Here is a 72,089-nt window from a genome sequence, read left to right on the forward strand (position 1 = left end):
AACGTGAAGCCACTGTTTAAGAAAGGTGGTAAGGACAAGCCAGAGAACTATAGACTGGTGAGCCTGACCATGGTGGTGAGCAAGTTGTTGGAAGGAATCCTGAGGGACAGGATGTACATGTATTTGGAAAGGCAAGGACTGATTAGGAACAGTCAACATGGCTTTGTGCATGGGAAATCATATCTCACAAACTTGATTGAGGTTTTTGAAGAAGAAACAAAGAGGATTGATGAGGGCAGAGCAATAGATGTGATCTATATGGACTTCAGTAAGGCGTTTGACAAGGTTCCCCATGGGAGACTGATTAGCAAGGTTAGATCTAATAGAATACAGGGAGAACTAGCCATTTGGATACAGAACTGGCTCAAAGGTAGAAAACAGAGGGTGGTGGTGGAGTGTTGTTTTTCAGACTGGAGGCCTGTGACCAGTGGTGTGCCACAAGGATAGGTGCTGGGTCCTCTACTTTTTGTTATTTACATAAATGATTTGGATGTGAGCATAAGAGATACTGTTAGTGAGTTTGTAGATGACACCAAAATTGGAGGGGAGTGGACAGCGAGGAGGGTTACCTCAGATTACAACAGGATCTGGACCAGATGGGCTAATGGGCTGAGACGTGGTAGATGGAGTTTAATTCAGATAAATACGAGGTGCTGCGTTTTGGGAAAGCAAATCTTAGCAGGACTTATACACTTAATGGTAAGATTCTAGGGAGTGTTGCTGAACAAAGAGACCTTGGAGTGCAGTTTCATAGCTCCTTGAAAGTGGAGTCGCAGGTAGATAGGATAGTGAAGAAGGCTTTTGGTATGCTTTCCTTTATTGGTCAGAGTATTGAGTACAGGAGTTGGGAGGTCATGTTGCGTCTGTGTGGGACATTGGTTAGGCCACTGTTGGAAAATTGCATGCAATTCTGGTCTCCTTCCTATCGGAAAGATGTTGTGAAACTTGAATGGGTTCAGAAAAGATTTACAAGGATGTTGCCAGGGTTGGAGGATTTGATCTATAGGGAGACGCTGAACAGGCTGGGGCTGTTTTCCCTGGAACGTTGGAGGCTGAGGGGTGACCTTATAGAGGTTTACAAAATTATGGGGGTATGGATAGGGTAAATAGGCAAAATCTTTCCCCTGGGGTGGGGAGTCCAGAACCAGAGGGCATAGGTTTAGGGTGAGAGTGGAAAGGTATAAAAGAGACAGAAAGGGCAGCTTTTTCATGCAGAGGGTGGTACGTGTATGGAATGAGCTGCCAGAGGAAGTGGTGGAGGCTGGTACAATTGCAACATTGAAGAGGCATTTGGATGTGTATATGAATAGGACGGGTTTGGAGAGATATGGGCCGGGTGCTGGCAGGTGGGACTAGATTGGGTTGGGATATCTGGTCAGCATGGACAGGTTGGACCAAAGGGTCTGTTTCCATGCTGTACATCTCTATGACTCTGACTCTATAAGTTATTGCTGCTAATGCCCGAAACACTGAGATGATCATGTCAATTTAAATAACACCAATTGCAGGATGTAATCTATCTTGATCAATATTTGACACATTCACTCTGTAGCCATTGGATATGCAGAAGGAAATGGAGTCAGAGTCTGAGTCTGAGTCTGAGTCTGGAGCTGGAGTCTGCAAATGTATGTTTTATGTATTTGCCTCTTCAATGTCACAGACTGGATCCCACACATCTGGCAACCAAAGTGGCACTGGCTCCACCCACCCATGGGGGAGTCTAAGTCATTTTCCAGGTGATACTATAGAATCCCTACAATGTAGAAACAGGCCATTTGGTCCAACAAGTCCATACTAACCCTCCATAGCGTATTCCAGCCAGATCCATCCCCTTAAATTATAACCCTACATTTCCCATGAAACTAATGTACCTACCTACACATCCCTAAGCACTATGGGCAATTCACCTAACCTGCATATCTTTGGATTATGGGAGGAAACTGGAGCACCCGGCGGAAACCCACGCCGACACAGGGAGAATGTGCAATGTCCATATAGACAGTTGCCCGAGGCTGGAATTGAACCTGGGTTGTGGCGCTATGAGGCAGTAGTACTAATAACTGCGCCACTGTACAGTTGCTTTGTGCATCTCGAGAACAGTAAGTGATGACAAGCCTGGTCTCCGGGTAAACATCACCCCCAAAGCCTCCATGCCTTCTTTTACCTCACATTACTCAGCAGCCTATCTCTCTCCATCCCCTTCCACCCCTCCCCCATTCTGGAGACCAACACGTGGAACTTTGACCCCACTACTCTCCCTGCCTCTGGACCCAGACATTACCCAATGATGCTGACCCTGCTCCTCTATGCTCCTCTTGTGAAGGCTGTGGTGGTGGTCACTTCCAATAATGCCCCCTTCCCCGTAGCATATCATGTTCTCTGAAGCCTTTCCACAAACCCCTTCACCTCATAAACTTTGAGATTCCTCCCACCCACCATTAACACCCTTGCTCTCACCTTGAAAAATGTCTTTGCTTTCTCCATTCCCCAACCTTGATTTCCCCACCCTTTTGGGCAAATGTGAGGACTGTAGATGCTGGAAACCAGAGTCTAGATTAGAGTGGTGCTGGAAAAGCACAGCAGGTCAGGCAGCATCCGAGGGGCAGGAGAAGCTATGTTTCGGGCAAAAGGCCTTCATCAGGATTCCTGATGAAGGGCTTTTGCCCGAAATGTTGATTCCCTTCCCCACCTTTTTGGGCAATGCCACTGCTACAGCCCCCACTTCCCCCAACCCTCTTTTAGCCCCAATCCCCCCCAACTCCCACATTGATTCTAACGACCCAGCCAAATTCAAATCAGTTAAAAGTGAAAAAGAGTCCGAAATGGGCCCGAACTGATTAAAAGGATAAAAGAATCCTTGAAAATAGTGTTGGCACAAGCCACAAATCCCCATTCGTTTTACTGGTCTCTCTATAATTAAGTAGCAAATAAGCCTAATTCAAGCAACAAGATGGTTGATTTATTGCCAAACGTACAAATTGGGAATTGATTAATAGCAGATTATAGCAGATTTGAGCAAATTTTTTTCTCTCTCTTCTAAATTTACTAGCTATATTGCCTCGAGTACCTTGGGTAACATTGGCCTAGATTGTCTCTGAATACTACACTTCCTTTTTCTTTTAATAAGACTAAATTACGAGACTCTAATTAGGTATAGCTGTATGAGTCATCACTGGAGACTCTTCACAATATTTAAAATACCTCTGTTTGCTAATTCCTCTTCATGTTGGCTTGTCTGACCTTATTTCCATGATTTTCTCTTCTGTATATAAAATCCAAATCAATTGTGAATTGTCTCTAACAAAAAAAAACCTCTCAGTCAGTGCCAAAGATTAACTGTGTACCGTTACTTCAAAATTGCAGCATAGACACAGGTCATTTGGCCCAGTCAAGCCATGCTGGCATTTATCCTTCATGAGCAAAAGCTCTATAATCACATGTAGTCACCCTATTCCCATATCCCATTAATCTGGTTTCCTTCAATCAACCGCATCAGCTTACCTAGAGACTTCTAGTTTCTAGTGACATATGAGGCAGGCAGAGCATATGCTTGTATCTATTTTCCTGGAACAGCCAGTGGCCAGAAGCTATGGGAACAGAAGGAGACCATTCAGTCTGTTCAGCCAGTTCCATCATTTATTACGATGATGGGCAATTGAACAATTAACCTTTTAACCACATTATCCTCTTTACTCCATTGGGAATTAGAAATCTATCAATCTCTATAACTTGAGGGACTAACTATAAGACTTTCTGCCATAACATATTGGAAGGAAATGCAGATTGCCCATCTATTTGTGCCTCTATCTCAATCCTTCATCATTTTAATCACATTTGTTATAGAGTCATAGAAATGTACAGCACAGAAACATATTCTTCAATCCAACCTGTCCACGTCGACCAGATATCCCAACCCAATCTAGCCTCACCTGCCAGCACCCGGCCCATATCCCTCCAAACCCTTCATATTCATATAACCATCCAAATGCCCCTTCAATATTGCAATTGTACCAGCCTCCACCACTTCCTCTGGCAGCTCATTCCATACACGCAACACCTTCTATGTGAAAAAGTTGCCCCTCATGTCTCTTTTATATCTTTCCCCTCTCACCCTAAACCTATGCCCTCTAGTTCTGGACTCCCCCACCCCAGGGAAAAGACTTTGTCTATTTACCCAATCCATGCCCCTTATGATTTTATAAACTTCTATAAGGTCACCCCTCAGCCTCTGTCGCTCCAGGGAAAACAGCCCCAGTCTATTCAGCCTCTCCCTATAGCTCAAATCAAAACATCCCATAATTTTGAGCAACAAAGATAGACTTTTCCAAATCTTTCCTTACAACAGGTAGTGTATACGGCCTAGTGGGTTGTGAAGATACTGTGTTTTTAAGAGAGATGTTCTGTCCTGGTTCTCTTGCAGAGGGGTATTGTTACAATGGTTCTGAACTGTCTCCTTTCGACAGGCTATTGGTAAACAGCTTTGAATTCTGCCAGTAAAAAATGAGGTCTGCAGATGCTGGAGATCACAGCTGCAAATGTGTTGCTGGTCAAAGCACAGCAGGTTAGGCAGCATCTCAGGAATAGAGAATTCGACGTTTCGAGCATAAGCCCTTCATACATTTCTTTTTGAAGGAAGACGAAAGAACCATGAGTGACTGGAGTCAGACCCAAAAATACTTTAGTTTTGCTTTCAGTGAGTTGGGGGGTTTTGCTGGCTGCTGGAAGCTTGTATTCTCTGCTGCTAGAGTGAAGAGACAGCACATGAGAACCAGGACTGTTTTTCTGAATGACATTTTTGCCAAAGGGAGTGTTTATGGGATGCTGCCTATATTGGAACATGTTGATGATTAGTGGCTAAGTCATATATTATCTTGTTAAGTATTTCAAAAAAGTAAACGTATGCCAATTCTTCTTTTTATTGTATTTTAACTGTGTTGGAAGAATAAAGTGTGTTCTGATTAAAGCTTAGTGGTGAACCACTCGAATCACATTTGGAATGCAGTGCCTTTTGTAAAATACTAAAGTTAGGATCAAGGACATCTTCATAATATGCTTTTGGGGAGGTCTACTCTGGTCCATAACAGGGTCAATTAGCTTAGTCAGCTGGATTGCTGGTTGTAATGCCAAAAGTATGGGTTCAATTCCTACATTGGCTGAAGTCATTATGAAGGGCACTCCTTCTTAACCTCTACCCTCGCCTGAAGTGTGGTGGCTTCCAGGTTCAATCACCATCATTAATCTCTCCCTCTAATGACAGAGCAGCCCCATGGTTCAGTAGGACTATGGCAATTTATTTTATCTTTGAGCAGAATGTTATAATAAGTCGGCTGCATGTGGTCTTCAGCAACTTTGGTGTAGGGTATCTCTCCACAAAGCTGCTCACGTTTTCTCACACGATCGATGTAAGCTTGCCACATTAACTGCACAAAGTCTCCTTGCAGCAGCTTTCCAATATTAGCTTTTTTATTGATTCATGGAATGAGGGCATTGCTGGCTGTGCCATCTTTAGTTGCCCAATTGGCAGTTAAGTGTCAATCACATTGCTATGGGATTGGAGTCACATGCAAGCCAGACCAGGTAAGGATGACAGTTTCCTTCCCTAAAGGACATTAATGAACCAGGGCTGTATTTCCCCATCAATGACTAAACTCTTAATCCAAGATTTTTTTATTTGAATTCAAATTCCACTATCTGCTGTGTCGGGATTCAAACCTGGGTACCCAGAACATTAGCTGACATTCTGGGTTAACAGCCCAATGATAATACCACTAGGCCATCGCCTCCCCATAGCTAGCTGCTGCTTCAAAGTGCAGAAATAGATTATAAGAGGATCAGCAATATGTAATGATGGCGTGGAGAGGTTGGCAAATGTCAGGTGAATGTTCATGGACGTGGGTGCATGCAACCAGTTCCCTGCCTTGAAATATTTGATGCCCAGTGTCCAGGATGGTAGTCTGGAAGAGCAAGTCGCAAGCTGGAGGCACCCAGTAACCACTCTGATTTTCCGATTGGGAATCCTGGGTCTTGCACTGCTCCCTGGTCTCAACATCTGACATCCAGATTCCTGTTGCAAAATACAAATAGATACACCCAATCTCAGTAGAGACCTCACTCAACTTCTCATGCAACTCCCTCAGATCTCTCACCAAAGCCTACATCATCAGGATTCTAAGATTCTGTCCTGTGTGAATTATCTCAATATTGTTCTAACAGTGCTGTAAGGTTTTAGTCTTGCTTTCAGTAGGAAATCATTGAGAATGCCAATTCAAGAGGAAAAATATGCACAGATTCATAAGGGTTCCTAAGGTGGTCAGTCTCAGTCCTGAAAGATGCCTGATCTGCCTCAGATTACCTCTGAAGTGTAAGCTATCTCAGAGATTTGAGTGACAGACTAGGTTTGCACAGCAACTTTGCAGTAGCAACAAGAGTGATGTTCACCATTAACAAGATTGGGCTATCAAGTCAAAAAGACGTTCTGCCTATCACACAAATGAGTCATGTGGGATATGAATTTCAGTGTCAGTGTGACAGTATATATGTAGGCTATAAGCCCCAAAGATGGAGGGATCATACCAAAGTTACTCCTTCGCCTGTTCACAGTAAACAGGATACTTACGGTAATTCAAACAGCCCGTACTTGCAGGGTCTAATGTTGGGTGTGATTCAGCAATTGGACAACACTTGTTGGATAAGCCAAAGTGTGAAATGAATTACGCTGAAAAGCAATTTGGGATTGTCAGTCGGATGTCGTGTGTGTGTACTGGAAGTGGTACATATGAATACACAGAGCCCTCTTCTATGCTGGCAAAAAGTACATGATCATGCTCTGTGCTTGTTTCAACATTGTAAAAAAGGTGAATGCCATCGATTGGTTCATTTCTCAGAGAAATGTCCTGACCAATCAGAGTCAACTCACCTGGATTAAAATTTAAACAAATTCTGGCAGTTAAAGACTGTTTATTCTCTATTCTTGCTCGAAAGGACCTATCTGATGAACTCCATCAAACCCAGCCTCACTTCCCTCAGTTCCAAGGTCGCCTTGACATTCTTGGTCCTGACTTGTTGAAGTCCCAGCAGTGGATGTCACTCCCAGTGCCCGTAACATCTTCACAGGTGGTTTCCTTGTTCAGATATAAAACCCTGGTATCAGAATGAACAATGCCACATTGAAACTTCAAATGAAATTCTATTGTGTTACTGTCATAATTTTCCAAAAGGTCCTTTATAGCAAGGCTGCTAATTAGCCCCTTCCATTACAAAGTGTACAGTCTAAAATAGCTTGATTCTGAGTTTGATCTTCAATGTACTGCTTCTGAAACCCACCTCACAAAACACTGCAGGAATCCATCCTCCACAGCATTAGCACTGATCAGGATAACCCAATCTATATGTAAGCTGCCGAAATGTATGGCACTGGAAAAGCACAGCAGGTAAGACAGCATCAGAGGAGCAGGAGAGTCAACATTTTGGGTATAAGCCATTCATCAGGAATGTGGGGGTTGGGGAGCACAGCAGGGTGCTAAGAGATAAATAGGAATGTGGGGGTGGGAGTGAGGGGAAGGTAGTGGGGAATGTGGCAGGGATATGCAGGTGGGGGGTGTGATATTGATGGGTTGGTGAGGAAGGTGGAGCAGATAGGTGGAACAGGTAGAATGTTACTCATTATATCTGGAGTGCTCATGTTAGTACTCTTCTAATTTCCTGACTTACACCCAGCCCAACATCACTATTAATGTTTGTTGACCTATAACCAATTCCCACCAATGTCTGCTGCCCTTTGCTGTTCCTTAGTTCCATCCAAACTGATTGTACATCTTGATCTTTCAATCTAAGATCCTCTCACTAATGTTCTGGACTAATCCCTTAATAAGGCTGCTGCCCCAATTCCCTGTCTTTTTACCCATCCTTCCGAAATACTAAAATGCCTTGCATATTCAGTTCTGAATTCATGTCTCTATGACAGCAATTCAGTTTTGCCCAGTTACCTCAATTTGGGCGCTTTCTGACCACCAAATGCTGCAAATGTGATGTGCATTCAAATAGAATGCCTTCAACTCTGCCTTTGTTTATCTGTCTTCTAACTTCTGTTTACCTAGTTTTACTCCTTTCCTCTCTGTGTCAGCGTGTTAGTCCCAATCTGGCAAAGGTGCACTCCATCCATATTGTACAGGCCCCACCTGCCCCAGAACTGCTCACAATGCCTCAGAAACAGATGCACCCTCTCCAAGATGAGTTCTCCAGCCGCAATTCTCAATTCTCCTATTTCCAAGCTCCTATGTACACGGGAGCAATCCTGAGAGAAACATGTTTGAAGTCCTACTTTTTAATCTACTTAGCTCCCTAAAATCTGTTTTCAGAACCTTATCCCTCCTTTCTCACCTACATTGTTGGTACCAAGGAATGTTCTGTGTTTGTGCAGTCACACCCTTGACCCTGGCACCAGGGAGGGAACATCTCATCCTGGAGTCAGATCTAGTCCATAAGATCATACTGCCACAAAAATGCCTGTCTGTCTCTGAGCTATGTCCTTTATCTCTACTGAGTTTCTATTCTTCTTCCTCATCAACATCGAGGCTGAGCTGCCAGTGGCATTGACTTGGCTCTGACTGCATTCCTCTGAGGAACCATCAGCTTCATCAATATCCAAATGAAAAAATGATTAGCAAGTGAGATTGTCTCAGGAGATGATCTTCTCAGGGGAATGTAATCTTAGTGGAAACGCATGGTGTGAGGAATGAAGCCACATTCTGGCTATGGACACGCACTTACCAAAGTGTAATTGAGCAAGCCTTGGTTGTAGATGGATGCCAATACTGATTTTATTCCCCTTCCTTTTCTTAAAGGGTATTCACTTACCCTTGGGAGTGAAGGGCCGATAATTATCAAATGGGTAAGCACAGGCCAGTTTGTGACTGCTGAGTGACTGATCTGGAATGACTTGGGTTAGCATGCTCATTGAGTCAAGTTACAGCCAAGCATCACTGAGGGCTGTAATGAGGGAAACGGCAATTACCAGTTGGTTGGAATTTGGGGGAGGGGGCTGTCAGGCGGTAGAGAAATGAAAGAAAAGGTCTGTGTTTCTGGCCTGTGGAGTTGCTGGCTACAATTTTCGCTAAGATGATTTCTCAATGATGTTGGCACAGACTCTAATTGCTTTTGCACTGCTTCAGAGATCGGAAAGTAACATTAACCTCTCATATATTCCCCCACCTCATCTTATTGCGCTTCTTAGCAACCATACTTCCTAGACACACAAAGCAGAGAAGCTCTTCTTTAGCAAATGAGACCAAATGTAAAAAGTTCATAATGCTAAAACAAATTAACAAGCACATTCAAATTAATAGTCCATCTGCTCAAACTCTACTCAAACATGTCACCTAATTGCTTCTCTTTTTTTTTATAGCATAGAATCATTGGAGCACCCAATATCCTATCCAAGATCAATATTTTTGATTCATTCGTAGGAGATGAGCATCACTGGTTGCTCATCCTGAATTGCCCATAAGGGAAGTTAAGAGTCAGTCACATTGCTGTGCGTCGAGAGCCACATGTTGGCCAGACGAGATAAGGATGGCAGTTTCCTTCCCAAAAGGGCATGAACTTTTCCTGACAATCAACACCAGTGTTTTGGTCATTGTTGGACTCTTAATTCCAGATGTTTTAAATTGAATTCAAATTCCACTATCTATCATGGTGGGATTTGAACCCAGGTCCCAAGATCATTACTGGGGACTCTGAATAAATAGTCAAGTACTTATACTATGAGGCCACTTCCTCCCCAGGCATAATGCAGTCATAGGCCATAATCAACATCTTTGCATTGACTGTTGTAAATCAATCAGGGCCTGAATGCAAATTGATTCATGTTGCATGGGATTCCGAGTGTCCTGGCAATTTGCCCTGAAGGTGAAGCTGCTCCATAAACTCAATCCTCTTTTAGCACACATTAAAGGCCAGGAAAAGGAGTGCTCCCTCCAGACTCATCAAGAAAACTTTGGCTTCTCCATTATTGTTCTTACCCATTCTTCCTCTGCACAGATCGCATTTAGTCCAGGGTGATGAGAGAATGTAAATTTGGTGTTCCATAGGATGACCATTGCTAAAGGCCTAACCATCAACATCCTGGAGTTTACCATGTACCAGACACTCAATCTAATGAGCCCAATGAATTATATGGGTACAAGAGTTGTTCTAGCGAGTAATTCAGCTACTAACACCCAATGCCTGTCTACCATTGATAAGGCACACATGAGGAATGTCATGGAATACTTAGGGGATCCGTGCTGGGACCATTGTTATTTGTAATATACATAAATGATCTTAAGGAAAGCATAGGTGGTCTGATTTGCAAGTTTGCAGATGACACTAAGATTGGTGGAGTAGCAGATAGTGAAGGGAATATCAGAGAATGCAGCAGAACACAGATAGTTTGGAGAGTTGGGCGGAGAAATGGCAGATGGGGTTCAATCTCGGCAAATGCGAGGTGATGTATTGTGGAAGATCCAATTCAAGAGCGAACTATACGAATGGAAAAACCATGGGGAAAAATGATGCACAGAAAGATTTGGATATTCAGGTCAATAGTACCCTATAAAGTGGTCAAGAAGGCATATTGCATGCTTTCCTTCATCGGACAGTTGTTTAGGACTTTGATTTGAAGAATGTGGGTGCTTTGGAGAGGGTGCAGAGGAGGTTCACCAGGATGGAGGGCGCTAGCTATGAGGCAAGATTGAGTAAATTAGGACTATTTTCATTAGAAAGATGGAGGTTGAGGGGGGACTTGACTGAAGTCTACAAAATCATGAGAGGTATGGACAGGTTGGATAGCAAGAAGCTCATTTCCTAAGTGGACTCTTGAAAATGTAATGTTCATAGGATGTGAACAGAATTAGCTAGCTACGTCAACAATGAGGAGAAAGTGAGGACTGCAGATACTGCAAAGTCAGAGTCACACCTTTTCGAAGCCAACAATGAGGACACAGAGGTTGCAAAGAGATATAAACAGGTTAACTTAATGATGGGGAAAAATGGCAAATGGAACATAGTATGGTGAAATGTGAAATTATCCACTTTGACAGAAAAAAACCAGGAAAGACAAATAAATGTAAACAACGAGGTACTGGGAAATGTTGGTATTCAAAATGACATCTAGATTCCACATTTGTGCCAGGTGGGACTCAGTTTGTAGTATTCTTGCCTCTCATTCTGGAGGTCATGAGTTGACTGAGTTCACTGAGCAAGTGCTACACTGGTGTGTTGAATGCGATATTTAAATTGAATCCCTGAATGCCCTCTCATGTGGATGTCAACGTTCCCATCTCACTGGCTTGAGTTCTCCTTTGTGAACCGGGAAGCAATTATCATTCATGTGCTATCAGGTTATCTACTCAATAACACCGTTCTGATTTTTAGAGCATGCTGCAAACAAATTGGCCACAATACTTCCCCAATGGTAATGACATTTCAAAAGTTTTGTCTTTCCTGCAAAGTGTTTTGGGGTGTATTGGGTGTGAAAGATACTGTATGAATATCTGTTCACTTGGAGACTGAGATCCAAGTTGACTTCCCAAAGCAAAGGAGAGATTGAGCTATACTTTAAACAACAAGAAGACGACGGTCCTCTGCCAACTGACTCCTGCAGTTCAATGTCACACAACTCTCGAGCGCCCTCTACTCCCACTCTGTCCCCACATCCGTCTCTGACTATTCACAGCTAGCCCCTGACCTCACGGACTGCTTCCACAAGTATTAAAAAACTGAAAATCACAGAATTATTACAGCGTGGAGGGGTATCATTTGGTCTACTGTATCTGCATCATTTCATTGAAGGAGCATTTCACTTCATGTTATTCTTCTGTTGACTGTCTGTAATCCTGCACACTGTTCCTTGCCAAAATACACTTCAATCCTATTGAATGTATCGATTGGCATTGAGGACAAAAACCAGAACCATCCCTGATGCTCCAGCTCAGGCTTCATTCGCCTGAAGAGATGAATATTTGAGAAGCATGACCTCACTCATACCAAGGTCAAGAGTCATCATTTATCAGCAGTAGTGATCCACCCCCTTCTATTCGCTGCATAGACTTGGATCATAGAAGTGATTGCTGGGCCTCTTGCTGAGATATTTGTATCAGCGATGGTCACAGGTGAGGTGCCAGAAGACTGGAGGTTGGCAAACATGGTGCCACTGTTTAAGAAGGGCGGTAAAGACAAGACAGAGAACTATAGACCGGTGAGCCTGACCTCAATGGTGGGCAAGTTGTTGGAGGGAATCCTGAGGGATAGGATGTACATGTATTTGGAAAGGCAAGGACTGATTAGGGATAGTCAACATGGCTTTGTGCGTGGGAAATCATGTCTCACAAACTTGATTGAGTTTTTGAAGAAGTAACAAAGAAGATTAATGAGGGCAGAGCAGTAGGTGTGATCTATATGTACTTCAGTAAGGTGTTCAACAAGGTTCCCCATGGGAGACTGATTAGCAAGATTAGATCTCATGGAATACATGAACTAGCCATTTGGATACAGAACTGACTCAAAGGTAGAAGACAGAGGGTAGTGGTGGAGGGTTGTTTTTCAGACTAGAAGCCTGTGACCAGTGGTGTGCCACAGGATTGGTGCTGGGTCCTCTACTTTTTGTCATTTACATAAATGATTTGGATGTGAGCATAAGAGGTACAGTTTGTAAGTTTGCAGATGACACCAAAATTAGAGGTGTAGTGGACAGCGAGGAGGGTTACCTCAGATTAGAACAGGATCTGGACCAGATGGGCCAATGGGCTGAGAAGTGGCAGAAGGAATTTAATTCAGATAAATGTGAGGTGTTGCATTTTGGGAAAGCAAATCTTAGCAGGACTTATACAAGGACTTTAATGGTAAGGTTCTAGGGAGTGTTGCTGAACAAAAAGACCTTGGAGTGCAGTTTCATAGCTCCTTGAAAGTGGAGTCGCAGGTAGGTAGGATAGTGAAGAATGCATTTGGTATGCTTTCCTTTATTGGTCAGAGTATTGAGTACAGGAGTTGGGAGGTCATGTTGCGGCTGTACAGGTCATTGGTTGGGCCACTGTTGGAATATTGGTCTCCTTCCTATCGGAAAGATGTTGTGAAACTTGAAAGGGTTCAGAAAAGATTTACAAGGATGTTGCCAGGGTTGGAGGATTTGAGCTATGGGGAGAAGCTGAACAGGCTGGAGCTGTTTTCCCTGGAGCGTCGGAGGCTAAGGGGTGACCTTATAGAGATTTGCAAAATTATGGGGATATGGATAGGATAAATAAACAAAGTATTTTCCCTGGGGTCAGGGAGTCCAGAACTAGAGGATATACATTTGGGTTGAGAGGGGAGGGATATAAAAGAGATCTAGGGGGCAAAGTTTTCACGCAGAGGGTGGTACGTGTATGGAATGAGCTGCCAGAGGATGTGGTGGAGGCTGGTACAATTGCAACATTTAAGAAGCATTTGGATGGGTATATGAATAGGAGAGGCTTGGAGGGATATGGGCTGGATACTGGCAGGTGGGGCTAGATTGGGTTGGGATATCTGGTCGGCGTGGACAGGTTTGACTGAAGGGTCTGTTTCCATGCTGTACATCTCTATGACTCTATGACTCTATCTATGACAAGTGGCTGTGTCATTGGAGAAACACCAGAAATACTGTTCCTGCAAAATCCTTCAGAGTCCCTGACAGGATTGGGTCAGCATCATCTCCAAAGACAACATTCCCAGCATTCAAGAGTTAATCCACCAAAACGTGCTTCATGGGACAGCTCAATGTCCGTTACACATCTGAATTGGGCTCCCAACAATCACTGCACTCTGAACTTCATCTTGGCGACTGACTCCCAGGAGAACGTGGCGAGGCATGCTCAAAGAATCCCTGAATAGCTCCGACTCCCTGAATCTCAACCACCCAAAATTAGAAATGGACACTCACAAAGGCACTGGGCACCTCAATAGTCATTGGCAGGTTAAATCCAAACTCAGAAAAGAGCACACCGCACTCCAGACAACGCCAAACACCCAGATGTGGTAGACTTTGCAGATCATTCACTGAACTGTTGAGCCATCATAGGATGTGCAATGTGAATAAAAACCATCTTCCGAACTCAAAGGACTGCACAAGGAGAAGATTTGTGCTTGATAATTGTCTCATTACACCCCTCCCTCACCCACCCATTCACTTCCATTGAAACTACCTGCCTGAGTGAGAAAGATGTATTGGATGCAGAAGTTAGGAGTGGGGTCAGCTTAACCAACCACCTCTTTTCTCTTGTGCTAAATGACTGGGAGATTGACATTCAGCAATGCAACGTACAGATGTATTCTATGATTGGGCAATGACAGCATTAAGGCAAGAATTTGGTGCTTGTATTTTTTTTAAAAATGGCATTCTGGAACTTTCCATTAGGCAGCCACAAGCTGCTGACGCAGTGCAGTGAAGAGAGATGTAAAAGCAACAAGCTGTATAAAAGGAAAAAAAATCTTAAAACAGAAAATATTCCCCTGACCCAATGATTAATTGTTTGAATAGAGAAGTTAGTGGAGAAGAGAGGGATATGTGATTTTCCTGTGAGTAATAATGATTATAAAAGCCTCATTCATGGAGGTAATAAACCTACGTGTCTCAGATTCGAACACAATGTACCCTATGTACCCCACCTTTTACTCAGTGTGGATTGAATTCATTGTGAATCAGACAGACTTCTCACGGTGTTATATGCAAAGTGGTGTGATATCAAAGCAAGTCTTATGCAACCACTCATAAAAAATCAGGATTATTAAACAACAAAAGACAGAGAAGATGTCATTCGATGGTTAATAATCCCAGGCCTGTTTTGTAAATTTGGGATATTCCCACACGGACCTATTCAATGCCAATAATATTCTGATCTCATGGGAATATGTTTTCCGATTGGTGAAGTTCATGTATGAATGCTTCACACAGTCACATTACATTCCTCTGCCTGCTATTTACAGAAGGCGTTAGCCCATTTAAAATAAATAGGTTACCAGTTGCCTAAAAATAACGCGCAGAGGAATGTAGTGCCAGCATGTGGAAGGCTCAGACAAGAACTTTGCTGGTGAGGCATTAATGGGTTTATAAAGGGCAAAGTGCCACCATTGGGCATACGCCTGACTGACTTTGCTTTCAAATTTCTGTCTTACAGTACTCACTCTGAACCTCACTGAACCTCTCGCATCTTGCCAATGTGTCTCCCTTTTGTCATGGCTGGCTCTAGTTAGTGAATGCAGTTAGGGGTCACTTTACTGAGGAGTGGATCACATCCACCCACACCAGCACACTTCCCAGCAGAAGTCATTAAACAATGACCAGGGTTGGGAACCCTGGCTAATTATATCCCCTTTCCTTGAGTCTTGACACTGGAGTCATTGACAGTGACCCAACCGCTGGTGGACGTCAGTGATGATTTCTTCCCCTGATGCACCCCAGGCTAACTCTCAGGAAGTGAGTGGTACATACACATACAAACCACACACTCACCGCACTATCATTTGCACTGTTTTTGTTGCTTCTATTACAAAATTTCCAGGATTTGGCTCTTTTCATCTGACTGGAGGCCATGTTTTATTTGTGAGGGTTTGGTTTAGTCACCAAAGATTGAGGGGGTTTGAGGGGGCCTGATATTTATGGGGAGATGGTGTCAGTGCAAGGAAGTCTGTAGTCAGATGAAGAGTCCCCTAAGGCTGTCAGGGAGAGGAGAGAGGAGGTGATTGACAGCAAGTCCATTTCATTTTTCCATTCAGTTTCCCAGGTGGAACCTGATCAAACGGACAAATAGTTTGGAGGCTTCAAGAAACACTGGTAGCAGGAAGCAGAGTTAGGGACCCTCAGGGAACTGCAAGGTCAGGTCTTTGGTAATCAGGAGAGATAAGATCAATAACTGAATCAGGGAGATAAGAAGGGAGAGGAGGGCTGTGATTAGTCTGGAGGAGGGAACCGGGAGAGAGGCTGTGATTGATAAAGAGCGAGAAAAGCCATGGCCAGTAGGGGAGAGAGAGAGAGAGAGAGAGAGAGGGAGAGAGGGAAAAAAAAGAAAATCATTGATCGTGGGGAAGGGAGAGATTGGGATGGGTCATCACAATTGGCAATTCAATTTCCAGAATAGTTTCACCATCAAATCTGCATAGTTGATTGCTTTCCTAATAACACAAGTTTTAGGCCATAGGGAAACATAAATGTATTTCTTGCTGACTATATATTTCATCTTCAACGATGAAGTACGGTAACCTTTATGAATGAGTCAACAGCTGAATGGTAAAGCATGTTCTGTTACTGGATAGCCTGCAAAAGAAAGGTGAAAATTAGCCTTTCCATTTTTGCAAATGGGTTGGGAAAGAGCCATCCACAAAATTGGGCCATTAGGAATAAGGTTCCATGCGGGACCGCTGGGATCAGATTTCCCATCGGAGAAGAACAAGAAAAAGAGGCATTGTATTATTGTGTTTCTGTGCTCACTCAAAAATGCACTCAACAAGCACAACACACACACACACACTAACACACACACACTCTGAGCACACCAACTTACCAACACACACACTAACTTATCCATTCACACACACACTGGTAGACGAACACAGCAACACACACTAACATACCAACACCACAAAAACACTCCAACATACACGCACACTAGTAAAACACGCACTAATGCAGCAATATGCACACTAGCAGAGCACACAATGCATAACACACACACACACATCAAAATATCATGACTTGGTGGTGCCGGCGTTGGAATGGGTGGACACAGTTAAAAATCACACAACACCAGGTTATAGTCCAACAGGTTTATTTGGAAGCACACTAGCTTTTGGAGCACAAGTTCTTCATCAGGTGGTTGCGGAGGTTCACAGATTAAAGCACATTAACATGTGCACCAACGCAACATATACAACATACAAACCGACACACATCCACAATGAATCGCGAAATGAAAATGGAGGCAAGTTTGATAAAAGAAGTGTTCACTCCTAAAAAAAACAAGAAGCACCTCTGGATGTGTAAACTGCACCAAAACTAACCCTGAAGCAACCTCTAATTGAACAAACTGTAATTTCATCTGAAATTGCTCAATTTTGTCCATGATGGATTGTTACTGGGATTTGAATCTCATGCTTATACCTGTAGCGCTATTGATAAAAAAACTTTTGCTTCATTTGCCAACTGACAGTAAGCTTAGGTTGAAACAAAGGAAAAAAAAAGCATTAAGTCACATTGTCCAAGGACTGAAAGTAACAAACAGGTTACTTTGGGAAGGTGAGTATGATGAGAGGTCACAGAGATAACATTTTACCTCTCTTCTACGGCCTCAGTTGCAGCCCTCGGAAACAGAAATGACACTGAGCACTTGGCTGTTGAGCTCCTGTAAAATATTGCACCATTAAATTATGATTCATTCCAACTGTTGATGCTGACAGACCAAACATTCAGTCGCAATGTTTGCCCAGGTGTCGACTGCACAGAGCGAATGAAAGCATGGGTGTGTCCACAAGTCCCAGTCTTTCACCTATTTTTCTGCACGTATTTCCAAGAGTATTTCAGTGCTTCAGTGAAGGACAGCTTCCCTCTCCATGATGATGCCAACAGACATAAAATGTGGAAATAATTCAGGAGAAAGTGTTAATTATTTGTCCATGTTTAGTGCTACCCTAAGAATTCATACTTATTGAAAATTGGATTCACAAAAGGACTGGAAATCAAAGCCTTTATTGTTGATAAGACCATCAATGAAGAATATATGTAAACATAAGTTGGAATACTCCAGGTCAGACCCAAACTTAGTGACAATAATGATTGCAAAGTGTCACCATGGTGACAACATATAAACACAGCTGTAAGATTTGGGATCTTCAAATAAATCTTCAAATAAGTAAACTGATAATGGTTTGAGTCTCAAAAATGCATTTACTGTGCAGTTTTCATACCTTTGATTGAAGTTGGGCTTCTCATATTGCAACGTTGTAACAGGGGGCGATAATGTCCATGGCTATTCTGAATTGGTCCGACTTTAACTTCACCGCCAATCCATGGCCTTGCAAAGGGAAAAAGTTCTATCCATTCCAAACAAGACTTCTGAAGGTGGTGATCGAGGTGGTTTGTTGCAGTACTCAAGATCAAGAGCTCCCATCCTCTGAAGCCTCAGAATCACTGAAAATATGAGAACAAGCATCTTTCCCCAATCAGTGGAGCAGATCAACTAACCCATGATTAATAATGTGGTGACAATTCTTTGTCAATTCATGCAGTGGCTTTTTTTTAAAAGGACCTCTCACCTTTTTTTAAAGGACATATCATGTAAAGAAATGAAATAAATAACTTGTTTTTAGGGAGAACTTTTTATAACCACACACTTCCTAAAGTGCTTTATAGCCAATGATGAATCTTTTAACTTCAGTGACTGCTGTAATTTAGGAAAGATGGCAGGCATGCATTCTCAAACACTAATATAACAATTAGGAGGCACAGGTGTTAACATCAAGATATAGTTTACTGCATGATAGCATTAGGAAGGTCACGTCAGTGGGACACAGTTGCTATCTGAGGAAAGTGATAGCCCCCTTAGGATATCAAGTTGGACTTCTAGTTCTCTATTCAAGACTGTGTGACATTATCAGATAGGATATAGCTCAATATACCCTACAACGGCAATCCTTTCTGAACCATGACTTGAGACAACACTGTATAGAACTTTTTCCCTTTGCTGCTCTTTTAACAAAGTTACATTCTCCTTGGCTTTTTTTCAGAGAGGTCGTAAAAGCAACAATTCCAAGAAATTTAGATTTGAAGGGTTTTAGGACCAATTTGATTATACATAACAGATATGGCTTTCGAGTTTTAAAACACTTGTACATTGAAAGGGGAGTGGCCATTTTTCCCAGCTCAGCTTTTCTCTGGCTTGGTTTGGTTTGGTTTTTCACAGTCTGGCTGTGAAAGCCATCAGTCATTTTGGAAGCTGTTAGTCCAAGAAACAGCTATATGGAAGAAGGTGTTCCATGTTGAACCTCCCCTGCCAGCTCTCTCCAATGTAAAGCCGTGTTTGATTTTTCCTTTTTTGCCATGAAGTGTTTATGGGGATTGTTGCAAGTGCTTGGAACAGCATCCTTAAGTTGGGGTAATCTGTTACGTATTCAAATAGGTTAAATTATTCCATATTCTGTTCTCTTTTGTTTCTGTTTCATTCCATAATTTGCAAATAAATTCTGTTTTATTTAAAACTGAGTGGTTGGGTATCTCTCCTGGAATATCCACGCTACATCTGCTTAAAACAACTAGTAAAGTTAGGGTCCAGGCTACTGTCTTGAAATGATTTGAGGGGTCTGGCTTTGTCCACAACAAATAGCATTGGGTCACTTTCTGTTCAATTTTCATTAAACAAGACTTATTTTGATCCCAAACATTCTGTTTGATAGCCCGTTGGGTTAGAATATGTTTTTAAAAAGAGAAAAGAATGGCTTGCAGTTATATAGCTCCTTTCATGACCACAGGATGTCCTAACGTATTATACAACCCTCGAAGTACTTCTGAAATGTTAGTGTTATAATGTAAGAAGCGTGGCAGTCAATGTGAGAATGGCAATTCCACCAAATGGCAATGCATTGAATATCAAATAAAACTGATTGAAGCTAGCACATCAGAAGTGATGCCCCTAAGCTCTCTACAGCTAAAGGACTGCAGCTGTTTAAGAAGGTAGCTCAGCGCTACCTTCTCAAGAGGCAACAAGGGACGGACAGTAAATGCTGGCCCAGCCAGCGATGCCCATCTCCCACGAGAAGATAGAGAAAAAAATACATTTTCTTCAAAATTATGACTTGGTACCTTCCACTTCTACCCATGTGGCCTTTACTTAACATCTGATCTAAAAGACAGATCCTATCATGGAACCATATTCTTCAGTAATGCGCTGGAGTGCTAACGTTTTGATTTTTGGTCTCAAAAGTGTGATAATCTTCTGTGACTATAGGTGTGTGATTCATGCAACTAACCTTTTTAGAGGCTGGATTTCAAAATAGTGGAAAATGACTGTTGGCTACTTTTATGAAATGTTTCTTTGAAGAAAATCCTTCTGAACCGGTGACATAAACCGTAATGCAGCAGAGGGCAGGTGGCCATAAAATCATAAGACCACAAGACATAGGAGTGGAAGTAAGGCCATTCGGCCCATCGAGTCTACCCTGCCATTCAATCATGGCTGATGGCCATTTCAACTCCACTTACCCGCACTCTCCCCATAGCCCTTAACTCCTTGCAAGATCAAGAATTTATCAATCTCTGCCTTAAAAACATTGAACAGCCCTGCCTCCGCTGCACTCCGTGGCAATGAATTCCACAGGCCCACCACTCTCTGGCTGAAAAAAATGTCTCCTCATTTCCATTCTAAAAGGTGAACCACTGGCATGTTAAAGGAATAGCATACTTATAATGTGGGGTTTATAGTAATTATAGTAAGCATAGTAATTATAGAATGCCATTATTTTGTTTTCAGTTCAGAATAATTAAGGATTGATTTTCTTTTTGAAAACTAAGGAATTGAAATTTTTCAGGACAGTTCAGAAGAGACCCAGCTGGGGTCAGTTTATTTTTTTTTCCTCACAGGAATATAAGACAAAGCACAGTCATCTCAACAGGAAAGTTTAGTTTGTGTCATTTCTAAACCAGAAGAGTTTGGTTAGAAATCTGAGGTAATTAAAACTGAGGAAGTTTAGGCTCCATAGTTGTGGAAAAGTTAATGTTGGCAGATTCAGGAAAGGCTTATCAAAATAATTCCTGATCCACAGCAAAGGAACTTTCAGGAGTCCGTTACAGGAATTGGGAGATATGGTGAACTTTCACTGGATATGAATCGCTTTAAACTGATGATGTTGGGAAACAGGCTGAAGCTTTGTTTTGCTGTGTGTTAGAAGATCCAACTATGTTAAGTATTTAGAAAGCATGATTTCTATTACTTTCTTCTTTTGTATAATTAATTTCTGTTGTTTGAAGGATTCTGACAATGTTTCAGTGACTGACCACTATGTTAACTAAAATTTTTACAAAATGTTTTGTCGTCATATTTAAATCTGTGATCCGACCTATCCATAGGGTAAATAGACAACGTATTTTCCGTGAGTTGGGGTGAGTCTAGAACATGACAGCATAGGTTTAAGGTGAGAGAGAAAGGTCCCTTTTTTATGCAGTGGGTGGTGCATGTATGGAAAGAGCTGCCAGTGGAAGGGGTGAAAGCTGGTACAATTACAACATTTAAAAGACATCTGGATAGGTACATGAATAGGAAGGATTTAGAGGGATATAAGTCAAATGCTGGCAAACAGGACTAGATTAATTTAGGATAACTGGTCAGCAAGGATGAGTTAGACCAAAAGGTCTGTTTCCATGCTATACATCTCTATGACTCTATGACTCTATCCAATAGTGCCATGAGCTAAGATTGTAACACTTCAGGTTCAATGGTGAGACTGCGAGCAACTGAGGTACAGCTGATTCGATTAATACTAAACTAAAATAACAATAATACATTAAAGTTACTTCATCAACAGTGGAATATCTTTGGGATGTCTGTGATAAATGCAAGTCATTTATTTTTCTTTAGAGAAAGGGAGATGATGGCACAGAAGTATTACCACTGGACTGGAGACCCAGGCTAATGCTTTAGAGAGCTGAATGTAAGTCAGATCAAGACATGGTGAAAGGTAAACAAAAAAATTTAAAAATCAGAATATTTAAATGATCTCAGCGATGGTGACCATAAAACCATCATTGATCACTTCAAAAAGGCCATCAGAGAAAGAAATTTACCATCCTTACCCAGTCTGGCTGACATATGACTCCAGATCCATAGCAATGTGTTTGATTCTGAAATGAATTAAGCAATCCACTCAGTTCAAGAGCAGTTTGAATGGGTAACAAAGCTCAGTGATGCACACATCCCATGAATAAAATAAAAAAAACTCAGGAAGACTTACTTTCAGAGGCAAAAATTATGCAATATTGTTATAGATAGAGACAAAAGGCAATTGAAGTTTAAACTGATTAGTAAAGATAGATCACGTGGGATTCAGGGTGAGCTTGCCAATGATGGATGACATCAAAATTGGCGGTTTAGTGGACAATGGAGAGGGTTAGCTCAGACTACAAAGAGATTTTGATGAACTGGGTCAAAGTGAGGAATGGAAGGACAAGTTCAGTTTGGATAAATACAAGGCATTGCATTTGGTAAAACAAATAAGGGCAGGGCTTATGCAATCGATGGTAGGGCCCTGGGTAGTTTTGTAGAACAGAGAGACTTAGGGGTTCAGCGGCATAATTATTTAAAATTTGCATCGCAGGTGGACGGGGTGGTTAAGAAGGTGGTTTGGCATGCTTGTCTTCATTGCTCAGATCTTTGAGTGGAGGAGTTGGGAAATCATGTTGAGGTTTTACAGGATGCTGGTGAAGCCTCTTCTAGAGTACTTTGTATAGTTCTGGTTGCTCTGTTATAGGAACAATATTATTAAATGGGAGAGGGTCCAGAAAAGGATGTTGCTGGGAATGGAAGTTTGAGGTATAAAGCGGGTCTGGATAGGCTGACATTTTTTTGACTGGAAGTTGAGAATGGCATTGCAGAGGTTTATAAAGATGTATGAGGGATATAGATAGGGTAAATAGCAAAGATGAGGGAGTCCAAAACAAAGGGGGCATATTTGTAAGGTGAAAGGAGAAAGATTGCAAAAGGAAGTTGGGGCAATTTTGTTACATAGAGAGCATTTAGTGTGTGGGATGAACTGCCAGAGGAAGTGGTGGATGTAGTTACAGTTACAACATTTAAAAGACATTTGGATAAGTACATGAATAGGAAAGATTTGGAGGGATGTGGGCCAAACACAGGTAGGTGGGACTAGTTTAGTTTGGGAACATGGTCAGCGTGGACTGGTTGGACCGAAGGGTCAGTTTCCATACCATATGACTCTGTGAATCTATGAAACTTCTGTTCCCTTACTGTCTGGAATTAGTTTGTTTTTGAAAGGGAAGAGAGGTCCGTTTCTTAACCCCTAAGTGTTTGGTCAATTTGAATAAGCAGCAGTCTGATTTTCATGTGTTTAAATATATTCACTCTGAAAATCTAATGCTATATCACTCACTCACCACACATACTGACACTCAGACTTAAACATTCGAGAAAAATAGTTGATTAAAAACTTGTACAATCTGCAAAAGAGAGGAATATTTTGTAAGTCCCATAGTTGGCTGGACATAATGAAGAAAATGCCTGGCAGATGTGGTGAAGGGAATGGGTTTTTCCAGTCATAAAGAGTAGCCAGTTGAATTCATTAAAAGTCTTATTTCAAAGTTGTCACATAATTCCCTCAAAGGTGTGGATTTTCATGAGAAGTGAAGAGTTTGCAGCCTTATTACCAGGATGTGGGCTTTATGTACTGTTGGAATCATAGGGTCATAGAATCATACAGTACGGTCCAATCAGTCCATGCCGAATATAATCCCAAACTAAACCCATCCTACCTGCTTGCTCCTGGCCCAAGGAAAAGCTCAGAGATCTTACAAGCTCCAGTTGTAAGCCACAATGCTGCTGCATTGTTCACTGACTGACTGTTTTTTCCTTGCTTCTTGAGGTATTAGTATTCATTATCAGTCATCAAGTTCAGTCATATTACCACATTATCAATATACTTATAATGCCCATCCAGATTTGAAGTTGAAAGGCTTCGCTCTGCACTAGAAAATGAATTGCAACCATTCACATTTACCCTCTGATAAATTTGTGTCTTTGCAGCTCACTCGGTTAAAGCTTAAGCGAGACAACATGAAGTCTGGACTTTTCAGTTTCAGGTAAAACTGCTGGTAATAAGAGGCAGGAATTCTCCAAATAGCCTTATCTTGGTATCACCATTCAACGGGTACACCCTACCCAGGATAAACCTATTAGAAATGTTCCAGATAATTGAGGTATCTGGGTTTTATGTAGAATTGGATAAATCGCCTGAACCTTAGCAACAATCTTAACATCCCTTTAATATGCTTTTTTCAAAGAAAAAGCAGTTCCTGAAATTCCTATACTGAATACAATCCATGTTTTAAAGTTAAAACTATAATGTCCTTAGACATGCAAATTACAAACTGCATATAAGAATGTTTCAATGTTATTACAATTTTTTTTTGAAATAATAATAGTGTCCGAGCAATGCTTGTGTTTGTTATTAATGTGAAAATTGACCAGCAACGTCTGGTAGGAAGGGGAATCCCAATGAACCAAAACTCAGATGTTTCCAGATGATTTACATCTTTTCACATTTTAGCTCCTGAAAGCAGCAATTCACATTCAACACCTCCATGGGTTTCATGAATTTATTATACTCACTCATTAATTACCTCTTCAACCCATCACCGGCAATTAAATCCAGTAATTAACAGTGCAAGTTGCCTTTTAACAAGGTAATCGTGTTAATGTTGCCATTTAACCTCTCTAGCTTAACAAATCAACATCAACTCTCATTCTTTCAGGTAGTGGGAGATTTTAGAAGTGTGCCATTTTCTTATGTATTTTTCCTTTCTCTTGCTTAGTTCAAATCTTATTCACACTTTTTACTTTTTCTTTCCACACATGACTCAACATTGAAATCATCCAAACTAAATGATTCACCTTGCACTGTCCTCCATCTGTTTATCTCTCAATCCTGAAACCACATTGGCTAAATGATATACATCGTTAATCCCATCCTTCTTCTCTTTCAGTTCAACATTTATTAGAAGCAATTAAATCATGAATCAATCAGTTATTATTTTATGTGACTCAGAGTTTCTTTCTTAATACCCACCAAAATAGTTTATTGGGTGATGTGAGTCTATGAATACTTCCACACTAGTCAGTGCCTGTTTAGAGGGGATAATTAATATGATTGTAGCCAACACTGACAATTTGCATTTATACAGTACCTTTAGTTTGATAAAATATTCCAAGGCATTTTACAGGAATGTTATTCACTCTGCTCAGCACAAGAACTATCTATGAGCAGAAAATACTGAACTGCTTCCAAGTTTTTCTTCCAACCATGACACCCATATTTTTAGTCCTGCTTCTGTACATGACCATGGAAGGAATAGAAACATAGAAAGAACATAGAAAATAATTCAGCGCAGTACAGGCCCTTCAGCCCTCGATGTTGCGCCGATCCAAGCCCACCTAACCTACACTGGCCCACTTTCCTCCATATGCCTATCCAATGCCCGTTTAAATGCCCATAAAGAGGGAGAGTCCACCACTGTTACTGGCAGGGCATTCCATGAACTCACGACTCGCTGAGTAAAGAATCTACCCCTAACATCAGTCCTATACCTACCACCCCTTAATTTAAAGCTATGCCCCCTCATAATAGCTGACTCCAGCTATTAAGGGAATTCAAGCTTTTACTGATTAAGTTATATGCTAGCAATTTATAATTGTTTATCTGTACCTATAGTCTACTTATTTTGTAATAAATAGTTATTCTTGTTAAGAGCAGTATCCTGGTCAATTCTTTTTGTCAACCTTGGTATGCAGTTCAGGTAAGTTGGGGAATTTTGTGTGCTACCATGAAGTCTTCAACTCTGTGATAACTCCAGCAATAGTGGGATTTCAATTGCAGTACTCTACCCCAGTGAAACACGATAATGTCTGTCAGTGACAGAGAAATATTATTGGGGATGTATGAGAGATCAAAATTGAACAAATGTAGACATCTCACAGATTTTTAGGAGTTTGAAAACGTTGTAGAATTAAGAAGGGAGTGATTCATGAAGGGATTTGAAAATAAGGGTGCCATTTTAACTGTGATTACTGCAAAACTCCATACTGAGATGAATCTGCCCTCCGTGATCTCTCTGAGAATGAAATTCATCATCAAACAGGGTCAAAATCAAATTGCAAAAGCAACACACTTTCTGGTATCTTGACTGTCAGGAACAGTGTAGTCCTGTATAACTTGGTGCCAAGAACCAATTAAGAGCAAAATATAAAAAAGGATCATTGTCTGAGCATTGTCCAATGCATATCAACAAAATATCTTGCACCACTTACTTGCTTTACAATAAAATCCATCAATTAACAGCTATCAAAGTGGGAAGCAATGGGGCCTCTGAGCATGCACAAGCATGTCGGTAAATTGGGACTTTGCACTTACTGGCAATCTCATATCAAGGTGCCAAAATATTGCAGTGGCAGGAACTGGAAATATCATTTTTGTGTTTAACAAGAGCAGCTTTTCTGATGTTGGAATTTGGCAGTCTCAAGCAGATGGGCATTTGCCCAAGATTGAAGCTGTGCTAAATGTGGCTTGGATGTTCCTGGTGTTTCAAGTTGAGCTTTGTAGGTGCAAAATGTGAAGGATTGAATAGTTCTCTTACACTGGCTTTTGGCCCAAGAGGCACTCTGTGTAACAAAGTCTCCAAACCGCGCACCAGGAATTAGTCTCTAATTTTGCCAGGCATTTTTAGAAGGCGACAAAGAAATAGTCGGAGAGGATTAACTAACTGGATAATTGGCATCAGCACAGCACAGTGAATGGCCTCCTGTTGTACTGAAATATTAAAAGAAAAATGGAAAAAAATCATTACTTCACCTCTGAAATTTGATTAGTGCTTTAAGGCATGTGTCTGTGCAGAAACCAGATGTTAAGTTTAACTTGGATGATGGGAATGGTCTATTAAAACAAAAAAGCTTCATACTGATGCTTCCTAGGGTTTGATTATAAAATAAAAACAAGTCATAGAGATGTGCAACACAGAAACAGACCCTTCAGTTCAACCTGTCCATGCTGACCAGATATCCCAACCCAATCTAGTCCCACCTGCCAGCACCTGGCCCATATCCCTTCCAATTTACAAACCCATCCAGATGTCTTTTAAATGTTGCAATTGCACCAACCTCCACCACTTCCTCTGGCAGCTCATTCCATACGCGTACCACCCTCTGCGTGAAAGACTTGCCCCTTAGGTCTCTTTTATATCTTGCCCCTCTCACCCTAATCCTATGCCCTCTAGTTCTGGACTCCCCCACACCAGGGAAAATACTTTGTCTCTTTATCCTATCCATGCCCCTCATAATTTTGTAAACTTCTATATGGTCACCCCTCAGCCTCTGATACTCCAGGAAAAACAGCCCCAGCCTGTTCAACGTCTCCCTGTAGCTCAAATCCTCCAACCCTGGCAGCATCTTTTGTAAATCTTTTCTGAACCTTTTCAAGTTTCACAACATCTTTCCGATAGAAAGGAGACTAGAATTGCACGCAGTATTCCAACAGTGTCCTGTACAGCCACAACATGACCTCCCAACTCCTGTACTCAATACTCTGACCAATAAGGGAAAGCATGCCAAATAAAAGAGACCTCAGGGGCAACTTTTTCTCGCAGAGGATGGTGCGTGTATGGAATGAGTTGCCAGAGGAAATGGTGGAGGCTGGTAAAATTGCAGCATTTAAAAGGCATCTGGATGGGTATATGAATAGGAAGGATTTGGAGGGATTTGGACCGGGTGCTGGCAGGTAGGACAAGATTGGGTTGGGATATCTGGTCGGCATGGACAAATTGGACCGAACACTTGTTTCCATCCTGTACTTCTCTATGACTCTATACAGTGACAATTTTCAGGACGATGCTCAAAACTTTCTCCTTCCAAATATCTACATTAAAAATAAAGTTAACATTTTTTATTCAGGCATAATAGATCCACATGTACCTTTATTACCACTTGTAGGAAAACATGAATTGCTACATAAAAGAGATTATGTTGATTGGAATCACTCATTGCTTTATTGGAGATATGATTTGGAGATATTTCATTTGCTATCCATCATGCGGTGATGTGCTTTTTGCATTGGGTTTTGCAGTTAGTTTTTGAAATAGATTATCACAATCCTTATTGTGCATGTGAGACTACACATTCAATGTCTTTGCCTAAATATCACAAATATTTAGCTGTCCATAGATTAGAATCGTGCGAGAAATAAAGTTTCTTTTTTGTTGTAGTCAGAACAGCACTGTAAGTCTAACAGGTAAATAAATACTGTTAGAATGTAAAGTTATATTGAGTAAGGAATTATAATAAGACTCTATTGCAAGGCGCAAATAAAAAAAGTGCAAGCAATAAATCAAAGCTAAATTACACTTAATTGATAAATGCTCAACTTTTTAAAAATAAAAGCTTGACAAATTGTGAGTGTTTGAGCAAATTTCAACAGCTTCTGGATTTCAAAGAGAGTCCCTTCCGGATACTCCGAAAATATGTTCTCTTCACAGTTCTCTGTTATGAATTTGGACTGGTTATGATGGTGGGAATACCGCCAAAGGCAAGATCTGTTGAAATGTTATAACTTTAAAGGCGAACTGCAGCGTCAAAAGTTAGGCTGCTCACAAAAGGAGGAAGCCAGCTATTTGGAAAGTAGGTTTTAATTCTTTATGATTAATCGACTTTTGGTAATATGTTTCACTCAGTTTCTCATTAAGAAAATAAACCACAATGGTTATCAGTGTGCTTCATATGAATCACTTTTGCGTGTTGGTGTACAAACCAGCCAACAAATTTGAAACAACCATTGATGAGCAATAAAAGAGTGAGATTCATTGATGAGCATTTGAGTGCCATCATCTATACTTTCTATACATCATCTATACATCATCTATACATGGGGTAGAGTCCATGAATCAGTCAACCTCACTGGCATGAGCCCACCTCAATGCCAATTGACATTGAACACCATTTACTTCAGGTTCAGTTTGTGGGCAACCTTCAAACCCAATAGCATTGGAAGAGTGTGCGAATGAAATATCTGGAATGTTTGGATTAAGGGTACCAGAAGCCAAGACCTATTGGAAGAATGTTGTGAAACTTGAAAGGGTTCAGAAAAGATTGACTAGGATTTTGCCAGGATTGGAGGATTTGAACTGTAGGGAGAGGTTGACTAGGCTGGGGCTGTTTTCCTTGGAGCTTCAGAGGCTGAGGAGTGGCCTTATAGAAGTTTATAAAATCATGAGGAGCATGGATATGATAAATAGACAAGGTATTTTCTCTGGGGTGGGGGAGTCCAGATTGTGTAGTCAGTAAAAAATGTGAAATTTCTCATAAGCATGTAAGGGTTCAGGTTGTTGTTATTTTTAACATTCAGCCATCAGCAAAGAGCTTAGGAAACCGTGGATGGAAGCAGACCGAGGTCCAGCTAGTTCGTGTGCTAATCATGTGATAATGGAGTTGATGTCTGTGATGGTCAATCGATATCAATCAGTCAACAGCTCACTGGAAACAAAACAAGAAACATTAAAGGGTGGAAAGCTTTACAAGCCATGGGGTGGCTCAGTCATTAGCACTGCTCTCTCACAGCACCAGGGACCTTGGTTCAGTTCCTGCTCTGGGGGGCATGTCTGTGTAGACTTTGCACATTCTCCCCGTGTCTGTGTATGTTCCCTCTGGTAGTTTTGGTTTCCTCCCACAGTCTAAAGATGCACGGATTCTTTGAATTGGCTCTGGGAAATGCAGCATTTCAGGGATGAGGTAGGAGGTGGGTCTGGGTGTGATGCTGTTCAGAGGGTTGGTGTGGATTTGATGGCCTGACTGGCCTGTTTCCACATTGTAGGGATTCTATGATCATTCTATAAGCCACAGTCCCAAAGTTATCTTCTTGTTTTATCAAATTGAAGTTAACACGACAAATCGGCCATGGTCATATTGACTAACAGAGAAGTTCAAAACACTGCAAGGTCCACTCGTTTCTGATTTCTTAGATTCTTATGATCCTATGTACAATATTGAGTATCTTTTAAACTGCATAGTTGTAAAGTTGCCAGCAACAATAATGCAAGAAAAATAATCAGTATCCCTCTAGATTTATCAAATCTTGCCTGATGAATCTCTACAGTCGTCCCTATGACATCTGTGGGAAACATGTGGTTGTCATTGAAGCAAATGTTTTTTCGTTATTCACTCATGGGATCTGGCTGGGTCAGTATTTATTGCATGTGTGAAGGTAGTGGTGAGCTGTCTTCTTGAGCCTCTGCACTCCATTTGCTGCAGGTAAACTCACAATGACAAGAGCTTCGGGATTTTGACCCAGTAACACTGAAGGAACTGCGATAGATTTTCAAGTCAGGATGGTGAGTGACTTGGAGGGGAGTTTGCAGGTAATGGTAATCCCATGTGTCTAAAGCCCTTGTCCTTCCAGGGGGAAGTGGTTATGGATTTGTCAGGTAAATAGGAGCCTTGGTGAATTTCTGCATCTTGAAAATGGTCCATACCGCATTTACTGAGTGTTCGTGTTGGAAGGACTGAAAGTTTGATGATGTGACACCAATAAAACAGGTTGCTTTGTCCTGGCTGGTGTCAAGCTTCTTGAGTGCTCTTGGAACTGCATCCAACCGAGAAAGCGGAGAGCATTCCATCACCCTCCTGACCTGTGTTTTTAAGACGGTGGTCAGGCTTTGGGGAGTCAGAAGATGAGTTACTCATTGCAGGATTCACTTCCATGTTCTGCTATTGAGCTTGCTGGCTAATGTCAGGTCATTAATATATGAAAGTAATAAATATGCTTTGTCTGTCAGATACCATCCAGATGTTTCACCATCTTCTCTGAATGGATCAATCTGGAATATTTAACTTCCTAAATGCCTCATGAGCCTGCTGCCACCACATTTTTAGGCAGTGCATTCCAGGCACAACCAAGACATTTCTTCACCCAAAGAGTGGGGGGCCTGTGGATTTCATTAGTATAGGAAGTATTTGATGCCAAACATTGAATGTATTCAAGAGGTGGCTAGGTATAGCATAGAGTCACAGAGTCATAGAGATGTACAGCACAGAAACAGACCATTCAGTCCAACTCGTCCATGCCAACCAGATATCCTAAATTAATCTAGTCCAATTTGTCAGCACTTGGCCCATATCCCTCTAAACCTTTGCTGTGCATATACTCATCCAGATGTCTTTAAAATGTTGTAGCTGTACCAGCCTCCACCACTTCCTCTGGCAGCTCGTTCTATACACGCACCACCCTTTGCATAAAAAAGTTGCTCTTTAGGTCCCATTTAAATCGTTCACCTCTCACCTTAATTTTATGTCCTCTAGCTCTGGACTCCTCCAACCCAGGGAAAAGACCTTGTCTATTTACTCTATCCATGCCCCTCATGATTTTATAGACCTCTATAAAGACACCCCTCAGCCTCTGATGCTCGAGGGAAAACAGCCCCAGCTTATTCTACCTCTCCCTGTAGTTCAAACCCTCCAACCCTGGAAATATCCTTGTACTTGGGGCAAATATAAAGCAAGATTAGGCTGTTGAGTTGGATGATCAGCCATGATCATGGTGAATGGGGGAGCAGGCAAGGGATGAATGGCTTTCTCCTACTCCTATCTTCTATGTTTCTGTGTTTCTACAGAAAGCAGTTTGCTAACCTCACGTGCGCTTCTTTTGTAAAGCTGTGTCCTTTAGTTCTTGATATTTTTACAAGTAGGGACAGTTTCTCTTTACCTATTCCATAAAAACCATTCCTGATTTTGAACCCACTGTCAAATCTCCTTCTGGCCTACTCCTCTCCAAAGACAACAGCCCCAATTTCTCCACTCTTTCATGCAACTGATGTCTTATCCCTGGAATTATTCTCACAAAATTGTCTCCAATATTTTTCCTATAGTGTAATATACAGAACTGTATGCAGCAAGTAGATGATGTCTAACTTGTGTCATAGAGTCACTGAGTCATAAAGCATGGAAACAGACTCTTCAGTCCAACCAGTCCATGTCAAACAGAATTCCAAACTAACTAGTCCCACCTGCCTGCTCCTGGCCCATATCCCTCCAAATCTTTCCTATTCATGGACTCATCTAGGTGTCTTTTAAATGTTGTAAGTGTGCCCGCATCCAAGACTTCCTTTGGAAATTCATCCCACACGCAAATGACCTTCTGTTTAAAGGAATTGCCCCTCATGTCTTTTTAAAATCTTTCTCCCCTCACCTTAAAAATAACACCTTCACCTTGAAATTCCCCATTGTTGGGAAGAGACATCTATTATTAACCTTACTCACACCTCTCATGATTTTATAAACCTCTATATGGTCATCTCTTAACACCCTACACTCCAGTGAAAAAAGTTGCAGGCTATCCAGCCTTTCTTTATAACTCAAACCTTCCATAACCAGCAACATTCTGGTAAAGACCTTCTGAACCCTTCTGGCTCAATAATATCCAACCCAACAGTGTCCTATACAAGTTCATCATAATCTCCCTGTTTTTGTACACTACATCCCTGTTAACGAAGTCCAGAGTACTTTACATTTTATTAATCGCTCCCTCAACCTCTCCCACCCTCTTAAATACCTTATGTACACAAACACTCAGGTCTCTTTGCTCCTGCATGCCCCTTGAATAGTAACCTTTATTTTATTCCATCTCTCCAAATTTATTATATTTAAGTGTATTGAAATTCATGTGCCACCTACCTTCCCACTCGGCAAACATGTCCTTTTTAAATCTTACACTGTGTTCCTCACAGTTGACAATTCTCTCATGTTTTGTGTTGTATGAGTGAATTGAGAAGTTGCAGTAGCATGAGTATAAATAGCAAAAAGACAAAAACAATGATAGTTAGAAACAATGGTATTGGAATAAACTAGAGTGAAGATTGAAGTGGACGGATGAGTTTGCCTATTTAGGATAATCAATAACAAGTTGTGACAGATGTAATGCATAAGTTAGAAGACAGATGGAGAAAGCTAAAGTAACTTTCTGAAGATAAAAGATGCATTAAGAGCAAGGAAGGAACATACTATCCACTATACATCAGTTCCGAACATAGGTCACTAGCCTTGAAATGTTAACTCTGCTTTCTCTCCATAGATTCTGCCAGACCTGCTGACTTTCTCCAGCAGTATCCAATTTTATTTCAGATTTCTAGCATCTGCAGTTCTTCATTTTATTTTGCTGTTGACTTTCCTCAGAAGTATGGCTCAGAAACCTAAGAATAGATAAATATCTGCCCAAGAAAATGCTGTGGTTGTTAAGATGTCTGCTAAAAAATTCACATACTTGCCAAAAATCAAATGAAGAGTTATTTGAAATTGCACGTGAAAAGGGAACTTTAAATAGTGGCACATAAAAAAATGTCAGTAATGTCAGAAAATACTATTTGATCAGAGCTGAAAACAGATCTCTTTTAGAGGGTGGAAAAAAGACCAGCAAGAAGAAGAGTTGACCTAAATGTAGGTGGAGGCCAGATGAGTGATGGTGATGTGTGACAATAGCACAAGACAGACCAGCATGACCTACCATGACCACGGATCTGCTGGTAGGATTAGCTACAAGCAGCAACAATGACACTGTCATAACATCATCATCTTTGAGCTAGATATGTCTATTGCATTGACCAATATTAGGATGGAACAAATATAGATTAGATTCCCTACAGTGTGGAAACATGTCCTTCAGCCCAACCAGTCCACACTGACCCTTCAAAGAGTAACCCACCCAGACCCATTTCCCTCTGACTAATGCACCTAACACTATGGGCAATTTAGCATGGCCAGTTCGCCCGAACTGCACATCTTTGGATTGTGGGAGATAATCATAGCACCCAGAGGAAACCCACACAGACCCGGGGAGAATGTGCAAACTCCACACAGACAGTCGCCTGAGGCTGGAATCGAACCTGGGACCCCAGTGATATGAGGCACTATGCCGCCCCCCATGTTTTAAAATTCTTGCAATTCAGTAACAAATGTGAGAATCAACATATTGTAGATATAAAATTAAGACAGACAGGGACACTTTAATACCTGTCTTATGAGGCCCTAGTAAAATGCTGTTGTTATGTCGCCATAGTCTTACCAGACCATAGGGGCTGCTCTCTCATTAGAGAGAAGCAACTGGTGGTGATTTAACCTGTGGGCCACGGTAACCTCAAAGCGGTGATGGGAACTGAACCCATGCTGTTGGCATCACCCTGCTCTGTAAACCAACAATCCAGCTAAACCGATTCCCCCCCAATAAGACATTAGGATGAGGTATAAAGTACTTCAAGTGGAAAGAATAACAACCATTTTCCTGTGAATTATGCTCATGCCATACCAGGGCCCCGTAGCAAACGGAACAAAGAGAGAATTAGAAGTTTAAAAGGTCAAAAATAAATTAAACAGAAGCTGAGAGCTTGATGACTATAAGTGGAGAATATTGTTTCAAGTTAATAAATGCGTATCAATTAAATTTTTGTTGCATTTCATCTGAGTATGATCAGAATGTTAGATTTTGATGACATATGTTAGTCTTTTGTGCATTACGGTTAAGCCAGCTGTAAACTAATTGGAAAACATGTTACAAGTCAGTTGAAATGTTTCAGTTGATTCAGTGTAGAATTTTGTAAAATCCATTCTGGCCAGTCAGTCTCTGAAACTATTAATGCGTGGAGCATAAACACTCTCAAAATCTTTGGCTATTGAGCTTCATCTGCTTGTGCTAAGACATAAATATCAGTGATTGTAAGATAAATAAAGATAGCTATTTAGACAATCAACACACATTAGTGCAGCAAGAAAGCCAACAAGAGGCTGATATATAATCTATGCAAACTAGATCAAAGCAAATTGGCAGCCGATTTTATATCTTTCATATTGATTAGGACTGCCCAAGAAAATCATTAAACATAAATTGACACAATATTAGGGCAGGTGATGGAAAGAGTGGTCAAGGAGTGTGGGCGGCACGGTGGCACAGTGGTTAGCACTGCTGCCTCACAGCGCCTGAGACCTGGGTTCAATTCCCGACTCAGGCGACTGACTGTGTGGAGTTTGCACGTTCTCCCCGTGTCTGCGTGGGTTTTCTCCGGGTGCTCCGGTTTCCTCCCACAGTCCAAAGATGTGCGGATCAGGTAAATTGCCCGTAGTGTTAGGTAAGGGGTAAATGTAGGGGTATGGGTGGGTTGCGCTTCGGCGGGTCGGTGTGGACTTGTTGGGCCGAAGGGCCTGTTTCCACACAGTTAGTAATCTAATCTAATCTAAAGAGCATTACAAGAATGGAAAGAGTGACAGTGAGTTAGAAAGGCTCATGGAGGGAATTCCAGAGTTTACGACCTAGGCTGTTGAAAGCACAGCTACCAATGACCAGTGGTGAAATGGTTAAAGAGCAGGGACACTCAAAGAGGCTAACATTGGAGGAGTGTCGAGATGTCAGAGGAGATTTTACAGATAGAGAGGTACAAGGCAATTGGAGAATCAGAAAACAGAACGAGAATTTTAAAGTCACGGTGTTGAACTGAGATACAATGGCAGTCAGTGATCAAAGGGGTGATGGATGACCAGGATTGGATGTGAACGGTAGAGGTTGGGATCACCACATGCTTGTGGAGGGTAGATCATGAAAGGTTGACCAGGAGAGCAGGAGAGTTTAGAGGTGGCAGAACGTGAATGAGCTTTTCAGCAGCACATGAGCTGAGGTAAGGGCAGAGTCAGGACAAGTTACAGTGATGGAAAGAAGTGGCTTAAGTGATTTAAATGAATTCATGGCCAGCACTAAATCCAAGGTAAATTATAATAGCAAAGTTTAGCTTCCAATATATTCCAGAGAGACAGATGGAGTGGTTGCCCGAGGAATGGAGGTTGTGTTGGAGATTGATCGTTTCCGACAGTTAATTGGAGAAAATGTCCTCTCATTTGTTGCTGGATATCAGACGAGTAGCTTGGCAATTTGAAAATAAAAGAGAAAAGTTCAAGAGAAGTGGTGCTGGGGCAGAACTGGTTGCTTTCAGCATACATGTGAAACTGGTGTGTGAAATTTCATCTGGAAAAGCCCCCAACCCAACCTATTAATGAATATGCATGTAGAAAATGCCTTACCTGGTGCTTAAAGTCTAATCCTTCGAGCAAACATGTTTTAGCAAAAGTAATTAATTATTCAAGGAAACAATCTGTGTCAGGCGAATGAATTAAATAATAGAGATAAATAGAGACATAATGAAAATTGAAAATCTTTTTTGTATACCTGGATATTTTTGGCACACTGCAGCTGGGAAGTCAGCACCTGAGGGAGAAAAGAACACGCAATAATATGAGTTGAGACATTTCCTCAAATCCGATGCAAAATCACAGTCCAAATTTCCCAAACCTGTTTTTCCTCTTAGAACTGGTGCCAAGTCTGCATTGTCTGCTTTGATTTTTGAATTAATGTGAGAACTTAAAAATGAAAAGAAAAACAGGCAGGAACTGTTTTACTGTCAGAATCAACATGCTACTGTTGGCCATTGATGTCTGCACTAAGTTTTGAGAATTTTAGCACCTAATTTGGCCTGTTAATGAATCAGTGTTACCACCAATTTATGGTGAGTTACAATTCTTGATAATGTGTTGGGATGCTATAACAACTCACCTGTGTCCTTGTTGCTCTTGAACACGCTACAGTGAACCATTTCTCAACCTCTAATGCCTGGGAACTATTATGAAAACATCCTTATTTGTTTATCAGTGTGCACACCACTGAACTACAAATAATCTGATGCCACATGAAAAGTGTTCTTTTACCTTATATACTCTTTTCCATACTTTTAATGTATGTGAACAATGTATGACAAATATTATATAGCCTAAAGCAAATACAGTGCTGAAAACATATGTAACAAAAGAACCTTTGGCAAGCCAACAGAGCAATTAGTCAGGCACTTCTTTTCAAAATGATATTACTAATTAATATTAGACAGAAAAGGTATATCTTAAATTTGCTTCAGGAAGTCTGATCTGCTTAGTTTTGCTACTTTTATGTGTCTGTGCCTGAACCTCTTCACTAATTTGTCTTCAGGCAGTGTACTAACCTTTTGTACTATCACATTGTAGAAAGCAAACTCGACAGTCTATCGCCCGAGACAGATTTTAGCCATTTCCCAGGTTCTCTCCACTCTTGGTTGAAGTCCAGTTATTGCATGTTTTGTTTTTTATGTGCTCCCAACATAACAAATCACCATCAGCACCTGAACTAAGTAAAAGCAATTCTTTTTATGAACTCCCTACAAGATATTTGCTTTGCTGGGCACACGAAAAGAAAAGAAGCGATGAATAACTTTTCAAACTGCTTGTTTCCAAATGAAAAGCATCAGACATGAAAGAGAAAGAGAAATGAATTGAATGTTGTTTTTTTTACCTCCTCATGAAAAAGCTGATCGGATCTGTCTTTCTCTCTCTCGCTCACTCACTTTTTTTTAAAAAACTGAAACACAAGTGATTCATCATTCGTCCTGTCAAAAGTACTTTCCACAACATGACCTGAACAATGCGACTGTGATTGCAAAGAGCAGCTTCGATTGAAAGATAGCCGTGACATTTATCAAAAGATATTTCAAGTACTACTTATTAAAATCGCATTTTTGACTGACGGAATAATATCACGATTGCGACTCGTTTGGGAGATATTTATGAGCAACTTACCAACTAAAAATGATTTAACACCTCCTTAAGCCAGAACAGAGGACCTGACAATCAAGATGATTACAAACATATCATAATTGCACATCAGAATAATTCAAACTTTTAAGGTTAAAAAGCTTGGATTCAGAACTTTGATGTGAGCTTCACAGCCTTGGGAAAACACCACATCTTTGATCCTACATCAGTTGTAACAATGAATAATCTTGAACTCTGATCACAGCTAAAGATGTTTTTTTTTACAGTAATTTTGTTTTGGATGACAGGTGCTTCATGTTGCTTGGCTCCCAATGAAAGATGCAACCGACAATTCGGTTAGAAAAAAGCATGGTATCTGGTGAGGTCACGAAATCAGTCTCCATCCCTTGTGGTTTATTATATTATCAGGTTCTATCATATGTGAAATCTTTAATTATCCAACAGCAATAAGAGGTTTTGATACATTGGAAGCTCTAGAAAATGGGCATCTGTTAACCCTCTACCTTTTTGCATGCCTCAGCAGATGTATGTCTAACCTTGTGAAGAAAACTTAATTGAAACATGGAACTGTGCAGAATTTATGGTTCAATAAACTGTTAGGACAAAGGATCACACTTCCACATTCTCTGAGTAAAGAATCAAAGATTACTGAGTGAATTGTCTGATAGCAACATATTTCACAACTGGGAGGGCACGTGGTTCCAGCAAGGTGAAGGCGTTGGATCTGAAACTCTGTTGATTTCACAGTATACAGAAGATCCAACCAAGGGGAGGATTGAAATCTGAAATGTTAGGAGCAAATCCCCATTTTACGGCAATTTTCAGTGCAGTTTGATATTTCGCTGCAGGTGAGGGAGGGTATAACTTGGATCTGTCCCCAGCAGAGTGCAGCCATCTAAATGATGGGCATTATTCGTGGGTCCAGAAGGATCTGAAAGGGTTAATCGTTGAGCAAGTGTGATGATGCCACAAGGACTTAGTGGAAGAGTAACGTCTGATCTCAGAGCAGACAGACCTAAGGCGTGGACCTCACATCAGTAATGTAATAATTTAGAGCCTATTCTTACAGTCCATAAAATTGCAAAAACTATACCTTGTTTCCTCTACTCATTAGACAAAGTGGCTGTTACCCTCACACTCACATTAGTCTATCTGTTCTCTTCAAGGACCCGTACACTTTGAATACACAGCTGGCTACAAGCACAACGTACTGATTAGTGTGGGATCTGAAGATTATATTTTGTAGTGCCAGTCTCATCAAGGCAAAAGTGTTAGAAACCCAAAAGACGTCAAGGAAAACAGATACTGCTGATTACAATATACAGCAAAGCCTAACAGGTCTCATGGCAACACTCAACTTTGGGCAGCACAGTGGCTTGGTGGTTAGCACTGTTGCCTTCTCATGCCAGGCACCCAGGTTCAATTCCAGGCTTAGGTGACTGTCTGTGTGGAGTTTGCACATTCTCGCTGTGACTGTGTAGGTTTCCTCTGGGTGCTCCAATTTCTCCCACAGTCTAAAAATGTGCAGGTTAGGTGGATTGGCCATGTAAATTATCGCATATTGCCCAGGGATGCATGGGCTGGGTGGATTAGCAATGATAAATGCGGGGTTACAGGGATAAGGGTGAGGAACTGGGCCTGGGTGGGATGCCCTTCAGCCGGTAGGTGCAGACATGATAGGCCAAATGGCCTCTTTCTACACTTTATGAATTCTATGATGCTTCAGATGAGAAGACAAATTATGTCAGACCTGATAAAAGACATACTGGAACATCTGCAGCTCCACAGCTGAGGTACAGGTTGCATTAAGAGGCAGCTGCCAGTGGGAGCATTCCCTAATCCAGTTTCAGTCAGTGAGTGATGAGAGGTCAAACGTTATGTGGGTCATTGTGTCATACAGCACAGAAACAGACCTTCGGTCCACTCATCCACACTGACTAGGTACCCCAAATTAAATGAGTCCCATTTGCCAGCATTTGGCTTATATCCCTCTATACTCTTCCTATCCAAGTGCCTGTCCAAATGATTTTTAAATATTGTATTCACCTCTACCACTTCCTCTGGCAGCTCATTCCAAATATGCACCAACCTCTATGTGAGAAAGTTACCCATAGTTCCCTTTTAAATCTTTCTCTGCTCACCTTAAACCTCTAGTTTTGGACTCTCCTACCTTGGCTATTTACTTTATCTATTACCCTTATGATTTTATAAACTTCTGCAAGATCAACTCTCAGTCTCTGACACTCCAGGGCAAAACGTCTCAGCCTAATCCACTTCTCCTGATAACTCAAACCCTCCGGTCTCAGTAACATCCTTGTAAACCTTTTTTGCGCCCTTTCCAGTTTAATAACATCCTTCCTACAGCAGAGAATTATGTGCAGAACTCCAAATGTGGCCTTACCAATGCCTTGTAGAGCCATAACATGATGTTCCAACTCCTATACTCAGTGAGCTGACCAATGAAAGCAAGCGCACCAAGTGCCTACTTCACCAATCTGTCTACCAATGATGCCTCCTTCAAAAAACAATGCACATGCACCCCTAGGTCTCTTTGTTGAACAACACTCCACAGGGCTGTACTATTCAAAATGTTGTCCTGCCCTGGTTTGCCTGTTCAAAATGCAGTCAAACCTAAATAACCCTGTTACAAAGCATAAATTTAAACAGTGTAGTTGTTCAAGCTGAAAGCGTGAGAATTTTAAAAATAAGTTCTTGTTCAGATCAGGCATCAACACAAAAGTGCACAGATACCATGTGGCAAGACGATAGGAAACAAAACTCTTAACTGGGAGTAAAGAGCAGGGAAATCAGGAAACTATTCCCATAAAGAACTGGGCAATTAAAAAAAAGAGTGATTCTGGTCTAACAAGTGAATCTTGGAAAACTCACTTTTATGGTCCAAAAGGCAGAATTAGGTTAGATACAGTGTGGAAGTAACAGTGTGAAGGGCTTATGCTCGAAACGTCGAATTCCCTATTCCTGAGATGCTGCCTAACCTGCTGTGCTTTAACCAGCAACACATTTTCAGCTGTGATCTCCAGCATCTGCAGACCTCATTTTTTACTCAACAGTGTGGAAACAGGCCATTCAGCCTAAGAAGTCCATGCCAACCCACTGAAGAGTAACCCACCCAGACCCATTCCCCTCTGACTAATGCACCTAACATTATGGGCAAGTTAGCATGGCCAATTCACCTGATCTGCACATCTTTGGATTGTGGGAGATAATCATAGCACCCAGAGGAAACCCACGCAGACATGGGGAGAATGTGCAAGCTCCACACAGGCAGGTGCCCGAGGCAGGAATCAAACTTGGGTCCCTGTGCTGTGAGGCAGCAGTGCTAACCACTGACCCACCTGAGAAAACCGGGAATCCTCCAAAACAGACATAGGAATTCTCGATTAAAACCACAAAGAATGGGAAACCCCTCCAGAACAGCAGCAAACTGTTGGAGAACTGCCATCACTGCAAAATAAAAGGGTTTAAATAAGATAGCAGGCAACAACACATTTGGAAGTCATGGCGTTAAAATAAAATTGCCAGGAAGATTTTATTTCAGAAATAGGCCAAATAGAACACTAAATTGCAGAACCTGGACAAAAATAGTTATTGAAGTCTGGAATAGTTTATAAATTAAATTCTAAGTCAGAAGCCAAACAAATGACTATACTTCTGTACATAACTGGGAGTATAGCAGATGATGTTACTCCTCACCAAAAGATAAAAGAAGAAACATTCAAAGAGTTGCTGAAAGCCTTTGACAATTTTTTTAACAATCTCAGAACTAATACAATTCTTAAAAGAGCAAGACTTAACAGAAGAATTCAGAATCCTCAGGAATCCTTCAATGAAGAACGGTCACTGGTCTCAAAACATCAATGCTGGTTTCTCTTCACAGCTGCTGCCAGACCTGCTGAGTTTCTCCGGTGATTTCTTTGGGTTTTTTTTGTTTGAATCCTCAGATGGCTTAATTGATGATGTCTCCAGACTAGAAGAGAGATGTGACTACAGTGACTTAAAGTCAGAATCTACATGAGAAACTAAATTGTTGCAGGGATTGCTGGTGAATCTTTATTAGTTCCATTACAGTTGATAGAAGACTTAACACTCGATAAAACCAGCCAGTTGGTGAGTGAAGTTGAAGTCTGGAAAGCAATACAAATCAATCCTAAAGAGGGAAAATTAAACATGACACAGTAAATCTTTGGAATCCACTTAATTTTTAATGTACCAGAGAACAAACAGACAAAAAGCCAATAGAGCAGATAGGACAAACGCGAGAAGCTAAACATCATTGTCAACTCTTTTGTGCAAAGGAACCTCACAATGGTAAACAGTGCCCAGTTATTAAAATTGAATGTTTTACAAAACAATACATCATTTTTTTAAAAAATGTGCTAAAGGAGGACACAACCACAGAAAATGGATAGGTCAAAGAATTCCCTGCATGAAGAAGTAAAGCAGTCTCCAGTGCAAGGTCCAAGGGGAGATCAGTGACCCAGACCATATGCTTTGGCAAGGTGGTATTTATGTGAAAGGGAGTTTCATTAGTTTCAGTCTGGAGGTGGTGGTGGTGGTGGGGAGGGGTGCGGGGGATGTGCGGGGGCGGGGGTGTGGTGTTGATGAGGAGCAATGTCACAACATTAGCAGATAACGAAGTTAGATAAACACTGCTCATAGCTGATGGAAGTTCAGCTATACTGTCCAGACGGCACCACACTGATCAAGTCAACTAACCTCTAGCCAACGAATTAATGCCTTTCCGAGTTCAAAGAAAACATGTTCAGGGGAGAGTAGTGAAGCCTCGAGATCAGCTGAATTTGTCAAGTCAAAACTTGGGGCATAAAGAGGTTAGTGGTAAATACAATTTTACAAGCAAATGCATAAAAATGATAGCTATCGAGAAAAAGGCTGGGGAGTGTTGTGTATGAGTCTTGGAGGACCTGAAAAGTTAATAAGCATCACTTACTGTGATGCCCTCATAAGCACATGATGGGAGAGTCAAAAAGTCCACAAGGGAGAATGATCTGTACAGGTCCTTAAAATTATATTGTAGCAATATAGAACTTTTATTGTAACTTGCAAAAAGAGTTGCAGAGATCCAAAAAAACTGCATCTCGTCCCCTCTGCAAGACTCTTCTCATTAGATTAGAAGGTGGGCTACCTTCACACACACTTGACCATGTAAACCCACAAAGAACCCATTCACTTTGGAGGTACTCTTGGCAGTCTAAAAGACAGTGAGTACAGGCCAACATTTTCCATAAGTACTATTGCCAACGTTTACACCTGGGCATTCAGTGTTCTGATTAAAATGGTTTTATTTTTAATCGTTTTTTGATGTGTGTGCTTTGCTAGCAAGACTGTTACTTTGCCAATTGGAAGGGAATGTGAAAGTGGTGGTGTTTCTATGCTCCTGCTGGGCTTTCCTTCTCAGTGGTAGAGGCTGCAGGTTTGAGAAATGCTTTCAAGGGAGTCTGGGTGAATTGCTGCAATGCCTGCTAGAGATATTATACAGCACAGCCAAGGCTGCTGGGGGAGTGAATATTTAATCGACCGACGGGGTGCCATTTAAGCAGACTGCTTAATCCTAGGTGGTGTCTACCCTCTTGAGTGTTTTTCAAGTTGCATCCTATCTAATCAGGTGGAGCTTCTCATGAACAAAAACAGAAATTGCTGGAGAAACACAGCAGATCTGGCAGCATCTGTGGGAAGAAAGCATAGTTAATATTTCTAGTCTGATGACTCTTCATCCTTTGGAAAGTCAGAAAGTGAATCAGCTGCTGCATGTTACCTAGGCTTTCACTTGCTGCAGTTGCAAAGTTTTTATGGAGTTGAATTTTCTGCTTTGGTTCAGTAAAGGTGAGTCAGGTAATACCTCAGTGTTACAGTCCTGACTGGAACACCAATATATTTGTACAGAAGTTTGGTCCCTGAAACTCAGGCTGAAGTCAGATGCAAGCCGAAGGCAGCCAGTGTTTAGGTCAGCAGGTATGAAAGGCCTGACTCCATCTGCTGCAACCAAGTTCTTCATGTGATTCACAGGCCTCCGAGCCCTCATCTCTCCCTCACCTTACCACCATTCTCAAACCCCATAGCCCTCAGACCCATTCCTTGGACCCACATTCCCCCTTCACACCCCCTTGACCCCTCATATCTCCCATGACTCCTCTATATTTTCCAATCCCTCTTCATGCTTTTATACATCCTCCTCATGTCCAGTCTTTCAGTCCATATAGAACTCATGCACCATATTACAATGATGTCATGAATTTGGAATGATTAGGAATTTTTTAAAAAGTCACTCATAGTTCATTTGAAACAATTTCCCTCTCCTATAAACTCATAAAACTGTCAATCAAACACAGACACTCATAGCACCATTATGAAATAGGTTAATGTCACTCTATCTTGTTCAAATAAACAACCCGCTTTTCCTTTCTTCTTTTCATGGAATGTGGGTGTTGCTGGTGAAGTCAGATCATTTTTATACCTTCCCAATTGCTGTTGAGAGTAATTAAGCATCAACCACAAAGCCATGGTCTCCAGTCACATACAGGCTAGACCATTTCCTTTCCTCAAAGACAATAATAAAACAATGGTTTCTTGAACAACTGATAATGGTTTCATGCTTTTGATTACAGAGACTAGCTTTTCAAATCCAGAATTTGATCGTTGAGTTTAAATTCTATGAACTACCATGCAGGATTTGAAAATCTTGAAAACATAACTTGTGCCTATGAATTAGAACAGGAGATTCGACGTTTTGGGCTTAAGCCCTTCTTCAGGAATCTTCCTGAAGAAGTGCTTATGCCTGAAACGTCGAATCTCCTGTTCCTTGGATGCTGCCTGACCTGCTGCGCTTTTCCAGCAACACATTTTCAGCTCTGATCTCCAGCATCTGCAGACCTCACTTTCTCCAATGAATTAGAAGCCCAGTTATGAGACAACTTTGCCACTATCACCACTTAAGACCATTTAATATAAAGATAAGCCTATTGTAAGCACATAAAATGACGATTGAATGTTAGCAGAAGACCTTGACAACATTGCAAACATTTCCTATGAAGCAAATTTCAATAATAAATGCCAGGACTCAGTCAGGCCTTCATAATGAAATGATCTGCCCAAACAGATTATTTGTTCACCCTGCTTTTTTGATACAGTTAGAAGATGGAATCTAATTAATTCACAAGACCAAATGTAAAGATTTCAGCCTTTTTTTGGAATAAGTTTATTCACTTTGAACTGATTTTTCAATGCTTATTTATTTATTTGGACAACATTATTAGAAGTGAAATAGATTACAGTTTTTAATGGAATCGTGAACTAGATTGACAGTTTTATGAGTTTATATGAGTGGAATTTGTTTTCAAGGGGATTTTAAGGTGTTAATTCCTATGTTTTATTTCATAAGCATTTCAATGATTGTTGATGTTATCTTATGACTCCAGTTCTGAAGAGGAATCATATTTGTTTTAAAATGTTAGCAGCTTCTCTGTCCATAGATACTGCCAGACTTGTTCAGTTTCTTCATCACTTTCTGTTTTTATTTTTTTATATGTGGCTCATTGTTCCTGTACCTGGTAGATACTGGAAGAGTTCTTCAAAGATTGAGAAGATATGGGCGGCACGGTGGCACAGTGGTTAGCACTGCTGCCTCACAGCACCAGAGACCCAGGTTCAATTCCGGGTCAGACTCAGGCGACTGACTGTGTGGAGTTTGCACGTTCTCCCAGTGTCTGCGTGGGTTTTCTCCGGGTGCTCCGGTTTCCTCTGACAGTCCGAAGATGTGCAGGTCAGGGTGAATTGACCATGCTAAATTGCCCCTAGTGTTAGGTAAAGGGGTATGGATGGGTTGCAGGTCGGTGTGGACTTGTTGGGCCGAAGGGCCTGTTTCCACACTGTAAGTAATCTAATATCAGGAGATTATATGAACGTGAAAATCAAACCACAAGGTTTGAAATCAATCCCCTTCATAAATAAAAACTGGTCTTCCAAACTGTTAAAAACAGAAGGGAGTATCATCCATTGGGTAAAATACTGAACCCGCAATCAGTGCAGGTGGATTTGGTCCAAGTGCTTAGATCAATCAGTGCATTAACGACATACTCAACTTTTCAAACAGTATTTCATTATGGCAGGTGAAGTTGCAAAAGCTTTTAAATTTAATTGCCAAAGGATTCTTCACTTCATAATAGTCTTCCCTCAAGAGTTATGAACTGACTTACCTGGAATGTCTCTCACATTCTCAGGAAAATGACAACCAAAGAGAAAATTGAATTTGGAACAGTGAACCCAATATCACCTTCATTGAATGTTGTGTTGAAACCCACCATGTTTTCCAATCCGGGTAAGGGGGTACAAATAGCCCAACCATTTTAAATGTGTGGCCATCCTATTTGAACATGGATGCTGCCTGATTTGCTGTGCTTTTCCAGCACCACACTCTCAACTCTAATGTCCAGCATCTGCAGAACTCACTGTATCCCATTTGAACAAGCCAACATTGGCTTGCTCAGCATCAGAAATTTCCAGACCAGAATGCATAAGCATGATTCAGTGGTGGTAGAGGAAAGGGGCTTTTACACAAGTATTGATGGAACTGATGTCAGATTGGAGTTAGGTGTGAAAGAAATACGCTGAGCAAAATTTCCTTGGCCTGTATGTTCTCAGTTTAATAAGCATAGAGGAAGTATTGCTGGCTCTGCTGTTGGGAAATGATTTAGAGTCATAGAATCAAAGAGATATACAGCATGGAAACAAATCCTTCAATCCAACTCGTCCATGCTAATCTGATATCCTAAACTGGTCTAGTCCCATTTACCAGCATTTAGCCCATATCTCTCTATCCCCTTCCTATTGATATAGCCATTCAGATGTCTACATGGACTTTAGCACAGCTTTGACAAGATCCCTCATAGGAGAAGGCGAAGTCACATGGGATCTACGATGTAAAAAATGAGGTCTGCAGATGCTGGAGATCACAGCTGCAAATGTGTTGCTGGTCAAAGCACAGCAGGCCAGGCAGCATCTCAGGAATAGAGAATTCGACGTTTCGAGCATAAGCCCTTCATCAGGAATAAGAGAGAGAGAGAGCCAAGCAGGCTAAGATAAAGGGTAGGGAGGAGGGACTAGGGGGAGGGGCGATGGAGGTGGGATAGGTGGAAGGAGGTCAAGGTGAGGGTGATAGGCCGGAGTTACAGGTTGTCCTGGTTGGTTCCAAATTTTGTTGGTTGGAATGTAGTTCGGAGTCCGTGTGGGTGACCTCCTTCCACCTATCCCACCTCCATCGCCCCTCCCCCTAGTCCCTCCTCCCTACCCTTTATCTTAGCCTGCTTGGCTCTCTCTCTCTCTTATTCCTGATGAAGGGCTTATGCTCGAAACGTCGAATTCTCTATTCCTGAGATGCTGCCTGGCCTGCTGTGCTTTGACCAGCAACACATTTGCAGCTGGGATCTACGATGAGCTGGTAACATGGATACAAAACTGGCTTAGTCATAGAGGCAGACAGTAGTGGTGAAGGGTGCTTTGCTGACTGAAGATCTGTGACCAGTGGTGTTCCGCAAGGATCAGTGTTAGTGCTGCTACAGGTGGAGGACGATAGGAGGTGAGGCATTCTGTGGGAGTGAATAGGTAGTGGAGGCCACGCAGGGTTAAAAATGTGGGGTTATTTGGTAGATGACAGCCAGTGAGGGAGGATGTTGCATGCGATAATAAGAGTGTTAGACCATGACAGTGGCAGAGATACAGCGAATGTGAGGGAGCAGTGACAAGATGTTGGCATTCACCCTGGTGAGGCGGAGATGGATATTGACCTTCTTCCTACACTGCTGTGTATTTCCTCGAGATGACTGAGACTACCCGGACCCAGCAGGCAATAGCAGACCAGGTTAGCAGGGTCTGGCATAATGGCCTCCTCTAGTAGTTTTTGAGGAAGAGGGTGTCTCTCATCTGCACCATCCTGTTCACCAGAAATCCAGGTGCCTGTTCAGGAAGTGCAGGTGGCAGGGCCTAAATTGTCATTATTTGCTATGTTTGGAATAAATGTCTGGAATTGTGCAGGGCAGCTCCAGAATAACAGTGCTTGTCCGGGTACACAACAGCCTTTTAAACATGGTGTAAGGGACAACAGCACCTATCAATTAGAGTATTTCCCAACAGTTACAAGGTCTGACTATGCTGAGTGGTAGAATTGGGCTGGCATCAGATGAAAGGGCATCACTGGGATGGGGTACGTAGTTAATGAGCTGCATATGGTACGATACTTCAAGAAAATTGGTCAGGATTCATAGAGAAAACCCTTCCACGACGTGATGAAACTGACACTTAGCCAAAAGAACCATTATATTCAGCCCACTCTAACATGCCGCTACAGGTAGAAGAGGCTAGATGGTGAGCTGTTCTGAGGGAGTGAGTTCCCAATAGACTTCAGTCTTCTAATGTTTTTCAGGTCACCTCCTATCTCTCTCTCTCTCTCCATAAATCTGAGCTCATTTCTATTGCTCACTAACTCACACCAAGAGCATCATTTCTGCTCTCTCTGATCGTTTTGAGCTCCCCGTCAGCCAATTCCCGAACCAATTCAGCCGAAGGTCAGGAAATTGTGAGCAATGCACATCTGCATTTCTCAGAAAGTGCCACTGCCGAGTGAGACTCCTCATTAGTAATGTCAGAAAATTAGCGCTCTGGTGCAGCATTTAATTATGTTGATTAACAGCTTTAAATAAAGTCAGTATAATGGAGAGCATTGAAAGTTATAATGATAAATGCAGACGGCATGGTATGCAAAACATGACAGTGCTTGAACTGTTAGAAACCTGTAAATACTATGGATCGAACAGCACCTAGTCAAGGATAATATTGTTATATGGCTAGATGGGTATTTTGGTGGAATGCTTACCTTATATGCAGCTTATGGCGAGTAAACATTCCTTTGAGAGATGAAATGTGTAGGAATAGGTTTGTTGAGCCAAGTACTTACCTTATTCATTCTTCATATTATCTTGCAAAGTATGTCAGGGAAATTATATATACTTCTAACTAACCTGTTCGAGTATGTTACAACACATACCCGGGGCTTGTGGGACATGAACTCACACCTTCTGGCCCAGAGGTCATGCCACTATAACTGCATTGCAAAAGTTTCACTCAGGAAAATTATACATGCTTTCCATTTTTGACAAAATTGATGGAGCTGAGTCATTGCGGTCTGTTTGATTTTTTTTCACATGTAGAATGACAGAATCCATAAAGCGTGAAACCAGGCAATTTGGCCCATCATAGAACATAGAACGTAGAACATAGCTCATAGTACATTACAGCACAGTACAGGCCCTTCAGCCCTCAATGTTGTGCCGCCCTGTCATACTAATCAGACTGTTCCATGTATGTGCATATGCCTGTCCAATGACAACTTAAATGCACTTAAACTTGACAAATTTACTATCCTTGCAAGCAAAACATTCCATACCCTTACTACTCTCTGAGTAAAGAAACTACCTCTGACATCTGTCTTATACCTATCTCCCCTCACTTTAAAGTTGTATCCTCTTGTATTTGCCGTCCCCATACTTGGAAAAAGGCTCTCCCTGTCCACCATATCTAACCCTCTGATTATCTTGTATGTCTCTATTAAGTCACCTCCCAACCTTCTTCTCTCTAACGAGAGAGCCTCAAGGCCCTCAGCCTTTCCTCGTAAGACATTCCTTCCATACTAGGCAACATCCTAATAAATCTCTTTCCAAATCCTTTCCAAAGCTTCCACATCCTTCTTATAATGCGATGATCAGAACTGTACTCAATATTCCAAGTGTGGCCGTACCAGAGCTTTGTACAGGTGCAGCATAACCTCCTGGTTCCGGAACTGAATCCCTCTATTAATAAAGGCCAAAGCACTGTATGCCTTCTTAACAATCCTGTCAATCTGGGTGGTAACTTTTAGGGATCTGTGTACATGGACACAGAGATCTCTCTGCTCATTTGCACTCCCAAGAATCCCAATTAGCCCATTGCTTTGCATTCTGATTACTCCATCCAAAGTGTATCACCTCACACTTGTCCACATAAAACTCCATTTGCCACCTCCCAGCCCAGCTCTGCATCCTATCTATGTCTCTCTGCAACCTACTACATCCTTCGTCACTATCCACAACTCCACCAACCTTAGTGTCATCCGCAAATTTACTAACCCACCCTTTTAAGCCGTCATCCAGGTCATTTATAAAAATGAGGAACAGCAGTAGACCCAACACCGACCCTTGCGGTACACCACTAGTAACTGGACACCAAGATGAACATGTTCCATCAACTACAACACTCTGTTTTCTTTCGGCAAGCCAACTACTGATCCAAACAGCTACGTCTCCCACAATCCCATTCCTCCGCATTTTGTATAATAGCCTACTGTGGGGAACCTTATCGAATGCCTTGTTGAAATCCATATACACCACATCAACCAATTTACTCTCATCTACTTGTTTGGTCACTTTGTCAAAAAAGTCAATAAGATTCATTAGGCATGACCTACCCTTCACAAAGTAAAAAATGAGGTCTGCAGATGCTGGAGATCACAGCTGCAAATGTGTTGCTGGTCAAAGCACAGCAGGTTAGGCAGCATCTCAGGAATAGAGAATTCTCTATTCCTGAGATGCTGCCTAACCTGCTGTGCTTTGACCAGCAACACATTTGCAGCTACCCTTCACAAAACCATGCTGACTGTCCCTGATCAGATTATTCTTTTCTAGATGGTTATAAATCCTATCTCTTATATCCTTTTCCAATATTTTACCAACAACTGAAGTGAGACTCACTGGTCTGTAATTACCAGGGTTGTCTTTACTACCTTTTTTGAATGAGGGAACCACATTTGCTGTCCTTCAGTCATCAGGCACTATTCCTGTAGACAATGATGATTTGAAGATCAATGCCAAAGGCTCGGAAATCTCTTCCCTTGCTTCCCAGAGGATCCTAGGATAGATCCCATCCGGCCCAGGGGACTTGTCTATTTTCACACTCTGCAGTATTTCTAATACCTCTTCCTTGTGAACCTCAATCTCTTCTAGTCTAGATGCAAGTATCTCTGTATCTTCCTTGCCAACATTTTTATTTTCTATGATGAACACTGTTGAAAAATATTTATTTAGTGCCTCCCCTATCTCCTCTGACTCCACACACAACTTCCCACTATTAACGTTGGTTGGCCCTAATTTAACTCTCGTCATTCTTTTATTCCATCAAGTTCGCACCAACTCTCCAAACAGCATCCCACCTAGACTGCACCCCTCCCTCCCATAGATCTGAATTGCCCATGGCTAATTCACCTAGCATGCACATCCCTGGACAACATGGGCAATTGAGCATGGCTAATCCATTTAAACTACACATGTTTGGACTGCGGGAAGAAACCAGAGCATCCAGAGGAAACCCACGCAGCCACAGGAAGAATGTGCAAACTCCACACAGACAGTCACCTGAAGCAGGAATTGAACCCTGGTGCTGTGAAGCAGTAGTGCTAATCACTGAGCCACCTTTCCAGCCACTTATTCAAAGCTGTTTGAATCTGTCATGCTCCTCTATGAAGTGGTCTTAAATGTGTTAAGGAGATTTCATTTCTGAAGACAACAGTTGCTATAATCAATGCATCATAATTCGCTATTTTGAGAACAAATATGTGACCATGGGGAAGCTTTAAAATATTTCTCGCGGGGTCAGAATGATATATTTAAAAGAAACGGAAAAAAGCTTGGATATATGGCTTTTTTCATGACCATGTGACATCCTAAACCACTTTATGGTCCATGAAGCACTCTCAAAGTGACATCAGTGCTGTAATAAAGGAAGTCCACATTCAATATTTGCACAAAATATCCCACCTATGGCAATATGATATTGCCCCGAACACTTGTTGTTAATGATATTGATTGAGGAATAAATATTGATCAGGCCCCTGGGGAGAGCTTAGCTTCAAAATATTGCCATTAGATGGTTTACATCCACCCAGAGTGGCAGAGAAGGCCTTAATTCAGCTGAAATGCACTTTCATCACTAGTATATATACTGAACATGCCCAACACACTTATTAATTCCTCCAAGTAAATTATACACAGAGATCATGGCCAGGACTTCCTGTTTTATTGCACTCAATCACCTGTGATTTTCCACTCATTTACCTTAATGGACTGAAAATTGTAAAGCTGGCATGCACAGAAGCAGAAATCCACCACCTCACGTGTTGGGAACTGGCAGTTTATTCAGCATAATGACCCCTGAACATGGTGGCCATATTATGAACGCAATGAGTTTTATAATGGTTCTGACAAAAATAGGCTTCTTAATGTGTACTCCATGGTAGGTGAACAACCTGGGTTGTAGTGGCCAACATTTTAAAGCATACCACCTCTTAATTTTTGTTTAACAAGCAGTATATTGTGTATTATTTAGTTTGCTTTAACTGAATTTCTACTTAGAGTTTACAGCACAGAAGCTATTCATTCGGCCTGACAATAATCCATCCATGCACATTTTCCCATGCTCCACCTTATCCTACCAGCATAATCTCTATACATTTGTCTCACGTGTTCATCCGAGAGTCAACAAGTCATACAGCGCCTTTGGTCCATTGAGTCTGTGCCATACTATCTACACTTATCCACTTCAACAGTTACATGCTACCTCCTTCAACTATTGAATGTGAAATTGACACATTAATGTTTTTGTCATTATAATCTGACAAAACTTGAATTTCCAATCACCGATTATGTAAAATTTTTCTTAAAACTCACAGCCACCAAAAGGATGGGAGATTCTTTGGAGGAGCAAAAACTTGCAGCCATACATCCTGTATTACATTTGAAATAACTCCATGAGAGCTGGTATCCCATCGCCGGGTCACCGTTTATTTACGCGTGCACAGTATATGAGGCTGACCAAGCTAACTTTGAGCCTAGATTGAATAGAATCTCTAACATACCTATTTTTTTCTGTAAGTCAGGGCTCGCTGATTGGACCATGTTAACAGCCCCAATCCACCTGAATGGTTCCTTTATATATTTTCCTGGTTATTTTTCACCAGGCTTTTTAGTTTATTGACTCAATCAACCATGACCAACTCTCCTTTCATCCTTATTTTAATATGCTTAAGATTCTTGTCTGTGGTTAAAATATGTCACTTACAAACTTAATGTGAACTCCAATTGCATTATTATATGAGGTCCACCTGCTGGCCTTGTTACAATCACTACAATATATGCATTTCCCAAGTCAGGAGTCACTTTCATTAGCCAGGGCTCCCTATCTCGAGCATGGCATTGGAAACCTTTCTGCAGCACCACTGCCTCACTGAGGAAGATCCACATCATTATGATCTCTTAGAAAGTGGTCCTATAGGACTGAAGTGGCTTTTCTTTCTCTTGAACATAAATGTTTATGTAAAAGAATCATTCCAAGGTAACAGTGGTAAGACATATGTCAGATGTTAATCATCTTTTCTTCACACTTTCATGGAACCTGACAAGGTCGATTTCAATTCTGAGGAAAAGTCATGCCAGACTCAAACTCTGGTTCTCTCTCTGCTGATGCTGCCAGACCTGCTGAGTTTCTCCAGCATTCTGTTAATTTGTTTCAGATTTTCAGCATCCTCAGTAGTTTACTGAAAGCCAGTAGTTGTTGCCAATCTACTTGCCTTTGCAAAAGCGATGCCGAGCCATTTACCTGAACCACTGCAATCCATTTGGTGGAAATTGGCTTTTGTAGTTTTCTGGCACGAATGCATAGCTTTCTTGTTTATTTCAGAACTCAGTTAAGTATCAATCATATTGTAATGGGTCTGAAGTAAATGTAGGGCAGACTAGGATCCACAATAGATTTCCTTTCTTAAATGTTATTAGGGAACCAGATCAATTTTTGCAATACTAAATGATAGGTTCATGAACACCATCATTAAAACTGGTTTTCAACTTTAAATTTGATACTAATTGACTATGATTAAATTCCACCAGCTACCATGATGGAATTGAACCCCTGTTCCCACAGTACACATATGGAACTCAGTTCCTGCTTAAGATGCAGAAGCCTGGTTTGAATTGGCAGCATGCTTAGAACTTTCCTTGCAAAAAGGACATGGCACCAAACTCCCAACATCACAGTATCTGGCACTAAACCTTTGAGCCTGGACAGGATGTCCCATCAGTCTGGAGTGTCAAAGAGGAAACCCTCTTCAAACCTAAATCATGAAGTAACTTCAGCATTTGACAGGAAAGATTTTTCCAGGGTATATTTCCAGGCAAGAGGAAATAGATGGAAGGGAGTTGACTCTCCAAAGAGTGAAATTGGGTTGGGATCACAACATCATTCACCATTTTCCACCTGGAGAGATTTGAAGACAGGTGCAAGATACTTAAGATCACAAGAAATAGAGCCATGAGTGGGCCATACAATAAATAAGCCTAATCCCCCATTCAGAATGAACATGGTCTTGTATTTCAATTGACTTGTGCATCCACTCCCTATAACCCTTGGTTCCCTAAGAAACTATAAATCTATCTCAGCCTTAAATTTAACAATGCAGAGTACACAATCCTATGGGATAGAGAATTCCAAAGGTTCACAATCCTGTAAACTGAGTAACTTCTCCTCATCTCAGTCCCAAATGACTCCTTTATCCTTGAGAATGTGTCCCATTTTCTAGATTTTTCCGACAGTGAAAATAATTTCTTATTGTTCACCTTTCATAATGTTGTACGTTCATGAGAATGTAGACACAATTCATTCAACCTCACATTGTAAGACTACCCTCTCGTTCTAGTAAAAAATGAGATCTGCAGATGCTGGAGATCACAGCTGCAAATGTGTTGCTGGTCAAAGCACAGCAGGTTAGGCAGCATCTCAGGAATAGAGAATTCGACGTTTCGAGCATAAGCCCTTCATCAGGAATAAGAGAGAGAGAGCCAAGCAGGCTGAGATAAAAGGTAGGGAGGAGGGACTAGGGGGAGGGGCGATGGAGGTGGGATAGGTGGAAGGAGGTCAAGGTGAGGGTGATAGGCCGGAGTGGGGTGGGGGCGGAGAGGTCAGGAAGAGGATTGCAGGTTAGGAGGGCGGTGCTGAGTTGAGGGAACCGACTGAGACAAGGTGGGGGGAGGGGAAATGAGGAAGCTGGAGAAATCTGAACTCATACCTTGTGGTTGGAGGGTTCCCAGGCGGAAGATGAGGCGCTCCTCCTCCAGCCGTCGTGTAGTTGTGTTCTGCCGGTGGAGGAGTCCAAGGACCTGCATGTCCTCGGTGGAGTGGGAGGGGGAGTTAAAGTGTTGGGCCACGGGGTGATTGGGTTGGTTGGTTCGGGCGGCCCAGAGGTGTTCTCTGAAGCGTTCCGCAAGTAAGCGGCCTGTCTCACCAATATAGAGGAGGCCACATCGGGTGCAGCGGATGCAATAGATGATGTGTGTGGAGGTACAGGTGAACTTGTGGCGGATATGGAAGGATCCCTTGGGGCCTTGGAGGGAAGTGAGTGTGGAGGTGTGGGCGCAAGTTTTACATTTCCTGCGGTTGCAGGGGAAGGTGCCGGGGGTGGAGGTTGGGTTGGTGGGGGGTGTGGATCTGACAAGGGAGTCACGAAGGGAGTGGTCCTTGCGGAACGCTGATAGGGGAGGGGAGGGAAATATATCCTTGGTGGTGGGGTCCGTTTGGAGGTGGCGGAAATGGCGGCGGATGATACGTTGACTAATTCAGGGGAACATCAGTGATACTACTTCCAATGCAAAAATATCCTTCTTTAAATATAGAGATAAAAAGCTCCATACTTTCAGACAATTTCCCATGAAATTGTAGCAAGATTTAGGAACATATTAATTAAGTGCAGAATTAGGCCAATCAGCCCCTCATGTCTGATCCATTCCTGAATAATATCATTGCTGATCTGGTTACTCCACATTCTCATTGAACCCCAATAACAATACACACCCTTTCTTAACAAGAATCTACCTTCCTCTGATTTTAAAAAAAATACAAAGACTTGGCTTCCATCAGGTCACATAGATTTGTTGGATTTTATTCTCAAAAGTTTTTTCCACTATCCTTCCTCTGCTAACATTAAATACCGTAATTTCATCACTCATCTTAGCTTCAAGTCACTCTCTATCTCTATTGTGCAATTCTTTCATTGACAAAGACAAAATATTTGCTTCATGCCTCTGCCATTTCTTTCTTTGCTATAATAACTTTTGCCTATTTTCTAAAGGACTTAAACGTTTGCTTTGGCTACTCTCTTCTTTTTACTGTAATTGTGAAAGCTCTTATAATCTACCTTAAATTTTGGTCAGTATACTCTCATATTATACTTCATCCTCTGTTTAATGGTCCCACTCAAATCCCTAAAATGCACCTAACTTTAGAATTTATGAAATTATAAGTTTTTTTTATTTAATACTATGTTTAATTTTTAAAGTGAATGGATCTTTCGCACTGAGTTTTCGTTTGTCAATCCCCTTTATTTTAAATAAACATTTTGAATGGTTCTGTTATATCTTTTTACTGGTTACTTTTCACCATACTTTTTAGTTTATTGACCCAATCAACCCTGACCAACTCTCCTTAAAGTATGTCACTTTCAAACTTAATGTGGACTCCAATTGCAATGTGGGTAAAAAATGAGGTCTGCAGATGCTGGAGATCACAGTTGAAAATGTGTTGCTGGTTAAAGCACAGCAGGTCAGGCAGCATCCAAGGAACAGGAAATTTGACGTTTCGGGCATAAGCCCTTCATCAGGATGAAGGGCTTATCCTGATGAAGGGCTTATGCCCGAAACATCGAATTTCCTATTCCTTGGATGCTGCCTAACCTGCTGTGCTTTAACCAGCAACACATTTTCAACTCCAATTGCAATGTGATCACTTTTTCCAGTGGATCCTTTACAATGACATTAGTAATTAGCCCTGTCTCATTGTATAATACGAGATCTAAAAAAAAGTTTATTCCCAATTGGTTCCATGCATATCTATCCAGGAAATTGTTGTGGAAGTATTCCAAAAACATATCTTCCAGATGACTTCTACCAATTTGTCACTGAGTCCTCTGTACAATGTCATTGTCTTTTTTCTGACATCAATGACTTATGATTTTGCAACTGTTAGCAAGCTTATAAAATACTTTCACAGCATTTCCAGACTATTGCTATTCCTAATCTCCTTCCATACTTAATATATTCCCAAATCCTCTGAACCAATTCCCTTCTCATTCACTAAATAAAATCTGAAAGAACTGGGAATGCTATAAGTGACCTGAATTAGGTAAAAACAATGGCTGCAGATGCTGGAAACCAGAGTCTACATTAGAGTGGTGCTGGAAAAGCACAGCAGTCCAGCTTTTGCCTGAAACGTCGATGTTCCTGCTCCTCAGGTGCTGCCTGACCTGCTGTGCTTTTCCAGCCCCACTCTGATCTAGACAAGTGACCTGAATTGTTAACTCTGATTTCTTTCCAGAGATGGTGCCAGACCGGCTGAGTTTTTCCAGCAATTTCTGTCTTCGTTCCTTCTTATTTATCTCTTTATTCTTTATTATCCGGCTATCCCTCTACCTATTCCATTTGTCTTTTCATTTTCAAATATTGTATGCTCTAGAATATTTATTTACAAACATTAGTTTTCTTCTATGTTTCTGTAATTGTGATTAAATCTAACCTGTTTATGTTTATTTGTGCCACTATTTCATCTACTATTCAAGATCCACTTATTCAAATAAAATAACTTCAATTTTATTTTGTCACTGTATGGGCAGTGTTTCTGATGCACTATTAACATTAAACACTTTCTCCCTTCTGTCTTTTTCAGCTTTACACACATCGATTTAGTGTTTTATTGCATCCAAATTTATCTTTGGATTTCTCAATCGCCCTTTACCCAACTGTCCTCATGTTTTAATTCAAATTCATTTTTCCCATTTTCACTATATTTGTTGTTTCTCCAATATGTTTGTATGTTTGATCACTTCCAGTTAAAATTCATTACTGCTATCTGTAAGCACTACATGCTGCACTAACATTGCTTTTGGTAAACCCTCTCCCTCCTATTTTACATTAAAGCCTTATCTACAGCCCGAGTTATATGACTTGTCAGTACCCTGGTAACAAGATGTAAATACTGTCCCAGTGATGCATTTCCATCTTTTCTCAGAGCAAGGGCCAATACCCTAAATCAAACCTCATTTCCGCCACACCAATCAAAGAACCACGCATACAATTTTCTGATCTCATTTACCCCATGATTATTCACCCCTGGCTCAGGTAATAATCCAAAGATCTCTTGCCTCCCTGTCCAGCAGCGTCCCCAAGCCTGAGATGTCCTCAACCTGGGCAACAATGTGGCAATGCACTTTTGGGACTCATGTCAGTAACAGCAATGTGGACTCTCAACAAGATATATTACAGAAATTCACCAAAGCACCTTCTAAACCCCCAACCTCTACCATCTAGAATATCAAGGGCAGAAGATGCATCAGAATACCACGACTTGCAAGTTCTCCTCTACTCACCATCCTGACTTGGAAATATGTCACTGCTCTTTTATCATCATTTCAATTTTATTTTGTCACTTTTCCTTTACTGTATGGGCAGGGTTTTCTGATGCACTATTAACATTAAACACTTTCTCCCTTCTGTCTTTTTCAGCTTCACATACATCGATTAAGTGCTTTATTGCATCCACATTGATCTTGGAATCATGGAATTCCTATCCTAATAGCATTGTGCGCCCACCTACAGCAAATGGACTGCAGCAGTTCAAGAAGGCAGCTCATCACCACCTTCTCAAGAGCAACTAGAGATGGGCAATAAATACTGGCCGAGCCAGAAATGCCCATGCTCTACGAGTGAATTTTAAAAAGTGTTGAAGTACAGATCTTAAAACATGGTGAATGGAAGGCAAAAAGTCAAAATATTTTGTTTTCCTCTCATCAGGACTCCAATGCAGGATGCAGTCACGATAAAGGGAATATCAATTTATACAGCAAATCATTTCCAAAATCCCCTTCTCATGGTAAAGAAAAGCTTTCTGGAGAGTGCCAATTTCTGCTACCTCATGGTAACAAGTTGACGGATCAGAATCTACCTACCTGGTCTGGGAACCATTAATCCCACTTACGTTCTCTTCAGTGCATGGATGTCCAAGGTCCAAGGTGACTTCTGAAAGCTAAATTCTATGAGTCCGCACGCCCATCACTGAGCCAGTAGCTCAAAGGGACCTTGGCTGAGGGAACACTGCTGAGAACTAAGATTGACAACTCATTCTTCTTATCCATCTCCATGCTATTGATGTCCTACTAATCCTTCTCGTGCTGAATAAAATTGTATCTCTTTCTTCAAGTCTGTTTCTGGTGTCCTAGCCCTAATGAATTCAAGATGAGAAACTTCAGATGTTTACCTCCTTTACACAAAGTTTGAGGTCATTGCTGAGTAATTGCTGCTTGATAGCCCTGTTGATTACACTTTATTCATGACTGAGAGTAAATTGATGGGATGGTTATTAGGCAGGTTGGATCTTTCCTGCTTTTTGCATATAGGGTATACAAGGGCAGTTTTTCACATTGTCGGGTAGATGCTAGTATTGTAACTATAGTGAAAGAGCTTGGCTCGGTGTGTGCCAAGTTCTGGAGCAAACGTTTTCACAACTACTGTTGCAATATCGTTCGAGCTCATAGACTTTGCAGTATCCGGTGTGGAGTAAGTCAAATTTTGGATTAGTGGTGCTGGAAGAGCAAAGCAGTTCAGGCAGCATCCTGAATCAAATTTACTGAAGGCTGCCATGTGTGAAGCTGGGGACCACTGGAAGAGGCCGAGATTGATCAGCTATGTGTCACTTCTGGCTGAAGAATGTTGTGAATGCTCCAGCCTTCTCCTTTGCACTGATGTGTTGGGTCTTCTCCTTATCATTGAGGATGGGGATATTTGTGGTGCCTTTTCCTGCAGTGAGATATTTAATTGCCCACCACCTATTGATTGTGACAGGACACCAGAGTTTAGGACCAATTCATTGGTTGTAGAATCACTTAACTCTGTCTTTCATTTACACTTATGTTTGGCAGATATGTTGTTTTACTGGGTTAACGCCTCCTTCTTCATTTGCCTGCTGTGGATTCTGGCATACCCTCTTGCACACTCTTCACTGAACTGTGCTTGATCTCTTGGTTTGGTGATAAAAATAGAGTGGGGAATATACTGAGCCATGAGGATGCAAATTGTGTTTGAATGTGATTCTGCTGCTGATGCCTCGTAGTGACTTATGGGTGCCCTGTTTTGTGTTGCAAGATGTATTGAATGCCTGTCCCATTTAGCACAGCGGTAGCGTTCCAAAACACTGGAAGGCACCTTCAACATAAAGGCAGGATTTTGTCTCCTAAAGACAGTGCAGTGATCAATTCTACTGATACTACCATAGACAAGTGTATTTGCTTCAACCAGTTTGGATAAGACAAGGTCAATTATGTTTTTTCCTCTTTCTGGTTCCTTCAGTACCTGCCACAGAACCAGTCCAGTTGTTATGTTTTTTAAGATGTTTGAGTATAGGTGTTGAGACATTATGTTGACGTTATACAGGACATCAATGAGGCCTTTTCTGCAGTAGACAAGTGGGGCTAGTTCAGTTTGGTATCATGTTCGGCATGGACTAGCTGGACTGAAGGGTCTGTTTCTATGTTGTCTGACTGTATGAATAAAGTCTCAGCCAGCTCCACCAGTAGAAGTGCTAGAGAGCCACTTTTGTTGATGGACATTGAAGTCTCCCACTGAGACTACATTCTGTGCCCCCTTCACCTTCAGTGTTCCTTTCATTTCATGTTCAACATGGAAGATGACTGATTCACCACCCAGGGGCTAGGATGCAGTCAGTTGCTATCAGTGGGATGGTTCCTTGCCCATGTTTGATAAAAAGCTTTGTTCATGTTTCATCTGACCAAATCAGAAAAACCTAATTGCTTTCTGAACTAAAATGTACAGGTGACTTTTCTGTTTCCTAATGTATTATAGAGTCCAAAGCTCAGGCTCAAATCTGTGCAGATATTCCCAGAGCTACAGATACCGATTGCAGACGTGGTCCACCATGTCCCCACATGCTAGAACTGTTACACAGCACTGGCCCTGCCATTTTTACTGTAAATGTTATAACTCATTAAGTTTCAAGTTTTGGAATATGACACAATCTTTACCTGCAGTTAAATTGAATAGTTTAACGAGCTATGCTATGAATCTAATGTAACACACATTTCTCCAGTATAAAGCACTGTCCCTGTTTGGAGGAATAGTATGTTAAAGCTCACCAATCACCCAATTAAGCAATTAATACTCTTGAATATTATGAATATTAGACAGTGAGGCTGATTAAAAGCAAGTATAAAAAGCAGCACCTTCATCACCCTCTTCACAAATTGTCATATGCATCAAATTCCCAAGTTGTACTCATTCTCATTACATTCACTGTTCATAATCTCCACTCTGGACTTGCACCCTTGTGTGTGGAATGAAATACAGTTTTCTTGCAGTACTTACAGGAGGATTCCAAATTGAGAAGTGCACTCTACATCCAAGATGGCGTAAAGGTCCACAGGAAAAATGACACGAGGTCAGGAAGGCACAGGAAAATCATTTCTCCAGTAAAATAAAATCAGCATTTTGCCAACTAACTCTTGCCTCCACTAGGAGATGGAAATCCCATCCCTGAGCGCAGAAACTAGACTGAAATTCCCATGCAGAGCTGAGGGAGTGCCACACTATTGACAATGCTCTTTCAGATAAGTCACTAAATTGAGATCTGTGAATGCTGTCTCAGGTAAGTGTAAAAGAAAACATAACATTACTTGAAGATAAACAGAGGAATTCATTTGGTGTTCTGGCTAATATTTATCTGTCCAAACACAGAAACATGGCATTAGACTATTTCTATCCTTGTTGTTTGTGGGATCTCGCTGTGTGAAGATATTCCAATTGTTGGCTACATTTCAAAAGCAATTTTATTAGCTATAAACCAATACTCCCTCTAATTCTTTTTCTGGTGTGTGGACCTCCAAGGTCCATGTGTGTTATTGACGGAAGTCAATGCATTGGCTTTGATAAGTGTGCATGGAACCTCAGACTATCTGTGCAGCCTTAGACTGAACATTGCTATGGGGTGCCCTGAGGTTGTAAAAGGAGGCACATTAATGCGAGTCCATTTGCTTAATGCAACAATAATATTTTAGCTTTCAAAATTAAAAAAAAATTTAAAGGTGATCGAGTTTCCTCCACATAGGACATATCAACAGGACTGAATAATGGTTTCCAAAGGCAACTTTAGTTTTACAAAATCATGGAATGAATTAAGATGTGTTATGCTTAGATTTATCTATACTAAAATCGATAGTGTCTTCAATTTTAAAGGAGGTGATATTGTTGCTAATATTTTGTACGGATGTATCAGCCTAAGCATTTTGAACATGGCGCTCACATAATACACTGTTCACGAAGCATTCTTGACATGTGCTGCATATCCAGCATCCTGTTGTGAGCATCACCTCATTACAAACTGTATCCACATGGTGTCTCCTAAAGATCTGTGGCCCATGAAGTTCCACCTATGTTTAGATTGCCTGTTTGCACTGGTTTATTTTGGCTTAAAACCAGATTATATTTGGAGTTGTTACCAAATAGCAAATTGAGCAATTCTCCTTTGGATTTAATCCACACTATCACAGAGTTTATACATGCCTTTCAAATTGCTCCTACAGTAACAAGGTACTCTCTTTACAAGAAAATCAACCGAATGAACAGATTTTTTTAATGTGAAACACAAATCTACTACAAGCAATATTTTACCAAGCATTTTCACTGCACAGGAACCAATTAGTTGCATCTGAGGAGTGTATCCCCCTGACTATAAAAGATTAAGGGATTGGTCTAATTGAGGTGTTTAAGATGATTAAAGGATTTGATGGGTTAGACAGAAAGAGAAACTTTTCTCTGCTCTCAGAATCCAGGGCAATGGAACATTATCGGAATATTAGAACTATGCTGTTCTAACCCAACTCTGCAACAGCAGAGTTATGTTCCATCATGTAACCTCATGGCCTTGTATATTCCTCATGCTACAATTGTAATTGAGTCAGGCAGACAACCTTGCTTCAATAAAAGAGCAAAAAACGTGTCGCCAAGCATACCAATAAATGAGTACCGATTCAGTGAAACTACAGCACAGAGCTACGTGCGTGCTAGACAATGGGAGCAGCATGCTACAATCATAGCTGAGTGATCCCACAACCAACAGGTCAGATCAAGGCTGCGTAGTCCTCCCACACCCAGTCACGAGCAGTCGTGCACAATTAAACTTACCCAAGGAGAAGGCTTCACAAGTATCCCCATCCATAAAGATGGTTGAGCCCAGCAGATCAGCATTTGTAATCATCTTCAGCCAGAATTGCCACACCGATAATCCATCCCCAGTCCTCATCCTCCTGAATGCCAGCTTACTCAGCCTTAACTCAGTTCACGTGGTATCAAGAACCTGCTGTGTGCATTGGATATAATAAAGTCTATAGGCCTCAACAACACCCTGGCTGTATGAGGGAAACAAACAGAGTTAATGGTAGTTGGGAGATTTCAAGACAGGGGGCACACTTTTAAAATGAGAGGAGAGAGCTTTAAAAAGACATGAGGGGCAATTTTGTTTTACACAGAGAGTGGAATTAACTTCCTGAGGAAGCTGATGGATGTTGGTAAAATTACAAAGTCTAAACGACAGTTAGATAAGGACATGAATAGAAAAGATTGGGAGGGATATGGGCCAGGAGCAGGCAAGTGGGACTAGTTTAGTTTGGGGTTATGTTCAGCATGGACTGGTTGGACTGAAGGGTATGTTTCCATGCTATGTGATTTTATGATTCTATAAGGTCTAAGCTCCAGGAATAAGTGCAACCCTGATCAAACTGTTCCAGTACACTGATACTGAATCCACTGAAGAAGGTGAAAAAATTGTCTGCTTCCATTCTGGCTGATCACTGCCCCATCAGTCTGCTTTTAATCATCCACAAAAGAATGGAAGGAGTCAATGACACTCCTTTCTTTTTCTTCTCTTCAGAGATGCCGGCACACACCTCGGGCAATTTCTTTTTTATTACCCATGTTGCAAATTAAAAGAAAAATAATCAAGCATTACCCACCAAATGCAGTGCAATAATAATAAATAAAGGAGGGTAGTGAAATAGGACGGAACTAAATTTGATGGAGTTGGAGGAGGAAATTATTCACTCCAATCCCCATGATACCGATGTCTCTCTGAAAACTTCAAGGCCCCTCTCTTAGGGCACTCTATAAAGTGCTACTCAATCAATCTACTGTTAATCATCCAAAACGTGATGGAAAGAGTCATTAATACTCTTATCAAGTGGCAATTATTCATCAATAACCTGCTCACTTATGCACAGTCTGAGTTCCAGGCCTGATTTCAAAGTTCATTCTAGCTTTGATTCAAACATGGAAAAAAAACAGCTCAATTCCAGATGTGAGCTAAAATTGATGCCCTGGATTTCATGACAGCATTTAACAAACATGGCATCAAGGAACTATTGTAAAATTGAGGTCAGGGGTAGTACTCACCACTGGTTTGATACTGAACCAAAAGTGAAATGGATGCGGTTGTTGCCAATTATCTTAGCTCCAAGACATCTCTACAGGAGTTCCTCAGGTTGGTGTCCTTGGTGCAATCATCTTCAGTTGCTTCCACAATACTCTTACTCTATTGCAATATCAGAAGTGAGGATGGCCACTGATGGTTGCACTATGTGCATTTCCATCCACAAAGCTTCAGCTAACGAAGCAATCCGTGACCACCTTCAGCAATAGCTGGACAGGCTTGGGTGAATAAGTGGCAATTAACATTCATACCACCCAAGTATCAGGTAATGACCATGTCTAACAAAAGAGAATCTAACCACTCCACTAGACATTCAATGGTTTCCTCCTTCTTCAGGTGGCAAGATTTACAAGGTTAGTGATCACAGCTCACAAATGTCCAGTGTCTTCAATCACAGCAACATCTTGGAGTTGTTCTTGAACCTCGTACTTGTTCTGCTTCTTAAGCGGGTGGTATATTTCCTCCTTTGTCTCCTTCTTGTGAAACAGCTGCCAATTTTATCAATCATGACCAGATGTTCTAGTTTCTCTCTCCTAAGAACTAAGCCAAGGAATTGTAGTTATCCCACGTTGATCATTTGTACATTGTTTTTCCTGTATGCCTGCTTTCCTCAAAATATCTTCATTGTTGTGCATGTTGTCCAACTAACTATCATCATATGCATCAGAAAATGCCTCTCTGCTTCCTTTCATTTACCTCTTATTGCCTTGCTTATATTACAACCCTCGCATTCATACAATAATGTTGACCAGATGTAGCATTTTAATGATCAACTTCTACTTTCATAGAGATGTTTTCACTTTAGAGTAATTTTGTAAAGGCTTTATTTGCAACTGTTAGGCAATTCTTAATGACTAGATCACTTTTCCCATCAAATGTTACTAAGCTATCCAAACAAGAAACCAATTCTACTTGCTTTATTTGTAGAAGGGAGGTATTATTGCTAGACTATTAATCCTGAATCTCTGGTAATGTTCTGGTGACCTGCATTCAAGTCCCACCACTATTGATGGTGGAATTTGAATTTGATTAAAAAAAATCTACTGATAATCATGAAACTGTTATCAGGAAAACCTAACTGGTTCACTAATGTCCTTCAGGGTAGGAAATCTGTTATCTACATGACTCCAGACCCACTGCAATGTGGTTGACTCGGTTGCCTGCTGAAAAGGCCGAGCAAGTCACTCAATTCAAAAGCAACACGGGGTGGACAATAAATGCTGGCCAGAAAGTGATGACCATGTCCCACAAGCGTAACTTTCTAAAAATAACTTTCAATTTCAGTGTTGTTTTGATGTAGCCCTTCAATTTCTACCATACAAACTGATCCACTCCAACTGTAGCACTGTCACTGAAAATAACAGCCTGGGGGTTATATTCTCCAGAAAGTGAACTGGATTGGCCATATAAATACTATGGCTATGGGAGGAGGTCAGAGGTGAGAGATCCTGCAGCAAGGAACTCACCTCCTGTCTCCCTAACAACATTTACAAAGCACAATCAGGAGTGAATTCCATTATCTTGCCTGGATGAGGCAGATCCAACAACACTCAAGAAGTTTGGTGCCATCCAGGACAAAGAAGCCCTTTTGATTGGTGCCCATGAACCACCTTCAACATTCAGTCCCACCCAGCATCATCAGCACACAATGGTGATAATGTTTACTGCAAGTTGCATGCACTATGACAATTCACTGAGGCTCCTTTGACAATTCCTTCTAAAATTACATCATCTTCCGTACAGAAGAACAAGGACAGTAGATGCTCATGAAAACCACATCTGAAAAGTCCCTCCCAAACCTCACACCATCCAAACTTGGAAATATCTTGCATTCCTTTAGTGTCATTTGATTGAAATGTTGAAGCCCCACTTAATAGTATTGGAGGTAGATGGGAATATGGAATTTGACACACAAACAGATCGGCCATGATAATATTCATTGGTGGAACAGGCTCAAAGGACTGAATGGTCAACTTCTGCTCCTATGTGGTATGTTGGGATGCATGTTTGCAGCTGAAAATGTGTTGCTGGTTAAAGCACAGCAGGTTAGGCAGCATCCAAGGAATAGGAAATTCGACATTTCGGGCATAAGCCCTTCATCAGGAATGAGGAGAGTGTGTCAAGCAGGCTAAGATAAAAGGTAGGGAGGAGGGACTTGGGGGAGGGGCGATGGAGATGTGATAGGTGGAAGGAGGTCAAGGTGAGGGTGATAGGCCGGAGTAGGGTGGGGGCGGAGAGGTCAGGAAGAAGATTGCAGGTTAGGAGGGCGGTGCTGAGTTGAGGGAACCGACTGAGACAAGGTGGGGGGAGGAGAAATGAGGAAACTGGAGAAATCTGAGTTCATTCCTTGTGGTTGGAGGGTTCCCAGGCGGAAGATGAGGCGCTCCTGCTCCAGCCGTCGTGTTGTTATGTTCTGCCGGTGGAGGAGTCCAAGGACCTGCGTGTCCTCGGTGGAGTGGGAGGGAGAGTTAAAGTGTTGAGCCACGGGGTGGTTGGGTTGGTTGGTCCGGGCGTCCCAGAGGTGTTCTCTGAAGCGTTCCGCAAGTAAGCGGCCTGTCTCCCCGATATAGAGGAGGCCGCATCGGGTGCAGCGGATGCAATAGATGATGTGTGTGGAGGTACAGGTGAACTTGTGGCAGATATGGAAGGATCCCTTGGGGCCTTGGAGGGAAGTGAGGGAGGAGGTGTGAGCGCAAGTTTTACATTTCCTGCGGTTGCAGGGGAAGGTGCCGGGAGTGGAGGTTGGGTTGGTGAGGGGTGTGGACCTGACAAGGGAGTCACGAAGGGAGCGGTCTTTGCGGAACGCTGATAGGGGAGGGGAGGGAAATATATCCCTGGTGGTGGGGTCCGTTTGGAGGTGGCAAAAAAGACGGCGGATGATACGTTGTATACGGAGGTTGGTGGGGTGGTAGGTGAGAACCAGTGAGGTTCTGTCTTGGTGGCGGTTGGAGGAGCGGGGCTCAAGGGCAGAGGAGCGGGAAGTGGAGGAGATATGGTGGAGGGCATCGTCGATCACGTCTGGGGGGAATCTGCGGTCCTTGAAGAAGGAGGCCATCTGGGCTGTGCGATGTTGGAACTGGTCCTCCTGGGAGCAGATGCGGCGGAGACGAAGGAATTGGGAACATGGGATGGAGTTTTTACAGGGGGCAGGGTGGGAGGAGGTGTAGTCCAGGTAGCTGTGGGAGTCATTCGGTTTATAGTAGATGTCTGTGTTGAGTCGGTCGCCCGAGATAGAAATGGAAAGGTCCAGGAAGGGGAGGGAGGAGTCTGAGACAGTCCAGGTGAATTTGAGGTCGGGATGGAAGGTGTTAGTAAAGTTGATGAACTGTTCAACCTCCTCATGGGAGCACGAGGCAGCGCCGATACAGTCATCGATGTAGCGGAGGAAAAGGTGGGGGGTGGTGCCAGTGTAGTTGCGGAAGATGCATGTTTGCATTGTGGATGTACCTACACCACACGGACTGGAGCAGTTCTAGAAGGCAGCTCACATCAGTCTGTCGAGGGCAGTAAGGGATGAGCAATAAGTGCTGGTCTATCCAGCCACCACACACTCCCCTGAATGAGTTAAAACAAAAGGTGCGGGTCATGTCTGCATTCACATCAATAGTTTTATGGAGCAATTTCCTTTGCTTATGTCATGCCTTATTTTGCAATGGGATTACCTGAAACTTGCCAGTCGCAACCATTGAACATTTGGCACCTTGCTGCTTGTGGGTGGAAGATTTCTTTTTGATTTCTCCTGCAGAAGGGGTTGAGTCACTTACAGGATGACAGTTCCACAGACTCTAACCACAGCTGTGCTACATTAATGGGGAATATTTATCCTTTTCTCTCTGAAGTTTCTTTAGCAGGCTTCACATTGCAGCTGTGCTCAGGTCTATCTTCATTGGCTATCCATACAGCAGAGATTGCTACATAATGATGAGGAATGGCAAACTTCACTAAATTCCCTCCCAACTGTCACTCCAAACTCCAAGGATCTAAAGCCAATTAATTTTTTAAAAAATTTAGCTAACAACTGAATTTGTAACCTTAGATTCTTAATTTGGTTGGGCAGCAATTTGGAAGGAAATTTTAGCCTGTGTGAACAAAGCTTTTCTCGATAATTCCTGAGGGGAAGATTGTTCCAGTTATGTATTCTTGCCTAAAAAACACACACCGAGGCAAACAGGGAATCAGAATTTAACTGCTTTCAAAGTTGAAACAATCTGAAAGAGAAAAGGTGCACTTGTATTTATATAGTGCTTTTCATGGCCTTAGGATTGCCCAGAAGTATATCATGGCCAATGATATACTTAAAGTAAAAACAGTAAGTGCTAGAAAAACTCAACAGCTCTGGCAGCATCTGTTTTCTGTTTTTATTTCTGATCTCCAGAATCCACAGTATTTGCTTTTGCATTGACATACTTTAAGTATTTCACAGGAATCATGACATTAAATTTCTCACATGCAGTGAGTTAATGTGAATAATAACAAGTATGTGGCCAAGGAACAGGAGAGATTGCCCTACTCTTTCTCAAATCAGGCAATGACATCTTTGACATCCATCGGAGGGGGCAGGCAGGACTTCTGTTAAATAACTCATCTGACCTACGGCACTTTCAATTGAGCAGCACAGTAGTGCACTAAAGTGGCAGTCCCTGTGATCAAGAATCTGCAATCCTAGAAAGATAAAAAAGATATATTGTCATATTATGAAATCCCTATTCAATCAACATTAACCAGTTGTCTTCCATAACATTTTCCATATTCCCGGCAGCTTAGGAATTATGTTGTACAGTGTAAACAATCATCTTCACTCATGCATGTTATTTTGATGCTAAATAATATTCATTGTCACCCAGATGTACTGTAAAGGTACTAATCAACACAACATTGATTGCCTTCTCGGAGAATCTTCTATATGTGTCTTACTCCATTGGAGAAGAAAATATTTCTCATTTGAAATCCTGCTGCAGGCATGTTAATTTTCTACTGTCTCGAGACTATTGCTCCAAGACACTCCTCTCCCGTGTCTGTGAAATTTCTTCTGTATTGTAACAGTGAACAACATTGTAGCTATTTTAAGAGCAATCTATTCTTTCTCTTCTCTCATTCCCTTATCCAAGTCTTTGAATCAGTGGTTGGAATTTGAAATGAAAATGGCTCAATGGTGGCTAAACCTACATCAATATTAGCTTTTAATATAGTGATTATCAGATTTAGGGCAAAACATTTAGGTTTATACTTGTAGTTGTAAATCATTATTATTATCGGAGGGAAACTGATTTTGGAAATGCACTTGGGAGTTAAAGAGTTTTTATTTTATTCTTTACATTTCTAATTTTCCATTGTTTATTAATCATACAACATGCTGAAATGTCTGGGGCCTTCTCTAAGGTTTCGCTTGCCACAATCCAAATGGGAAAAATTATCCAAATTATGGCAAACTTTATTTCTGTAGCATCTTTGATGTAAAAAAACAAGCCAAGGCACAAGAAAACAAATATTGAGTGAGTGTGGAAGAGATTAGGAAGGGTGCCAAAATCTTTGTCAAAGAGTTGAGTTTTGACAAGATTTCTCAAAGAGGAGAGGGGAGTTGGAGGTGCTTCAAATGGTAATTCCAAAGAGTGAGATCCTATAGTTAATCTAACCAAAGCCACAGCAAAGAGGTAAGGCCACATAGAACACAGAAACCTAGAGAATTGGAACAGGAGTTGGCCATTGGCCCTTTCAGCCTGCTTTACCATTCAATATGATCATGTCTGACCATTCAGCTCAGTGCCCATTTCTCCCCATAACCTTTCATTCCTTCAGCTCAAACAATTACATCTAACTTGTCTTGAAAGCATTCAATACTCTGGCAGAGAATCCCACGGGTTCACCACTCTCCAGGACTGTTCCCCTCACTCCTAAATGGCCCACCCTGTATTCTTAGATTGTGACCAAGGGTTTTGGAATTCCTGGTCATCAGGAACATCTTTCTTGCACTTACCCCAGCTAGTTCTGTTTGAATTTTATAGCTAACTATGAAATCTCTCATTCTTCTAAACACCATTGATTCGAGTCCTAACCAGTTCATTACCCCTTCACATGTAGGTTCCATGCCATGAACCAATCTGGTAACCCTTTGTTTCATTCCCTCCTCAGTCAGAACATCCTTCCTCAGATATGGAGACCAAAACTGCACACAACACTCCAGGTTTGGTATGACCAAGGCTCTGTCCAATTGCAGCAAGACATCCCTGCTCCTGTACTTGAATGATTTTAGATTAGATTACTTACAGTATGGAAACAGACCCTTTGGCCCAACAAGTCCACACCGACCCTCCGAAGAGCATTTGCCCCTTCACCTAACACCAATGGGCAATTTAGCATGGCCAATTCACCTAACCTGCACACCTTTGGATTGTGGGAAGAAAACCGGAGCACCCGGAGGAAACCCACACAGACGTGGGGAGAATATGCAAACTCCACACAGACAGTTGTCCGAGGCGGGAATTGAACCCGGGTCCCTGGCGCTGTGTGGCAGCAGTGCTAACCACTGTGCCACCCATGATTGGACTCCGTGGGTGAAATTTTATTGGACTCTTTAGTGGGATGTGAAGGTCGGTGGCTGGCCAGTATTTAATGCGCCCCACCCCCCCGTTCCCTATGTCCTTGGCGGTGGTTATGGAAGCCAACATACCATTTTCAATAAGACTGGATTCAGAAAGGTAAGCTTTGGAGCTGAAGAGCATTGTACAGAGGGTTTTATTTCATTCATGCGTGAGATGAGAACAGGCACCTTCTTGAACCACTGCAGTCCATGGGATGTATGTACACCTACAGTCTGCTAGGGAAGGAGTTCCAGGTTTTTCATCCAAGGAACAGTGATATCGATCCAAGTCAAAATGATGTGAGTGGCAAGGTGACAGCAATATTTGAAAGTAAAGCATAAGGCTTTTAAATGTAGTGTTTTGTGGGGCTGGGAAGACAGGGATGTCAGGACTGATGGGCCATGGCAGCATATTACTGGACGGCTTTTCAACAGCTTGGAGTTTATGTTGGGCAAGGGTGACAGAGCAAGTAAAAGTAATTTTGTAAAAGGTTCAGTATCAAAGAGACTAGGCGTGAATGTTGTAAGACTGATGAGCTTGATCGGCTGTTGAACAATGTCTTCTTTTATCCCAGCTTATATCTTTAATAACAATCCGGTCACGCAACATACAAACTAGCTTCATGCCCAGTTGGAGGACAGCCGTAGCCAGACGAGCCAGTCATCGATAACGTAGAAAGGGATAATGTATCTATGGATGTGGGAAGGAGAGGCGATACAGATTGGAGTGTGTTGGGATGTGCAGCAGCAAAGGAAATTGTCAAGAGTGATAACTCAAAGCCAAGTGCTGATGGTAAAGAATATAGTTGCAACATGAAAATCTAAATGACATTGTATCATAGGACAGTCTAATGATGGACTCTTTCCTACCCTTATCAGGCAGCTTGTGACATCAGATAAGGTCAGATATAACTGCAATGACCCCTTCGCCACTTGCGAAACAATGAAAACATCCTGTCTTTCCCCCACTCCCAGCACATCGCTGATTTCCTGTCTTATCCGGGAGCATCAAAGACGTTTTGTGTGTTGTAGGGGATGAAAACATATTAAAGCACAGGCTTAGGTGCTGTCTGTCAACAGAGGTAATTATCAGAGGCTGAGAAGCACTTTGCGGCACTTTCATTGGTTTCAGCTCTGAATGTACACAAATAGCAAGGTGGCTGCAAGACAACGAGGGCTGAGGGAGATTTCAATAGTTTTACTGATTCATCAGGTGGAATCCTATCAGACACAACTGAGGGAAAGCCGTCTGCAGGATTTAAATAGACCTGTCTGCTCCTCAAGGTAAATGCAGAATATTTACAAGGAAATATTTATATTTTAGTACCATCTGAAACCTCAACACCTTATATTTTCTGATTCATCAAGTTAAGGATTGCTAGTAATGAGGAATGGAATGCTTTACGGTTATCGTGACCCTGTTTCGGCAGTGGGTACTTTCTTGTCAACTATGGCCCAAC

The 72,089-nt window shown here is 41.6% G+C and overlaps 1 long non-coding RNA gene across 1 annotated transcript; it reads right to left on the reverse strand.

The window, feature by feature from the left end:
• Nucleotides 1-16,857: 16,857 nt before the first annotated feature.
• LOC132816143 (uncharacterized) lies at nucleotides 16,858-36,939 on the reverse strand. Its single transcript, XR_009644755.1, has 4 exons — nucleotides 36,824-36,939; nucleotides 36,001-36,039; nucleotides 21,827-21,874; nucleotides 16,858-18,172 (listed from the first exon to the last, which is right to left on the reverse strand). It is a non-coding gene; the product is annotated as an uncharacterized LOC132816143 (long non-coding RNA).
• Between the last annotated feature and the right edge of the window lie 35,150 nt (nucleotides 36,940-72,089).

Source organism: Hemiscyllium ocellatum, chromosome 5 (assembly GCF_020745735.1).
Source record: "Hemiscyllium ocellatum isolate sHemOce1 chromosome 5, sHemOce1.pat.X.cur, whole genome shotgun sequence".
Taxonomy (NCBI): Eukaryota; Metazoa; Chordata; class Chondrichthyes; order Orectolobiformes; family Hemiscylliidae; genus Hemiscyllium; species Hemiscyllium ocellatum.